The sequence below is a fragment of the Polypterus senegalus genome, chromosome 2, assembly GCF_016835505.1.
Source record: "Polypterus senegalus isolate Bchr_013 chromosome 2, ASM1683550v1, whole genome shotgun sequence".
In the NCBI taxonomy this organism is placed as follows: Eukaryota; Metazoa; Chordata; class Cladistia; order Polypteriformes; family Polypteridae; genus Polypterus; species Polypterus senegalus.
This window is the reverse complement of record NC_053155.1, coordinates 240,119,357-240,191,445: the sequence shown is the minus strand read 5'-3', so window position 1 is coordinate 240,191,445 and position 72,089 is coordinate 240,119,357. Positions and strand designations below refer to the sequence as shown.

The following is a 72,089-nucleotide window of genomic DNA, read 5'->3' as shown; positions in this document are numbered from 1 at the left end:
GGATTCAAATCGGGACTCATAGAAGGCCACTTCAAGATACTTCAATGTTTTGTTCTTGGCCATTCTTGGGTGCTTTTAGCTGTGAGTCTTGGGTCATTATCCTGTTGGAGGATCCATTACCTACAACTGAGACAAAACTTTCTGACACTGGGCAGAATGTTTTGATAGTCCTGAGATTTTATTGTTTACAGCACAGACTCAAAGCACCCTGTGCTAGTTACAGAAAAGCAGCCCCAAAAACATAACCAAGCCCCCTCCATGCTTCTCAGTAGGTATGGTGTTGTTTTCTTTGAAAGTTTCATTGTTTCATCTATGGACATAGAGCTTTTGTGACTTGTGAAAAAGCACAAGTTTTGACTAATCTGTCCAAAGGACATTCTCCCAGAAGAATTATGGCTTGTCAATATGTAATTTAGCAAATTCCAGTCTGGCTTTTTTATGTTTTTCTTTCAGCAGTGGAATCCCCCTTCTTCCATTGAGTCCACTGTCACTCAAAAAGTGACAGATGGTACAATCAGACACTAGTGGACCTTCAGCTTGAAGTTCAGCTTGTATCACTTTGGAAGTTGTAATTGGCTTTTTGTCTACCATTATCACTATCCGTCTGCCCATTCTGGGGTGAATTTTCCCCTTGCTACAGTCCCATGGACCTTAAACGTCTTAATAATATCTGCTACTGTTGTCACAGGAACATCAAGTGGTCTTACAACCTTTGCCTTTAACATGCTTGTCTATAATTTTCTTTGTGATCTCCTCAGACAATGCACTCTTGGTGTGGGACACATGATGATACTAAACAGCAGAGTGACTACTTTTCTCCATTTAAATAGGCTCAATGACTGATTGCACAATTGGAGACATGTGTGATACTGATTAAAGAAACCAGCTAGTTTGAAAAATCACAAGTAAGGAGACAACTGAGGAAGCTATGCACAGGAAAAGCTGCGGGACCAGGTGGAGTCAGTCCTCAAGTTCTTAAGGCCTGTGCTGACCAACTTTGTGGTGTCCTCTGTCACCTGTTCTGTCTGTGCCTATAGAAAGGGCCACTGCTCTGGAAAATATCCTGCATTATTCCTGTTCCAAAGAAGGCAGGCGCCTTTTTCTGAGGTACCAGCAAAATGTTTGTAAGCCATTTTACAATATCTTTGTAAAAAAATAAAAATTTTCCCACTTGCTTTGCTTTACTTGATGACATATCAAAGGTGGTAATGAGGCACATTGAGATTTAATTGTACTATCAAATTTGTCCACGTCTGTAGCAGTATGGAAAAGATAACTTTGTGCACTTTACTTTTCTACCTCCATTCTCTCTACACTTATTCAATTTTTTAAACGGTCATATCCACTGGAGTTGCGCTACAATACAAGCAAATCTGTATGGATTTTCAGAACCTGTGTTGATGGAGTGACAGGGAGCTGGAGTTTATCCCAGCTACAGGAGGAAAGCAGGCACCAAGTCTGGATAGGAACCAAGAGGTCACTAAATACAACAGTAGCTAAAAAAATGTCATTCTGAATTGCAAGATAATTAAATTATAAGCATATTGTTTTTCAAATAAGTGAAATTCTAGCAACCAATTGTGATGTATTTTATAAGACGATCAATGCTGTGCATTTATTCATCAGTTTATATTGGTTACCTGTTGTCACTTGTCAGGGAACTGGCTGATGGGTCAGGGATATCTCAGAAAAGCTTCACTCTGACATGCCCACTGTGGTGAAGGCCATTAACTAATACTACATTCAGGTTTTCTTATAGTGTGAGTGTACATACTGTACGTAACAAATAACTTGTTTATGCCAACATAAAAAGGCAAATTCAGAAGTGCCCTCTTTTCCTAAAGTAATTGGAGCAATTGGGCACCTAGCAAGAATGAAACTAATGAATCATGAGCAGTGACTCTTTATTAGCACACAAGTAATATGTGATGCCAAGATGAGACTACAAACGTCATCACTCAGTGGCCTGGGTCAACCCATGATTTATTCATTCTGAGGCAAAGTGGGTTTGACAGATGTGATGGTGCTTTACCCGGTGCTTAGCTTATTGGCAAGGTAACTTGCTGAATCCCCAGTTTGCCATATGGCCTCTACTATTTATTGTAACAGCAACCATGTCATTATATGTGCCAGGTAATAGGAGCAACCCACCTATACACCTTACGCCTTTTCCTGAACCCCAGAATGCAGAGGTGAGGTGCTATAATGCTGCACATGATAACCAGATATGCTTCACTGTAGCTATTGCAAGTGGTAATGTCTCAGTGGGGATGCTACTCTACAAGCCAGTGAAGTACTGCAGCATTGTGATTGCATATTTATGAGGCTGATTAGCATGCTCTATATATGGATGTTTTAGGGAGGCACTCTAGGGACAATCTTGGATGCACATTTACAAGGTAATTGTGATTTATAAAGAGTATATTGCACAGAAATGTGTGTATACCAGCTTTTATAAATCAGAATTTTTGCACTGTCAGTATTTTTCCTTCAATTTGTTGTGCTGTCAGTATTATTCCATGTATTGATGTTTATTTGTCTAGGCTTTCCAAAGTTTATTTCCTTGTAATTGAAATGTAGTTTATTTTGTTACTTTAAACTCATCTCCTTGTTTTGTAAAGTTCCTTCTGATGGTGTGGTTTGTGAAAGATGGATACCTGACCTGACTAGCATGTAGTACAGTATGCCTTACTTATATGAATGTGTATGTTGGAATGAAATATTGAAGTCAGTAAAATTATCTGAAATTTTGATTGATCGATAGATGGATGGACGGATGGATGGATGGACAATATAGTTCTCTTCACTCAAAACACTATATTTAAAAAAGTATTAAAAAATGTATAACTTGCTTTGTAAGTCAACTTGGGTAATGGTATCTGCTAAATAACAATAATAATGTTAAATTAAATCAGAATAATCAGTTAAATAAAGTTAAAGACTATCCATTAATTATTGAGTCTGCCTAATACAGCTGGAGTCACAGGCAGCAGGAGCTTGTCCCAGCATTCTAAGGTGTAAGGCAGGTGCTAACCCTGGATAAGGCTCCATTCCAACAAATGGCCCTCTCATGGACAGAGCTCCACTGACATGGAGTCAATTGAGATTCGACCTTTATGTCTTGTGTTTAGGATTCAGCAGTATAACTCAAAGAAAAGTCAACCAGACATGTAGTGTAAATTCCACGTAGACAATGACCAGGGACACAATTTGAACCAAGTGTTCTGGAGCTGTTAGCTGTCCCAGGGCCATCATGCTACTCTCTGTAAATTATACTTATGCAACATTTTTGTAATAAATAAGTTAATAAAACTTCACACTTGATCACATTACAGTTTATCATGAAAGATCAACATACTGTACCATGTCTAATTACACCGCCACCTTTCTATCAGAGTTTGAAAGTTTAAAGCTTAAAATTTTCTCCCAATCAACATCACATAACAATGAAGCTCCTCTGTGGCTAAATTTAAATAAGGATCAGCATTAATGATCATCATGTGAAAGTAGAAGTCTAATGTTACTGTTCACTTATTTGAGATCTCCAGGTAAGTCTGTCTCACAGGTCCAGGATTGTGGGTTCAGTCCAGTTCCCTATTTGGTGACTGACTTTGTGGCGGTTGAAGGCTCTCCCTTTTGTCTGCTTACGTTTTTTGTCCATTTACTTGAGTTTCCCTCTCGTGTCCTAAAGACATGCACTTTACGTTAATCAGTGACTCTAAAAAATTCCAGGGTGAGCCAGTGACTTCCTCCATGTCAGCCAGGGTCTTATCCATGCATATTTATTAACTAGCAACTGTATAGAGTAGAATATTTTTGTGTTTGTGTTCTAGTTTTTCAATGAGCCTAATGAGTAACTACATTAATACACTTTTTATATTCAACTTTAAATTTGATTCTATTGCTTCTTAGATCAACACAATCAAATGCTGCTGCTTCATGTGTCCTGGACGCTGTATATGTTGAGCTTGTTCCCCCTGTGTCTGTGTGGATTTTCCAATGGTTATGCAGATTTTATTCCCCATATCTCCAAAGACTTAGGCTTGCCGGTAAGCATGAAAATGAATAAGATTAGAAGAGAGTTGTAAGAGTTTTACTGAAGAAAAATAAAATAATCAGCTTAATTATAACATCCTAATGAGGACTATGCTATAATACACAACAGGCCTTTAGACTGGATTTAAAAGCTGAGACTGAGAAAATAACAAAAAATGAATAAACCAGTTTTGAAAGTTTTGTGTCTGATTATTATAAAAAATATCAAATTATTCAATAGAGCATGAAATTGACTTTTCGACCATGGAACTACTTCTTCTACAAACCAAAAAGGTTCTGAAAATTCTCGGTCAGAATGTAATTTCTGTTTTTAACTGCCTTTTCAAAGCATTGAATCTCATATTTTTGTGGTTTTTAAATAATGGCATACAGCCTTAGTATTTATCTATTTTCATTACTGTAAACTGTTAATAGGCATGATCAAACATGCCAACCTTCATCAATTGGTGCCACTGTGAAGTTGTGATGCTATTTCACAAGCATTGACAAAGACATTTCACAAAGTCTGAATCCCACTGGATTGCTTTCTGGTTGGAGTTTGTATTTTTCTTGTGTTTATATACTGTCTAGTTTTTTATCAGTTTTATTCTATGTAATAATAAGTGCTTGTTTTTCTGTCTTCTTGCTATTAAAGACATTTTTATGAAACAAAGGGCCAAATCCATTTGTGTGAAAAAAAACCCCCAAAACAATAAGACCTCCACAATGCTTGACAGAATATGTACAAGGAACTGTTTGCCTTAAAGAATACAAGAAAAAGCAGCACTGGTTAACAGAAGATGGAGTTCAAATGCTATCTTGATCAATATCATTGTGGCATTTTGTTCCTTCCATATTGGTGAGGGCTTTTCTAGATGGTTTCTACTTTCCTGTTCTGTACCAAAATGAACAGAATACATTGACTGGAGACGCTAAGTTGGTTCAAGATGTGTGGGCCTTTATGGTGTGTGTTAAGTGTGTGCCTTGTAATGACCTAGTACTTCTGGTTTCTGCCTTGTGCTTGATGCTTCTGGAATAGACTCTGGTGCTCTGTAACATAATAATGGGCTCAGAAACGTATGAATGAATTGATATTGCATTCATCATTTTCTAAGTCCACTGAGGTGCACACTTTGATTTTTTTAGGAATCTCTGGGATATATTATTCTTAAATTTTTTTTCTATTATTGCATTTCCATTTTGGTGCAGGATAAAAAGGAAAATGTAAATGATACTTAAAACTATCATTTAATCAGATGAGGAATGGAGACATTGTTAAGGTTTTTCATGCTTTTTTTACTTTTGTATTTCTCTCTCTCTCATTCTTTGTCTTCTCAAATGCACTGATTCAGTTTTCTACAGTAAATCTATTTGAGAAAGTGGAAATGTGAACAAAATAAGGAAAGACTGAAGTAATGTTTAGCCTGAGGTCTACAACAACTGCTGGCTTTACTTTCTGGCAAGCTCTCTGTTTTGCATTATGAACTGTAGTGCTTGGGGTCATCAAAAAGCCTTTCAGAAAGCCTGAGAAGAGGACAGGCTTTCCTGTCATCTGTGTTCCATAAATATGTTGAAATTATGTTATCCAGCTAGAGTTTGTTTGTTGCCAGAGCAATCTGTAATCAAAGATTAGCTTTAAAAAAAAACAAAAAAAAAAACCTAATTTTACAGTTAGCTCCAAAGAAGGGAGCTATTGTATACAAATTAAATAAAGAATAAAAGGGCTAGCTGAAATTTCATATGACCCTATCGGTCGATATTTCTAGAATATAATAATATACAGATCAAGTAAAGTTTACCTGTCAGGTCAGATCTTCCTTTAAAGTGAACTGTTACCTTCAGGATTTCTGCAAACCCTTTGGGACTTAGTGACATTTTGGTGTTTATTAGATGAATATTTCTTACAGTCAAATGACAGGATGTTAAAGAAACCTAGAAAGTAAGCAAAGTTTACCTTAATGCATAATTATGTGTAGCTAATACAAACTGTGTCTGAAAACAAGAGCACCACTTTTAAAAGCCTATTAATAAAGAAGAGGTGTTAGAACAGTAACAAAAGAATAAAGCTATTTTAGAAAGATGTAATCTTGTATGAGCTTCATCACATCAAACAGTAATACAGACATTTAAAATAATCACAACAAATGAAGATTATTAAAAAGAATCTCACATTATTTACAAATGGTAAAAGCCAAATATCTAATATTATTTACATATGGAGAAAGCCTAATAAATTGTATCGTTAAAGGCAAGGTATAATGTTTATAGCTTTGTTTTCCAATTGAAGTTTTCAGAATTTCACCTTTATATGATACACCACACTATGTCATCAAGGGAATTCTCAAGTCAATCAGATCTTGGTCAAGGCCTCTTTTAGCCTTATAGGCACTCTAACCTCATAATAATGACAGTATTATCATGAATCACAAGTGTCATTAGTGACGTTCAGAATTCATTTTTACAAAGGTTACAAAAGGTTAAAGAAACATTTTCTACACTGATCAGTTACAGCATTAAAACCACCTCTCTAATATTATTGTGTAGGTCCCCCTTATGCCACCAAAACAGCTCTGGCCTGTTAAGGAATGGACTCCACAAAACTTCTGAGGATGTCCTGTGGTATTCTGGCACCAAGACATTAGCAGCTGATCCTTTAAACCCTGTAAGTTGTGAGTTGGGGCCTCCATTGATCAAACTTATTTTTCCAGTACATCCCACAAATGCTCAATCAGATTGAGATGAGGGAAATTTGGAGGCCAAGTCAACACCTTGAACTCTTTGTCATATGTTCCTCAAAACATTCCTAGCAATGTTGGCAGTGTGCATTATTATCCTGAAAGAGGCCACTGCCATCAGGGAATACCTTTGTCATGAAGGGGTGTATGTGGTCTGTAACAATCTTTAGTTAGATGGTACATGTCAAAATAACATCCATATAAATGTTTCCAAGCATGCCATTGCCCAGAGTATCACATTGCCTCTGTCGGCCTGTGTTCTTCTCATATAGCATCCTGCTGCCATTTCTTCACCATGTAAGCAATGAACCCACACCCAGCCATCCACATGATCTAAAAGAAAATGTGATTCATCAGACTAGGCCTTCTTCTTCCATTGTTCCATGATCTAGTTCTGCCACACACATGCCCAATGTTGGAGCTTTTTTGTGGTGGTCAGGGGTCAGCGTGGGCATTATGCAGCCCCATACGCAGCAAGCTGTGATGCACTGTATGTTCTGACACTTTCATGGTCAGCAGCAGCTCTTCTGTCGGATAGGACCAGAAAGGCTACCCTTTGCTCCCCATGTGTATCAATGAGCCTCGGGACCACATGACCCTATCGCCGATTCAGATTGTCCTTCCCAAGTGCATACTGGGAACAACACCCAAGACCTGCCATTTTGGAGATGCTCTGATCTAGTTGTCTAGCCATCACAATTTGGTCCTTGTCAAAGTTGCTTAGATCTTTACGTTTGTCCATTTTTCCTGTTTCCAACACATCATCCACAAGAATTGATTTTTCACTTGCTGACTAATACAGCCCATCCCTTGACAGGTACCACTGTAATGAGATAAACGTCTCCAGACTAATGGATGGGGCCCTCATGTTTCACATGTCATGTTATAGGACTAATGAAGTTAGTGAAGTGCTGCAACAGTATGCATCAGTAAAAGCAAAAATCTATAGTTAATTAGTACATTAAAAAAAAAAATAAAAAGAAAGGCGAGGGGCTCTACTGACAAAGTTTTGGATGTGTAATCTTCTAAACCTCTTTTCTTTTTTAATGTTACACACCAGCTGTTTGGATTGTTCTTTCTATGTTTTGTGTTTTATTTTTATTTGTCATACTAAAATTCACAGAAATGCTTCTGAGGAAAACATTTTTGACAGGTGAAGAATGAGATCAAGCCAAGTAAAGCTTTATTCACCATTATGAGATATGAAGAAAACTTTAATATAATTAAAAATCTTAGTTTCCATGTAATATTTTTCAAAACGCAAATGAAAAAAAAACCAAATATGACCACTGAAAAATTGGGAAAAATTATCTATTATTTGACCAAGCAAGCATGATGGACTGAATGGTCTCCTCTTGTTTGCTCTTATTAAGAGATCACACTAAATCCACAATATATTTTCCATGGACCTGAAGTGCACTACAAACCTAGAAGTTTTTCTAAAAATCAAACTGCATTTTTGCTTTTGTCAATTTTAACAATTTTATTCCACATCCTTTAACAATTCTGTTTAACTAAGGTTGATCGAGATATTCCTCTGGAGACACAATGTCAGTTTTCCCTTTAGAAGCTTCATTAATGTGCTGAAAACTTCCTGTCTCATCTTGGCTCGTCTTTTCGTCTTACACATCTGTTTGGTGTCTGCTAACACTGATTTCCTTACAACATGAAGTGGGTGACCTCTTGTAACTTGATTTCATTTACTTCAATCACTATGGGCTTTATATGCTTGTTAAACTTAACTTAGCTTTCTTAAAATGCATTTCCAATTGCATTTGTGAACTTTACACAGATCTATTACTTGCCGTTGTGGGTTTTTTAATGTTTCATAGCAAATACAATAATGTGGCCATGAGTTCAAAATATGGGTTCAAATTATAAGAAAAGTAATATCCTCTTTCAATATCTTATATCTATATATGGTAGAAGGGTCTTCCTGACGCCTAAACATACCATTAAACATGGAGCCAGAGTTTACTTTACAATGAGTTTTTATTGTTGTTCTGTCTACTGCGCAACGGGTTGCACAGACAAATTAAAATTAGAAATGAACACCAACACAGTGCCTTTGCTTCATCTGAATCCATTCAGAATGTCTCAGGGAGTGCTTTCGAATGTGGTGTGACAAAAGAGGGAGGTAGGGAATCGAAAGATAAATGTTCTGTAAGTGTCGCTACTGTTAAATTTTACTACAATACCTAATATTTAATAGCTATATTGTTACCATAACCTATATCCATCCATGCATCCATTATCTAGATCACTTTAATTAAATTGGAGACCTAGACATATCAGGAGTAAGACAGGAAACAACCCCAGGTAAAGATCTACTTACATTAACTCATACAGCATCAATTTTAAATCATAAAATAATGAAAAAATTACATCATTAGGGTGTGGGTAGAAAATGACAGAACCCAAAGAAAGAAGGGGATTTTTTTTAAATTCTGTAAAGACAACAACCAGGCCAATAGTCAACCCAATTTCATGTGCCACCTTTTTCTATAATGACTTTTAAATAATAAACATAATTCTTCACTGGAAAGTGGAGCACATTGAAATCCAGCCAGCATGCTTATGAGTAGTGATCAGTGAAACAATTCATGTGAAACTGAATTTGCATTGAAACACAGTGTTTCAAGATGCAAAAAAAAATGGACACAATAAATTGTGTTTCAGTTACCATTCACACAAGAAGAAAGGGATTTCGTTTCTGTCTCCAAGTATTTTCACATATTACTTCTGCACGAAGCAGTGTGTTATTTAATATTTAAATAAAGAACGGTAGTGAAAAAAATCACTGGACTCATTTCCTGTCATGTGTAGACATTTTGTTGAGCTATCAGTTGTGTATTATACAGTAGTTGTTCTGGTAGTATGTATCACCGCCAATCATGATGACAACCTTGCCAAGCACAATTCCACTGAAGCTAAGAGCATAATGGCCTATGAAGTGCTTCCTCAACCAGGATAAGGAGGTAACGGCAGGGACACAATTTTCTGTGTGTTTGGAGTTTTTCTGTGGTTAATCACAATGGTGCATTTTGGTGTCTTCCTGTGGAAAGCATGCCAATTTTGTTTTAAAAAACACACTGCGGAGATGTGAATGAAAGGCATAAACAGAATTGATTTTAATGGCATGTGGCAGATTACATTCATTATGCAGCTACAGAAAAGAATAAAGGTAAACACTGAAGTGTGAATAAGGCTTTAAAAAGTGATATTTCACATTCATTTATCTACAAAATTAATTTGTGTCAGTTTCAATAAACTGTATGCAAATCAGAACTTACCTGTTTCACTCATCACTACTCGTGAGGGCATTTTTTTTATTATGACAGTATTTGTTAATATGGCTAAGTGTATTTCAAAATGTAGATGGACAAACTGGTTTAATTTTTTGCCAGTCATGTTCTAATGAAAAAGGCATAAAATGTGAAAACTAATTTAACAATAATAGTTAAAATCCTGACATTTGTAGAAAACAGCCAAGTTAAAAAATGTTTAGGAAAGCTGCAAATGCATGACTGTGACTCGGCTGACTCACAGATGTAACTATTTCCCGATTGCCTTTTTGGCCTATGCTCCTTTGCCACATTGATACTGTATGTCCACTTACAAAAATACAAGTTTTGGGGAATAGCTATGGTACAATATTTTGACATTTCTGCATTTTAAAATTTATATCATTGCCTTTTAGATCCAGGAAACATGATGGTCCTATTTTTTTTTTGTGCAGATCCAAGTGGATTGTTTAACGTCTATGTGCATTTTTCATGTTTTCCTCATTTTAATGCAGGTACTCTCATTTTTCCCAATATCTTGAAATGGTGTGGTGTCTAGTATGTTGGTAACTCTAGGCTATATTTATGAAAAAAATGTGTAAGTGTGTGCATGACTGTACCTTGCCATGAATTTCAGTCATGAATTTCTGCTTACTGCTTTGTGGCCAGTAGTGCCAGTAGAGTCTCTGACTGCTGGTGAATTGTAGCCTCCGAGAATGTCCTTTGAATGATCAAATCCACCTCTCTTACTATAAAACATACAATTTTGAACTTTTTTAGTTGAATGATTGAGCATCTGATATACACTGAGTTATTTTTTAAATACATTGGGAAGAAAATGTTGATTTTTTTTATCTGATAGATTATAATTTTTATTTTCTGTTTCCAAACATACTTTTTTCTTTAAACGTGCAGTGACATATTTTCCATTTACAATCAATCATATACATTAATGTGTATCTCTGATATACTCTCTTGATTAAGAGTGGGAAGCCAACATTTTTGTTCTCAGTGAAGTTTTTTGTGCCCCTACACCTGCAGGCTATATGAACACTGTTCATTAGTTCAAATCTGGTATTAATAAGCAGCTTGGGCCATTGCCTAAATAATGACAACAAACAAACTTTGTCTCGGCTCCAAGAGGGATTATACAAGAGGCTAAACTTCCTTGCAGATCCCTCTGACCTCACATTATGAGTGTAAATAACCTGCCCTAATTGGCCAAACAGGCTCCAGAGTCAACTATTATGGTTTTGAAAAGTTCCTCAGACCACATTATCAAAGAAATTGAGGACATTTATAGAAGCCTAATTACAGAGTGCATCATGCTTCCTTCCTTTCTACTGACTCCCCGGGGGTCATTTTCATTTGGCTCCATGCTCCTGTGTTTTTCTCAACCATCAAGCACAATCCAATCAGTGGGATATTCAGAGATTCAGGAAAATGACAATCTGGAAAATGAAAGGGCTTTCCCTGCTATCGGACAGGTTTTAGCTTTCATAGACATAAACAATAAACAGTTCTATATGTGGGAACTGCTACAGCTGTCAAAGGGAAGTTTCTATTATCCAAGCACTCACTTGGCTCGCCTGAAGAAATGCATTTACATTTTAAAACAATCATTGTTTATAACCATCATTTTTTTCTAAAAGATGAAAGCTGAAGAATCCACTTTAATTTTGTTTTTGTTTACTAGGAAACTTTTTTAATATTAACAGGCTGGTATGTGCATAACATTTCATCAAACTAGTGATTCTTTCTTCCAGTAAAGCTCAAAGAAAGAAAACAGACAAATGGATGTACCCTAATTTGAAATAGATGAAATAAATATTATTTAATTACAAAAAATAATCTTCAAGGGGAAGCCATATTACACAAAGGTACAGTAAGTTCACATTTCTGACTGTTTAACTATACTAATAACCCCTTTAAAATGACATTTTATTTTGACCTTTTCTATTTCTTTTTTAACTTTTTTACCTAAAAAATTGTATTCTATATTTTGCATTAAATTAACACTAACAGAAGGCAGAGTAACACACTGTGAGACATAACACCAACCACACTACTCTTGCTGGACATTAAGTGAGATGGGTGGGCTCTTGAAGACCTCTTTGTGCTGACTTCTCTTTTTCCTCAATTTCTCTATTGGGTGGGCCAGGTCTTGCAATCCCTTACTGGGTTACCCTTGACATTGGTAAATATACATGGGTCTAATATGTCAACTTGATAGGGTTAGATCACCAAGGTCATTTGTTCACTGGAGATAAAAACACAATTGGCATCCAAAGTTCTGGATGGCAACTGTGGTTTTTAATTAATCTCTTTTGAATATACTTATGACTGTACATAATTTAACAGTTCCAATAAAAAGTTGTAACGGCCGACCCCTTACCCAGGCAGCAACTACACTTCCAAGACCTGTGGCCTGGATAAATTACTGAGATTGAATCTTATATATCAAGCTGTACCTCTAATAAATACAATTTTCCCCACAATCGACGGATTAAACATAGGCACACAAAAGCAGATATGTAAAAATAAGTGATTTATTGTATATTAAATGAAATAACAAAAAATACAAATTTCACAAGTAGAAAATATCTATGTATAAACCACCACCAAAGCAATAACATGACAACACCATATACATACAATAACAAAACCCTCCCTTGTCCCAGTAACAAACACAAAACACAAATAAAGATAAATGAATATGTAATGCCAATGATCATGAATTTGAGTCCAAGTATAAAACTGTCCTGAATACGGATGACTGTTCAACAGATAGGTGATGTGTTTGAATTTCCCGGAAACGAAAATGGAGCAACCTAACTGTGAATCCTCAGTGTGTGGTGGACAATGTAGATCAACCCCGGGGTCTCTGGCGATGATTGAATCGATGTGGAAAATTAGCAGGTGCTGGTGGTTCATTGTAAGTGAATTGTGATCTCCGTCTTTCTCCTTCTCCTCTCTCTGTTCCCTCCTGATTGGTTATATAGTGATGAGCTGGTTGTACATGATTAATAGTGAACAGGTGTTTTCCATCTTGGGGTTGCGTTCTCCCTCCATCGTCCGTCCCCTCTATATTTACGGGGACAACATTCACTGACACACACATGATAAACAACAAATGGGATGATGGAAACAAAAGCACTCAGCACAAACAATGACAACACTAATTCTATGTAGCCCCGCTACAAAGTATTCACCCACTTCGAAACTTTCACAATTTATTGTTTTACAACATTGAATGGTAGTGGATTTAAGTTAGCTTTTTAAACTGATCAATACAAAAACAGTCTTTAATGTCATAATACAGACTGACCTCTGAAAAGTAGGCTAAAATTAATTACAAATATAAAATAAAATAATTGATTGCATAAATACTCAACCTCTTTAATATGACACCTAAATCATCATTAGATTACCCAACTTTTAGAAGTCATATAGTTTAATGGAGATCACCTGTCTTTAGTTAAGGGACTTTAATTTATTTTAGTATAAATGCACCTGTATGTGGAAGGCCCAACCCGTGTTGGGTCAGGATCATGGTCTAACTTACACAATGAGGACAAAACTACATTATGACTCTCCAAGACTCAATAAAAAGGTCTCTGAAAAGCAAAGACATGGACACAAGAAAATAACCAAGTCACTGAATATCCCTTGCAGTTCAGTTAAATCAGTTATTAAAGAATGGAAGTAATGTGGCACAACTGTAAATATACTAGATCAGGTTGTTCACAAAAATGGAGTGATCATGCATGAAGAAGACTAATGAGGGAGGCCACCAAGACACCTCTGATAACTCTCAAGGAGCTACAAGCTATAGTAGCTGAGATTGGATAGACTGTGCAGAAAACAAGTGCTGCTCTGGTTGCTTCACCAGTCGGCATTCTATGAGAGAGTGGTAAAGAGGCCACTGTTAAAAATACAAACACGACCTCTCAGCTAGAGTTTGCCAAAAGGCACATAGGAGACTTTGAAGTCAGCTAAAATAAATTTCTGTGGTATGATGAGACTGAAATTGGCCTGTTTGGCCATGAGACTAAACATCCTGATTAGTGTAGGACAAACACACTGCATATTATCAAGAACACACCATTCCCAACATATAGCATGGTGGTGACAGCAGCAAGTTGCGGAGCTGCTTCTCTGCAGTTGGTCATGGAAGGCTTGTGAGGGTAGACAGTAAAACAATTGCAGCAAAATACAGAGAAATCCTGGAAGAAAACCTGATGCAGTCTGCAAGCAACCTGTGCCTTGTGAAAAGAATTGTTTTCCAGTAAGACAAACAGCCCAACCAAAATGTCAAAGGCCAAAGCTATACAGAAATGGCTTAAAAACAACAATGTCAATATTCTGGAGTGGCCAATTTAGAATCCAGATCCGAACTCAAATGAGGATTTGTGGCTGGATTTGAAAAATACCGTTTACTCACAATCCCCATGCAACCAAGCAGAACTTCAGACGTTTTTTGCAAAGAACAATGGGGGAAAATTGCATTGTTTAGATGTGCAAAGGTGACAGAGATAGAAACCTGTCCACACAGACTCAAGGATATAAGAGCTGTCAAAGGTGCATCTACTAAATACTGACTTGAAAAGGTAAATATTTATGTCATCAGTTATTTTGTGTTTTATATATCTTATTAATTTAAACCACTTTGGAAAGATTCCTTTACACTTTGAGAATAAAGGATCTTTTTCTGTCGATTAATGACCAAATCCTTTGTGGTTCAAAGTTGCACAATAATAAAATGTGAAAACTTCCAGTGCGTGTGAATACTTTTTATTGGCACTGTATTTAATGCAGTTTTTTTACGTTCTATTGCTTACAGGCTGTGCTGTGGTGCAGATGCTAGCTCTTTTGCATCACAGTTAATAGGTCCTTGATCAATTTCCATTATTACAGAGGCTTTACTCACTTTCCATGTCCTTGAGGGTTTTCCTCAAGAAATCTGGGTTCTTCACACATTCCAAAGATACACCAGTTATCTTAACTGTAGATTCTAAATCAGTATGAGTGGGTGTAGGTGTGTGTATCAGTGATTGATTCCTGTGATAAACTATACTTTGGTTCAGGGTTGGGCCCTTTATAATGTTGCACAAATAGAATGATGGCATAATAGGCTTGTTGCTCAAGTATTTATTATTTTTATTCCACTGCACAAATCCTTTGTAAAATAAAGAGAGTAAAGAGTTATACTTCTTAATAACTGTACATTGAGTTAATTTGTAAATAACAATATTATAGCCAAACTGGGCCAAGTATTACAAATGCAGACAAACTTGTTGGTATCCTTTCAGTTCATTGAAAAAAGTGCTGTACGCCTCCTGAAAAGTGATTAAATAAAAAGCAGTTGTCCCATATATACCTGCATGATACTCAGTAAAGGAAAGCAAAGCAAATGCGATTAAGTATTGCTTAATCCAAAAAGATATTCTAAAATGGATTGTACACATTTGCTGGTAGACCTAGAAAATATCATAAATAATTGGATTAGAGTGCTTTTTCAAACTAGCTGGTTTCTTTAATTAGTATAACACTTCTCTAATTGTGTAATCAGTCATTCAGCCTATTTAAATGGAGAAAAGTAGTCACTCTGCTGTTTAGTATCATCATGTGTCCCACACTGACAAAGAACCAGAGAGTGTTGTCTGAGGAGATCACAAAGAAAATTGTAGACAAGCATGTTAAAGGCAAAGGCTTTAAGACCATCTCCAAGCAGTGTGGTGTTCCTGTGCCAAGAGCTGCAAATATTAAGAGGTTTAAGTTCCATGGGACTGAAGCTCAACTTCCCTGGATGCAACTGCATGAGGAAACCCATTGAGGCAGAAGAATAGTGAAAATGGCTAACAAAAAGCCAAGGACAACTTCCAAAGAGATACAAGATGAACTCCAAGGTTAAGATCCATCAGTGTCTGATCACACCATCCATCGCTTTTTGTGTGACAGTGGGCTCAATGGAAGACCCAAGAGGACTCAACTGTTGAAAGAAAAATATAAAAAAAAAGCACAGTGGAATTTGCTACAATGCATATTAACAAGCCACAATGCTTCAGGGTGAATATCCTTTGAACAGATGAGACAAAACTGGAGCTTTTTGGGAAGTCACATCAGCTCTATTCCTCCAGATGAAAAACTGAAGATTTCAAAGAAAAGAACACCATACCTACTGTGAGCCATGGAAGGGAGTCAATTATGTTTTGGCGCTGGTTTGGTGCATTTGCCATGGTGTGCCTTAAGTCTGTGCAGGGAACAACAAAATCTCATGACTATCGGGACATTCTGGCCTGGTATTTATATATCTTTTCTTGATTTTATGGTTTTGTCATTGTATGACATCTGTTCTCTTTTTTCACGGCTCTGTATAACTGTAGCTATAACAATTAAAACAACATTTGCAAGTGGAGAAAGACAAATTGTTTGTAATTAAATATGTCACACTACTAGCATGTAAACTTATCTTGCTCAAAAGGAAGAATCCCAGCCAACCTGTTATAAGTCAGTGGGTATGTTCTATACTATTTGAAAATGGAAAAATTAAATTCTCACTAAGAGGATCTGTTCAGAACTTTTTTAAAATATGGCAAGATCTAATTAATAAAATTTTAGAATAAGCATATATATTGTGAAAAAGGACAATCTCTCTTCTTTGCTGTTTTAAAAGATTTGCCCTTCTTGTTGGATATCCTCTCTTTCTCTTGGGTGGGGGTTAAATTCTGGTTTGTTAAGTCCTTCTTGATTGTATGTAATGTTATTTTCTTTAAATAAAATCAGTAAAAAAAAAATATATATATATGTCAAACTGACATGTTGCCTCATGACCAGCCTAACACTTTTGATTTATTCTGTTTGCTATCTTTTCTTTTATTATATTAAAAGGGGTTACCAATCTGGTACCCCAACCTTTCTTGGTTGTGAACCCTAGTCTGCTTTCCCAGCCATGTTACAAATAATAATAATAATAGTTTAATTATTATTATTATTTAGTTTATTTTAACTCCTGCAGAAAAAAAACAACTTCAAAGATTATTTTTCCCCCTGATCCTCAGGTTTTCCTCCTTCATCCCAAAGACATAGTTAACAGGTGACTTTAAAATGGCCCAGTGTGGGTATATGTGTCGGCATGCAACCACTGTGGACTCATTCCTGCCCAGGACTTGTTACTGTCTTGAGCCCAATGATGCTGGGACAGGGCTCAGCTCTATGCAACCTTAAAATTGCATTAAGGTGGTTAGAAGATAGATGGATGGATTGATGTTTTTGTAGGGGATGCATACATCACCAAATTATTTAGAAAAAATTGTAAGCCTTACATGATTTCTTCCCCATTTTCATATAGAATCTTACAAACCAAGCTTGCTTGCTATTTAGAGTTAAATATTATTATTCTAAAAATAATTGCATGCCTTTAAAAAAAGTGTGAAGGTGTATATGCATCAGTAAAGCATGCATGGCTTCTGTATGGTGCCCAATATTCTCTTGATGCTATAATGGAAAAAGAAGACTGAAAAAAATGGACGGATGCAAATAGTCAATTTTTCTGTTCCGCTATTTTACTGTAAACCCCACATTTTCCAAGAAATACAGTTACATAAAGATTATCTTTCATTTTACTCTCAAATTCCAGATACTGCTATCCATAACGAAAACACTGAATCTGCATGGCCTGAATATGTCACATCATATATTCATTACAATCTTGAGAGAAATTTAATACTAAGGAAATGATTAAGCACCTCCTGCATATCCCTAAGGGAATATTTTTTCTGAGAGGTATTTGTAAGATAATATTTTAAAAACTAGTTTTTAGATCAGCAAATTATATAATGCAGTGAATTAAGAGCCAAGCAGTTGAGACCATCATCTAGCAAATTTGACTTTGGCACCAGATCAAGGTTTTCCATTACAAGCAAAGATACCAAAGGATAGTCAGCCCCATGTTAATATGGGTGGATATGGCTTCTGTAAGATATATTAATCAAGCTTTTTGTATTTTATTGATTCATTAGGAAATCCTGATTGAGTATAAAATGTGCAGGGCACCAGAATTAACTCTAAACATATAGGTAAAAATAAAAATTGAAAATTATTAAAAACATAAGTAATGCTTGCTAGAGTTTATTATAAAATATTGTATATAATAGCAAGTATCCATCAAAAAGTATAGCTAAAAGCTAAAAAAATTCTTGGGTTGTTAATTGACAAAGCCGCCTTTGGCAAGTGGCTAGTTGTGCCTGTGCTTCAGTTACTTCTTTGAGGTTCTAACTGACCTGCTGTAATTAGCAAAGCTGGCTCATTCCTTCAGCGTTTTGGATATTTGAAGCTCATCTATTGTAATCTTTATGAAAATCATTTCCTTGTTTACCCATCAGTGATGCATTAGGTTTGCAAAATGAACATCCATAGGAGAAGTTACCTCAAAGACAGACATAATGAAGCAAAATATGTTTGTCAACCGTTAAAAAAAAAACATACCACTAAAACTAAATGACAGTGAATAGCATAGCTTAAGTGTGTACAGTATATACCTACACTAACTTAAATCCAATTCATGGGCACAAAGCAAAAATCAACTTTGGGCGTAACCAAGTGCATTATAGGGCACACTGACTCACACGTGCCGGACTAGTCCCAATCGTCCCAGCACACTCATATTTGGCATATGGGAGGGAAATAAAAGGTGAAACCAGAGGAGCTAATCCAAAATGTAATGTGATTCATTAGTAAGATCCAGTGCCAGTAGCTGATGATGAGCAAGAATGTCACAGACACTAGACTGAATGAAAGTCATTCAGTGGAAAAGAACAGCAGGAAGCCCACACCTCCATAGTCAGAGTATAGACTTGTCCCTTACCACCACAGACACACTTCTACTAGATTTTTTATATATTACTTATTTTATGGAAACAAGTTCTGTAAAATGAAAACAAATTGATCAAGATCTGATCCACAATATACTTTTATAGTGCCTGTGAGGTAGTGTTGCACTGTTTAGAGCTTGTTGCTGACTTATTTTTGATGTTGCTCAGATAGGTTTAAGTGGATTAAAATTGTTTCAGAATTTATTTATGCATGTACTTTTTTATACTCCAAATGACACTGCACAATATGTCATAGTTTGCTTTGCTATTGTAGTTTGTAACACTGAGGAATCTTTAGGGAACTCCCGGGACACTAAAGTAAGTCCTAGAGAATAATGAAGTCTGAAACAGAAAACGTATCATTAAAAACTTACATTAAATAATGTAACCCATTTTTCACCTTAACATGTGACATTGTGCATGACTTCCATGGCTGGGATGTTAAATTTAATAGTTGGCAAGGCCCCTAGAGGTCACACAATATAAGGTTCATATTTTAAGTTTAATATAAATTCAAAATGAATTTAAAAAGTTCCTTATAACAACATTCAAATTCAAATACCATAGGTGTGAAAATATTACCACCACTAACTCCCTGTGTGTACCTGATCCATCCTGTCTGAGCTTCTCATTTAACCAACAATGTCAAAAAAACATATATGTTATCAATTTTACTCAATTTCTAAACTGATATTGTGCCTTTTAATTGAGTACATTATAGAAAGGTGCAGCAGAAATGCATTATATGTGCCTTAGAGATATAAAAATACTTGGGCAGAGAAGGGTAGAACTATCATTTAAGAAAAGGGGATAAAAAACCTTACTGACTCCACATTGAATATGGTAGTATCAATATTGAAGCAAAACAAAGCTTTTGAGTTTATACAAAGCCAAGTGGGATTTCTAATTACAAATTCAAGACAAAAAAAGAACTTTAACATTGGAAGGTAAGCAAAAACACTTATTGTTCTATATTTTGCCTATCCTTTAGCAAATCTCCCAGCTCACTGTTTTCCTGATCCTACTTAGATTTCATACTTCATGCTGAGGAAGATGTTAGCTGGTCTTAGTAAAGATAAACATCACATTTGCAACTGAGAGATTTTGCATGGTGTCACCTAAAGGATGCATGTAAACTCCAAGAAAATGGACACATAAGCATGGAGGGATGACATTGTTAACATATGAGGAACATAATATTTTTAAAAGGAACAGCAAAAACATTAAATCCAATATATACACTGCTCACAAAAATTAAAGGAACACTTTAAAGAAACACATTAGATACATCAGATCTCAATATGAAGTTGGATATCTATACAAATAACAACAGGGCAATGTCTTAGGAACAAAAGGATGCCAAGTCTTTCAATGGAAATAAAAGTTTTCTGCCTACAGAGGACTCAATTGTGTAGACACCCTAAAATCAGGGTGAAATGAAGATGTGGCAGGCTAGTCCATTTTTTCAAAAACTTAATTTCTGCTACTCAAAATGCTTTTCAGTATCTTGTGTGGCCCCCATGAGCTTGTATGCATGCTTGACAACGTCGGGGCATGCTCCTAATGAGACGACGGATGGTGTCTTGTGGCATTTCCTCCCAGATCTGTATGAGGGCATCCCTGAACTGTTGTACAGTCTGAGGAGCAACCTGGCGCCTAATGGACCAAACATAATGTCCCACAGATGTTCTATTGGGTTTAAGTCAGGGGATCGTGAAGGCCATTCAATTGTTTCAATTCCTTCATCCTCCAGGTACTGCCTGCATACTCTTGCCACATGAGGCCGGGCATTGTCGTGCATTAGGAGGAAACCAGGACCTACTGCACCAGCGTAGGGTCTGACAATGGGTTCAAGCATTTCATCTCAATACCTTATGGCAGTCAGAGCACCATTTCCTACGCAGTAGATGTCTGTGCGTCCCCCATGGATATGCCTCCCCAGACCATCACTGACCCACCACCAAACCTGTCATGTTGAACGACGTTGCAGGCAGCATATCGTTCTCCTTGTCTTCTCCAGACTCTTTCACGCCTATCACAGCTGCTCAGGGTGAACCTGCTCGTCTGTAAAAGTACAGGGCCAGTGGCGGACTTGCCAATTCTGGTGTTCTTGAGCAAATGCCAGTCGAGCTCCACGGTGCTGGGCAGTGAGCACAGGGCCCACTACAGGACGCCGGGCCCTCAGGCCATCTTCATGAAGTCTGTTCCTGATTGTTTGGGTAGAGACATTCACACCAGTGGCCCTCTGGAGGTCATTCTGTAGGGCACGAGCAGTGCTCAGCCTGTTCCGCCTTGCACAAAGGAGCAGGTATCGGTCCTGCTGATGGGTTGAGGACCTTCTACGGCCCTGTCCAGCTCTCCGAGAATAACAGCCAGTCTCCTGAAATCTCCTCCATGTTCTGGAGATTGTGCTGGGAGACACATTAAACCTTCTTGCTGCAGCACGTGTGGATGTGCCATCCTGGAGAAGTTGGACAACCTGTGCAACTTCTGTAGGGTTAAGGAATCGCCTCATACTGCCAGTAGAGATGATTACTCAAGCCAAAACTAGCACGAGTGGAAAACCAGCCCAAAAAGATCAAGAGGGAGAAACTTGAAATGACCTCCACATGTAAAACCAGTCCTGTTTTGAGGGTTTTCTAATTGTTGCCACTTTAGTGCACCTGTCGTTAAGTCCATGAACACCAATACAGCTGAAAGTGATTAACAATGACCTCAGCTGCTTAACCAACCAGAAAATTATCAGACAGGTTTAATTAATTTCATGCCAGGCCCAATAAAAAAAGTGTTCCTTTAATTTTTGTGAGCAGTGTGTATATATATATATATATATATATGAGATGACCCAGATGTACCATGTAAATTTGCTGATTCATTTATGACCAATGCTACCAGGAACTCCATGGCCCATTAATTGTTTAAGAAAATTGAGAAGGAAGTCACCAAGTAGATCCTCTGTGCAAAATGCATTCTTATTTACTTTGATCAGCACATTCTGCGCACATGAACACCTGAAGTTTACCCCATAAATCGGGGAACTTACAAGATCAGGACAGAGAACTGGTGTTTACATATGTTTTTTATAATTGTGGTAAATGAAGTTTAAATGACTTGCACTGGGGCACTCAATGTCTTGATGGTGAGAATTTAAATGGCAACTATGTCCTGTTCAGTAGGTGTATTTAATTTCTGTAAAATATATGCATTCATTCACATTAAGTTTAACACATGCTAAAGGTCACAAATTTGGAAACATTGTTGGATTTTGCATAATTGATTTAATTAACTCCATTATTATTATTCAGTCACATTAAAGAAAAAAATACTGTATCTGTATTGGTTGTAGCACTGATCAATTTTGAAATTGCATTTTCCACTGCAATAATATTTCTGCTATTATCTATTGTTTTTATTGATTGGTACCATTTGGCAAAAAACAAACTCTGCAGTTCATGGTTTAATAACATTTTATTATTATTGTTATTAATATTTTAGCATTAAATAACCAAGTGTAAAGTAACGGTGGTCATTTAGTTTAGCATCTTACACTCTTTGCTTAACCTCCTACATTTAATATGTTACATAAAATTATTTAGTATACATCAGTTACTTTATGACCAGATTTTTTGAGTTCAATAAGCAAAAACAATACTCAACAATGTTAGAAAAAAAAAACAAAAAACAAGTCACAGTAGGCAACAACAACACCCTCCTAAAATCACCCTGTTAAAAGTGACCCTATACAGTAGGGTTAAACATTACTAATGTTTCAGTAGACCACTGAGCAAGGCCTGACAGACACAGTGAGACCAAAAGGACAGTGTGATGAACCAGATAAATAAGAATTGAGATAGGCAGCATGACAGCAAACCCCAATCAGCTCACAATCAAATTCCCAGCAACTCACCCCTTCTCTATATTGGAGCTAGATGGTCCATTGATCTATGTCACCAAAAGTTCATGTAAAATTATATTAAAGACAGAGTAAATCCATAAGTTCTCGGAGAGCAAACAGATTTCATCACATGCTCTGGTTTTCCAACGACATGTAGAAGACATATTTAAGGTAAATATTGATGCCAAAATACTCTGGTGTGACAGAGTGTGGATGTGCGCCTCATCATACCATGAGATGGACTTAAGTCTCATTGAAGGTGTACTCCAGTTTGTTTAGAAATTAACTTCATAGACCCTATAATAGGAAAGAGAGTCAAGAAAATGGATAATTAGAAGATTACTGGTGGAAAACAGAAGTAAAACATCATTGTATGTTTAAAATTCATGAAAGATTAGAATACATGCATACATTGTCAAATTTAACTAATCCAATCCAGGGTCCAGGGGCCTTAAGCTTATACCAGCAACATTAGATAAGAGAGAAAATGGGTTATTTGGATGTTGCTGACTTATCTTAACATTAAAAATTAATGTACTTCTAAAGATGTGTTACTGATTAATAAATGTACTTTTTTTTCTTGATGATGTTAAAAAATTTGCCAAATAGCAAATGAACAAGCATTTAATAAGTTTATAAACAGAAAGCTCAACAAGGATGTCCACCAGAGATTCCTCTGAATGAAATAATATATACAATGTACTCATATGAATATTAACTAGAAAAAAAACATGACAAATACAGAGGAAAATCAATTAGAATGAATCCCTGGGAAGGATTTTAAATCCTTACAAGATTACTTTTAAATGATTGAAACAATAAATAGGTTGGACACACTGATGCGGTAAATACTGAAGAGCAGGTTAGTGAGAAAGAAACTAGATGAATCGAAAAGTGTTGTACACATACCTCAAACAAAGTGCCATTGGATGAGGTAACTCAAGGAAATTAATGCCCTAAAATTAGCACAATTTTTTATGTTATTATGTTCTTAATTGCAATTCAGTTAAAGCACATGCAATATAGATCAATATAAATCAAAATGTGCAAAAAAAGCAACAAAATTTTTAAAATAAACGGTTCCTTTAATATATTAGAGAAAGGTGACATGGTGGTGAATTTGTTAGCACTGCTACATCATAGCTCCATGGACTAGAATTTTGACCCAATCCTGGTTCTTGTCTGTTGAGTGATGCCAATCCATTCTTCATTTGTCGGCATGTGTTTGTCTGGGTACGCTATGTTCATCTAAAGACATGCACGGTAGATTAATTGGTGAGTTTATATATTGGTATATATGGTAGCACTATGAAGATCTGGTTAGTGATGCTGGCTCATAGGTCTGATGTCCTGGATTTTTATCTCCATTGCTGATTATGTTGAGTTTGTTTTCTTCAGATCTGTTTAAGTTTTTACCCTGGGTACTTCTGTTTTCCTCACAGTTTCCTTCATGTTTTCTACAAGACATGAATCTTGGATTAATCGGCACCACTGTGACCTTGTAGTCAATTAAGAATGTTAACCAATTTTTTATTATGTTCTGTTATGTCATTTGTAGAGGTGGTGCTGAGCATGGAAAAACTACAATTGCAGTGCTTAAAGGCAGTCTCTGTTCGCACAACAGTAGGAGAACTACTAATATTTACATATGTAATAGAAAAGGGACCCACTTCTCAGTTCCTTTGTATTCCAGAGGTTGTGGGTTTGTTGCTGGACACTTGCAGTTACTACAGTTGTAAATGTCTGGATTGGGATGGATTGTGGCATGATTCCATGTCATAACATTATATTAAATTGATATGGATATTTGTATGATTGTCCTTTGATGGACTGACATTCTGTGGGTTCCTGTTTCGAGGCCTAAGCTAATGGGACAGGCTCTGGCCAAAATAAGTGGAAATGACAGACAGATTTGTAATAAAGATAACTAGTGCAGCGAATCAGCCATTATTACCTTTGTTTGAATAAAGTAAAATATTCACTGTAACATCCTCTTTCAGCAAAAACAGAAAACAATATTACTGGTGATGTGGCAGAATGAAAGTGCCAATGAATTCCCAGAGAGCTACAGTAAATAACATTGGTAAATTTCTACATTTTCCTTTTTTAATCATAATAACAAAAAAACAGAGTAGTTCTAAGATAGACTATAAACATGGCAGATACTTTATCTGCAAATGAAAACATAAATTACCATGCAATTATTTTTTTTTTTTGTTTAATGCTATTGTCAAGCAAATATTTAAGTTGATGATAGGATTCATTCTCCAATGAATTATAACCAATACTGGGTGGCTACTTCACATTTCACCTATTAAAACTTAATTGTTCCACAAAAACACCTTAAGATTTTTCCAACACGAATTCAGAAAGGTCTCAAAAATGGAGCACAGAAGTGTTGAGCCAAGTCAACTTCAATGTCCCCTCAGTTTTTCTGTAAATTATCAAGTGATCATTGCAGCAGCCCAACGGTGCACTGGAACTTAGTCACTGTGAAGTACTGTGCCCTTTCTGTAATAAGCTAAAAATATGTCTTTTCACCACCATTGCTGTACTCAGCTGTCATTTGGCTGATTATAACTCATCAATTACTCTGCACAAGCTGTGACACATTTTTAAATCTTCATTGTCTATTTTCATTAACAATCCACTTTTGATCACAAAACTGATGTCAGCAGTAAGGCAGCCCATTCACAATAACCCATAACACTGTCACCCATGAAAATTCCAACAGTAATGCCAATGCCCCTTGTGCCACACATTCAAACTCCTCTTAAATCTTCAGTTTTTCTTTCTGTAAATCACACTTGCACTTGTACCAGCTAGAAGCATTAAGGTGAATACATTGTAAAAGACTCAAAAACAGCAAAAGGTTATGGTGGGGGGACCTTTTTCAGAATTAGCTATTGTAAAAAGTGGTGTCATTTGGGAATCAGTGCTAGGGCCACTTCTCGTTGCAATATATATATATATATATATATATATATATATATATATATATATATATATATATATATATATATATATATATATATATATATATATATATATATATATATATATATATATATATATATATATATATATATATATATATATATATATATATATATATATGGCGCACGGTGGCGCAGTGGTAGCGCTGCTGCCTCGAGTTAGGAGACCCGGTTCGCTTCCGGTCTTCCCTGCGTGGAGTTTGCATGTTCTCCCGTGTCTGCGTGGGTTTCCTCCCACAATCCAAAGACATGCAGGTTAGGTGGATTGGCGATTCTAAATTGGCCCTAGTGTGTGCTTGGTGTGTGAGTGTGTTTGTGTGTGTCCTGCGGTGGGTTGGCACCCTGCCCAGGATTGGTTCCTGCCTTGTGCCCTGTGTTGGCTGGGATTGGCTCCAGCAGACCCCCGTGACCCTGTATTTGGATTCAGCGAGTTAGAAAATGGATGGATATATATATATATATATATATATATATATATATATATATATAAATGATCTGGATAATTACACTCACCTAAAGGATTATTAGGAACACCATACTAATACGGTGTTTGACCCCCATTCGCCTTCAGAACTGCCTTAATTCTACGTGGCATTGATTCAACAAGGTGCTGAAAGCTTTCTTTAGAAATGTTGGCCCATATTGATAGGATAGCATCTTGCAGTTGATGGAGATTTGTGGGATGCACATCCAGGGCACAAGCACCGCTCCACCACATCACAAAGATGCTCTATTGGGTTGAGATCTGGTGACTGTGGGGGCCATTTTAGTACAGTGAACTCATTGTCATGTTCAAGAAACCAATTTGAAATGAATCGAGCTTTGTGACATGGTGCATTATCCTGCTGGAAGTAGCCATCAGAGGATGGGTACATGGTGGTCATGAAGGGATGGACATGGTCAGAAACAATGCTCAGGTAGCCCGTGGCATTTAAACGATGCCCAATTGGCACTAAGGGGCCTAAAGTGTGCCAAGAAAACATCCCCACACCATTACACCACCACCACCAGCCTGCACAGTGGTAACAAGGCATGATGGATCCATGTTCTCATTCTGTTTACACCAAATTCTGACTCTACCATTTGAATGTCTCAACAGAAATCGAGACTCATCAGACCAGGCAACATTTTTCCAGTCTTCAACTGTCCAATTTTGGTGAGCTTGTGCAAATTGTAGCCTCTTTTTCCTATTTGTAGTAAAGATGAGAGGTACCCGGTGGGGTCTTCTGCTGTTGTAGCCCATCCGCCTCAAGGTTGTGCGTGTTGTGGCTTCACAAATGCTTTGCTGCATACCTCGGTTGTAACGAGTGGTTATATCAGTCAAAGTTGCTCTTCTATCAGCTTGAATCAGGCGGCCCATTCTCCTCTGACCTCTAGCATCAACAAGGCATTTTCGCCCACAGGACTGCTGCATACTGGATGTTTTACCCTTTTCACACCATTCTTTGTAAACCCTAGAAATGGTTGTGCGTGAAAATCCCAGTAACTGAGCAGATTGTAAAATACTCAGACCGGCCCGTCTTGCACCAACAACCATGACACGCTCAAAATTGCTTAAATCACCTTTCTTTCCCATTCTGACATTCAGTTTGGAGTTCAGGAGATTGTCTTGACCAGGACCACACCCCTAAATGCATTGAAGCAACTGCCATGTGATTGGTTGATTAGATAATTGCATTAATGAGAAATTGAACAGGTGTTCCTAATAATCCTTTAGGTGAGTGTATATACACACACACACACACACACACACACACACACACACACATATAAACATATATATATACATATACATCCACATATATACATAGGTGTGGCAGAAAAGTAATGAGACTGATTTTTTATTTACCAAAGTTTTTATTTTTTTCAAACATCAATGTTATCCCCTTCAAAGTAGTTCCCTTGGGCAGCTACATACTGATGGAGACGTTGTTCCCACTGTTGGTAGCAGCGCTGGAAGTCTTCAACCGGTATGGTCTTCAGCATGTTCGTTATACTCTTTTGGATGTTTTCTAGTCCCGAAATTACGTCCTTTGAGGACATTTTTCAGTTTAGGAAAAAGGAAAAAGTCACATGGACTGAGGTCAGGTGAATAAAGGGGCTGGGGAACCACAGGAATGCCTTTTGAAGTCAAAAATTCTGTTATGGAGAGGGCAGTTTTTCGGCACCATTTTGGCACAGACCTTTTGCATGTGCAAATGTTCAGTCAAAATTTGATGAACGGTAAATCTGTTCAAATTTAATTGTTCACTCAACATTCTTAATGTTAAATGACGGTCTGATCTCACAAGACTGTTCACACGTTCGATGTTTTCATTGGTTTTCGAAGTTGAAGTCCTCCCTGAACAGTGTTCATCTTCAATGTGTTTTCTGCCTTCCAAAAATGATTTGTGCCAGCGAAAAACTTGAGCTCGGGATAAAGAATGTTCCCCATAGGCCTGTTTTAACTTTTCAAACGTCACACTTGCCGTTTAATGGCACAACGTTGCTCCAAATTCCGCTGTTCCATTTTGTGTGACGCACAACCAAAAACACAACTTCGCTAATAGCAGTCACAAAAATCACGTAGTTAACGGAAGGTGTTGAAACTCACACTGAGCTATGGGAGGGTACTGATACACGTGCTCTAGCAAGGACAACAGCGCAGTGTTGCCAGATCGCTTGCAGTGTTGCCAGTCTCATTACTTTTCAGCCACACCTCGTATATATATATATATATATATATATATATATATATATGCATACATATGTATATATGTGTGTGTGTGTGCAGGGGTGTGGAAATCAAACTTAGAAAATCCACTTGTCCGCCAGTTAAATTCACTTGCCCATAAACAAATAACAAAAGTGAAAAATAGTTTATTTTTTCTGATCTCTTTTATTGATACCAAAACTGCCTTTCATTTTAAAACTGAAAAAAGTTCTTTCAGGGAGTAGTATTTTGCCACCTTGTTCTAGAACATTAGATTCTCTTACTTTAAGAGCTGAACTGCATGGTTCCTGGACTGATGGTCCTGCAGAAGTGGATGCTGATGACTTTCAGGTTGTTTATGTGTGATGTGCCTGTTGACAGGTGACAGCCAGAATTCCACAGCTGGTCGTGGGTCAAACTCTTCTAAAGAAGCAGTATTGAACAGCCTAGCATAACACTCAACCTCCGAGCGTTCAGCTTTAGAAAACTCTTTTTCAATTGAACCAACTTTTTTCTTACTTTTAGACTCATGTCTCTATCTGACGTACTAAACCCCCAGTTCCTATCCTTTTTCTTTCTGCACATAACCAATCACCACACGATAAACGTATTTGTGAAATTAAAACTAGTTATAAGCTTAGACCTCTGAATGGATGGCATAATTAAACATGTATAACGAAAATTGTTTTTAAAGTTCTGAAAACTGAGGTCTAGGTTTTAATTTCACAAAGACGCTTATCGTGTGGTGATTGGTTATATGGAGAAAGACAAAGGCTAGGAACTGGGGGTTTAGTACGTACGATAGACACAGCAAACATGCAATAAAGAAAGCCTGCTCAGAAAAACATCCATTGAATTCTTTGTTTGTATCTCCGACCTCCAGATGACGAACCCAACATTTACACAATATTTCAGTTAAACCTGTGCGATACCCATTCAAATACAGTATCCAGATTTTTTGGACACCTGCCATAAACTTCTCTACACTGAACGTAGACCTGAGAACCCCATAATGCAAGGGAGCAGCACTACAGTCACGCCACCGTGCCCCCAGCCACCAATGTCTAATACATGCTTTAATGCATTTCATCGTGAAAAAGATATCAAGTATTTATCTTAGTATTCTGAATGTTCATTAAGCAGGAATATCATGAAGTCAATGTGCGGCGATTGCTGCCGGCGCCTCTCACTGCAAGAGAAAGTCAGTTTAAGAAGCGCGCAGAGATAGACAACTGGGTCGGGGAACACCTAATATAAAGCATTTAATGTGCTACATTAATTTATGACGGGGTTTGAGAAAAACTAGTAAATGAAACATTCATTTTAAGATGAAATTTAGTTTGCGACATTCAACTGACAAAATAAACGAGAATAAATTCAACATGTCGACTTTAATCTCGACATTTACATTTTTTTGTCTTCACTGTGTCCGTATTTTTTTCAGTGGCCCTAGTACACTTCCTTAGGTTTTTCAAGGCCTGTTGTGCCAGTTTTAATCAAGAAATGATCCATTTCTCATCCGCAATGCTACATGCTTCAGTTTCAACAACACGCATATAGCGAGAACAACGTGCTTACCGCAGTGCATTATGGGTTACGCAGGTAATTCCTAATGACGTATTTGAAATTCAGCAAGAGGTTACATTTACAAAGAAGTAAATATTACCGATGTTGTCGGGAAAAAAAAATCGCGTCTAAGTGAAGATTTTTATTGATATTTAATAACATTTGGAAACCGTTAGAATGTTTTCTTTATTTTTAAAAAACTGACAGCGCGAAACCAACTTGTTTTATTTGAAAAATTCTCTAATCAAAAATGATCTATAGACAGCTCATCAAAATTGATGTCACGCAATAAATTTCTTAACTCCTCAATATATCAAAGCCTATGCGAAATCGCAAATTCCAAAAAAGATCAAATGCCTAACAAGCTTTATGTGGCGAAAACAATTGCATTGTAGGTGAAATGACTGCATTTTTATGTAGAAAAAATTTATTTTATTAATAATATATAAAAGACATCGATTATAATGAAAAATCATTAAATTACATCGTAATGTCTGCATGAAAAAAATGACCGCATCTCCAAGCATGTAAATAGTTAGGTAAAATACTTATGTAAGATCACAAGAGTGCGTCCCCTTTGAAAAATCAGCCATCATTTTGTAAACAATATTGAATACCAATTTGATACATGAAGAACATGCCTAAGTAAACTGTTTCGCACAAGCACGTACCCAAATGTTTAAAATTTGAAAGTAGTGGTAAAATGTGCCCTGCACTGCACATTTAATTATTTTTTCTCCGGAAAAATTGCACTTGTCCGCGGACAACTGAAACCAGAAAACACGCTTGTCCGACGGTCAATTTACCCGTGTCGGACAAGTCGGGCGTTGGATTTCCGCACCCCTGTGTGTGTGTGTGTGTATATATATATATATATATATGTTGTGAAGGATGGCCGGCCAATACCCCCAAGCCGCTGGGTGGAGCCCTCCTTGCAGCATGGAGGTCCCCAGAAGACCAGCAGGGCATCATGGACAATGGAGTTTTTATGCAAAGCCCTGCTGGATGCCGTGGGCTTCTTCGTGCCCTGTGACCCGAAGGTTCGTCATAGGAAGAGCGACGGACTTCCGGGTTGAAGAAAAGGACTATTTACCCTGACCCCGAAGGAATAAGGACTTGTGGACTGTTGGGCAGAAACACATCCGGGTCAGGGTGTATAAAAGGACTATGGGAACTCACAGACAAGGAGCTGAGCTGGGTGGAAGGGTGGCAACGCGTCTGGGAGCTGGAGGATTGTGTATTAATAGTTTATTGGTATTTATATGAGTATTGTGGTGGAGAGTGTGCTTTGTGCACTGTGGAAGAAAAATAAAGTCAACATTTGGACTTTTACCTGGTGTCTGGAGTCGTGGACAGGGGTTCAAGGGAGCGAGAGCGCCCCCTATCGTTCACAGTGGCGTAGTCGGCAGGATACTCTACCGTCGTTTGCAGAGGACCTGAATAAAAGCACAGGGGAAAAGAATTCCGCATGATGGCAGCCGACAAGGGACACGGCAGCAAACCCGGTGCATTCTGGGAAGGAGGAGCTCCGCGTCCCGCTGTTTGCGCCTTCGAGCCCAAAGGAACGGACTTGGTCTTTCCGAAGGGGAAGGGGAGGCGAGCGAGGCATCGCTCATCCCACAAGAAGGTAAGGAGGGTCGGGAAGTAGCTGTTCGGGATGTCGCAAAAATATTAAAGAGAGACCGCAGTTCGCCGAAGAAGGCAACGTGACCCTCTGAGAACTCCAAGTCCCAGAAGCCTCCGCGAGACCCGTCAGAGCACGTGCCTGAAGCGGGCGTGCTCATTATTCCCGCCGGCAAAGAAGACAGACAAGGAAGTAAGTCTTATGCCGGTCGAAATAAATAATATTGACTTGCGGGAACTCGAGCTCTTGATCAAGCCCGTAAAGAGTTGTTTACAGGTCCTGACGACCATGGAGAAGATCGTCGGGGAATTGAAAGAGGTAGCCAAAGCGCCGTTGGAGAAGCTGAGGGCCTACGTGCGTCGATTTGGTAGGGAGCCTCCCGTAATGAATAATGCGGCGATACAGGTAGGCGAGACCCGTATCGTACATAATAGAGTTTCTGTGCTCGCTGTAACATGTTTTGCATTTAGATGGTACCGTAAGGTTGAAGTGCTTCGGTGGTCTGCAAACTCCTTTTTGCACAGTTTGCACAAAACCACGCTTTTATCAAGGCTTCAGTCGGGGAGTCTTTTGAAATGAAATTTGCCTCCGATCAGTCCTAGCAACGCGCTTTCTTCAGACTCTTCCATTTCTGTAGCTCTGATGTGAGCATCAATGTAATCGATGTACCAGGAAATCATGCATTGACAAAAGTTCCCCTTTGCTTGGAATGCAAAGTGTGATTAAATGCGTTATTTTTTTAACGCGTTATGGAGCACATGCATCGAAGCTTCTCAGCTGTGCTTCTGCTAAGAAAAGGAAACATTTTAAAAATAGCGTAACATGATTGTCAATGTAACCTTTTTTAAGGTCTGTCCCTGAGACTTATTAATTGTCATCGTGAAGCAGAGCCTTACTGGAAATTGGAGATATTTGAATTGAAATGGGAGATCAGAGAGTATAACGGGGATGCGAGGAATACAAACTCTCTTCCCTGAGCAATTGCCAGTAAAAATAGTTGCCTCAATTAGGTTGTTTTGCAGACACGTGACCTGAAGACTCATGCCGTTACAAAGTCCCAACCCTCAAAATTAGATTATGCTCAGTAGTGCCTGGAGAATTCAGAGTGTGGAGAAACCCTAGAGACAGCGTGTGTATTAATTTGTGGATTTTTCTGTGAGTATTTGGTGGCAGCATCACAAAGTTGCTTCCGCAAGACCGTGTTAGCTGCGGAGCTCAGCTCAGAGCGAAATGAAGTGAATGAAATGAGGTGAATGGGAGGGGAGATAATGAAGTCAATCCCCCCCACAAACACAGTCTCTCGGAATTTGCATAAGCACAGTCCTTCACCAGCATTTTTAACCTAGTTACAAAGTGATCAAAACTCTCGTTTATACCCTGCGTCCTCTCATTAAACTTGTATCCCGCAAATATCGTATTAGTAGTGGGCATGACAAACGCCAGCGGCAGCCTGTCTATGAACTTAATTTAAACTTTAGGTTGATACCGTGCTTTGTTTCTGAAGTAGCTGCACTCGTGAATATGCTTGTATGCATCACTCGCTCGCTTATTGTTTCGCTGCCTTCTCAATTGTATAATGCATGTTTTCTTCAGCGCTCTTTGGAGCTCCTCCTTGTTTTCTACGTACTGCCTTCACAGTCAGTTCACATGATTACGCGACACACAACTCCGCCTCCCACGGCCATCGCACTGCAGTCTATTACAGTATATGGAGAAAAAATAGGTTCCAGTTATGACCATTACGCGTAGAATTTCGAAATGAAACCTGCCCAACTTTTGTAAGTAAGCTGTAAGGAATGAGCCTGCCACCTACATGGGAAGTTGGAGAATTAGTGATGAGTGAGTGAGTCAGTGAGTGAGTGAGTCAGTGAGGGCTTTGCCTTTTATTAGTATAGATTTGAAGTATACTGTGATGAGCTGCTCTATGTAATATAGCAAGCGGCTAGCACTGGTTTAGTCGGGAATGACTCTCTTTCATTAATATTACATACCATACCCTTCCAAGATCCGGAAATATACATCTCTGGTATGGCACAGAGGAGAACTACTGCCTCTGTGATGCCCAGAACCCCTTGCAGCACATTCTTTGGGGTAATAATGCAATTTTTGGCCATCAATCTACATTCAATAAAACATAATGACAAAGTGAAAACATGTTTTTAGAATGTTTTGAAAATTAACTAAAAGTTAAAAACTGAAATCTCTCATTTATATTAGTACTCAGACCATTTGCAATAACACACCAAATTGTAGTCAGATGCATCCTGTTTGCTTTAATTATCCTTAAGTTGTGTCTGGAACTTGATTAAGACCCCCACCAGTCAAATCAAATGGATTAAATAATGTTTAGAAAGGTACACACCTATGTATTTAAGATCTCACAATTCACACTGCATGTCAGAACAAAAACAAGCCATTAAGTCCAAGAAACTATGTGCAGACCATTAGATTATGTTGAGGCACAGAAAATGATAAGGTTATAAATACCATTTCTAAAGCTTTAAGTGTTTCCAGGAAACAGTTGTGAAATGGAAGAAGTCTGTAACCACCAGGAGTGTTCCTTGAATTGTCCATTCAGCAAAACACAGATACCTGGGAGATGACCAAGAACCCAATGGACACTCTAAAAAGCTTGCAAAAGTCTTCTGCTTCAGAAGAATGATCATCTCAGAAGCATTCTGTGAATCAAGCATTTATGATACAGTGTCTAGATGGAAGTCACTCCCGAGTAAAAGGCATACCACAGCCTGCTTAGATTCTGAAAGCATCAGGAAAAAGATTCTCTGGTCTAATGAGACAACGGTTTAACTCTTTTGGCAAAACTCCAAGCATTATGTCTTGCAAAGACCAGGCACTGCTAATCAGCTGCCTGATACCATCCCAATGGTGAAGCATGATGGTGGCAGTATCATGTCATGAAAGTGCTTCACACTGGCAGGGACAGTGGGACTGGACAGAATTAAGGGAAGAATGAATGTAGCCAAATACAGAGAGAGGTCCTGTTGGGTTTGAGGGAGAACATAGCCCTCTAGTGTTTACAATATATATACTAGCCATCCCCCACGGCTCTGCCTGCATTGTAGTGAAACAGGACAAACTTTAAAAATCAATAAACAAAAAGGTATTGCTAGCAAAGCAGAGGCAAGGTACACAACAAAACGCAGAGTTAGACAGATTCCCCACTGCTGACGTCACACTTCCTACTCCCCTCGACCCGCTGTCTCTGATTAGTGCAAATATATCACTCCTACAAGCAAACTATGATTCTTAGTGCAATGAGAGAAGGCGGAAAATGAACCAGAATCATCCAGCAAATTCTAGAAAAAAAACCCAATCTAAATCTGTTAAGTAGTTCTCTCGTTCACTATCTAAGAGGATGTAAGATACTCCCCGAGGTTCGTGCATGAGTGAGGAGGGCCCCACCTCCCTCCCCTCAGCCCACTGCATCTCTATCAGATTCGTGCAAATAAATCGGTACCACAAGCAAACTATGATACTTACAGCAATGTGAATGGTCGCAATATCAACCGGAATGTTCAAGCAATTTATAGAAAAACACCTTATCTAAATCCATTAAGTAGTTCTCGAATAAAAAGTGAACAGACATACAGACTTTGTATATTATATATATATATATATGTAGTAAGGCAGGACGGTAGCACAGTGGGTAGCGCTGCTGCCTCGCAATTAGGAGACGCAGGTTCGCTTCCTGGGTCCTCCCTGCGTAGAGTTTGCATGTTCTCCCCGTGTCTGCGTGGGTTTCCTCCGGGTACTCCGGTTTCCTCCCACAGTCCACAGACATGCAGGTTAGGTGGACTGGTGAATCTAAATTGTCCCTTGTGTGTACGTGTGTGTGTGTGCATGACCTGCGGTGGGCTGGCGCCCTGCCCGGGGTTTGTTTCCTGCCTTGCGCCCTGTGTTGACTGGGATTGGCTCCAGCAGACCCCATGACCCTGTAGTTAGGATATAGCAGGTTGGATAATGGATGGATGGATTGATACATATTGTAAGGTTTCTAAACTCTTTTGGAGCTCCCCCCCAACACAGCGAGGAGCATACCAAAGTGTGACTGCCACATCAAAGGAAGACAGCCTATTGGTTGCCAGCGCTGGAGCAGTTTGCTGCAAAAACAAATCCAGAAAGATCGCAGTTGCGCTATAAGCACATTGCCTGATTGCTGTGTCTGTGGATAGGAGAGTGGTAGATCCTGTTACAATAAATAACCATGCTGTTCCTGTTTCAAGCTGAATAAAGTTGGTTTTGCTAAAGTACTGAGACCCAACCTCATGTTTTGGGGTGCAAGACAGGTACTCACACATCACTATATATGTACTGAAAGAGGGCACCGTGGTGGATGTTTGCTGGCTTGCAGACCAACCACAAGCGTTACCTGGTAGGTAACCACCCATACAATCAGATTGTGATTCAGACTACGAATGCCATTGAAAAAAAATATATATACACACTAGCAAAATACCCATGCTTCGCAGCGGAGAAGTAGTGTGTTAAAGAAGTAATGAAAAAGAAAACATTTTGAAAATAACGTAACATGATTGTCAATGTAATTGTTTTGTCACTGTTATGAGTGCTGCTATCATATATATACATATATATATACACATACACACACACACATATAAACATATATATACATATGCACATATACATACATATGTACATATATACATATACATATATACACATACATATATATACACACACACATACATCCACATATATATACATATAGATACACACACATATATATATATATATATATATATATATACACATATATATACATCCCTACCAAAGATATTTCTGTCAACTAAACAGAACCTACTTATATCCAAATAAAACTTGAAAAGATATATTTTTTTGAATCTGAGCGTGCATTTTAGATCGACTTAACGCGCACTACATCGAGCCCCGTGCTATTGTGCTCTCGCCTGCCTGCCTCAATAAGTCACCGTCGCTTCGCTCTTACTTTTTTACCGTTCATTTAAGCATGGGCCTCTCTACAGTTTTGTTTATTTTCGGGTTGTAATGTTCATTAAATTTACGTATCATCTGGTCCATTGGCGGACTGTTCATCTCACACCTAGGCCTACAGTACTGCTCCGTCTGAATCAACCCGCCCCTCAAAAACTAATTTATGGTTATAAAAACCATCTTAATATGCAGAAATACAGTATAAAGAGCTGCTGCATCGCAGATAGATAACTCCTGTAGCCACAATAAATGCCTTTATTGAATAGACAAACCAGGGGTGAACAAGTTCCTTTCTACTGCAGCCACGACCGCGACACACATAAAAAACATCAATAATAACTCATAAACTTGCAATATTATTTAGGAAAATCGCAACATCTTACTCACCAAAAATTCAGATTATTTGTAAACAAAATCCATCCTCCTCTCTTTCTTTAAAAACAGTTCAATCACTCTGTCGTACGGATTATCCATGCGCCTCAGTTCCATCAAAAAGTCCCTTTCTATCGCCATTGAAGCTAATGCTGAAAGTTGAACCTGCAGCTTCTATCCAATCAATGGGTCTGAATACGGTGACGTCACCATACACCTGCTAGAGGGCCGTACTGACACCAAGTCAAAATCTGATTGGTTGAAGCAACAGGTTAATCGACATTTATTCTGTGTTAGAGTGCCTGCACAATGGATTGTGAAGGCCTCTCTGTCTGGCAACAAATGATGGATGAAATGTGTTTGGTTAAATGCTTTAATACGAAAATACATGCCTGGAAGCAGCACAACCATCGGAAAAGCTATGAAAGGAAGCAGACAGACTATTTGGAATTATTTAATAAGTATTTGTGGACAAAATATAATTAACATCAGTTTGTGATTCACATATCTTTACTTATGAACATGGTAAGCACAGTCCTTCACCCGCGAATATTTACCTTATATGGGCAGGCACTCAATTACGTGGGAGGCGTGATGGCATGAGACGCAACTCCGCCTCCCACGGCCATCGAGCTGCAGTCTATTACAGTATATGGACGAACAAATAGGTTCCAGTTATGACCATTACGCGTAGAATTTCGAAATGAAACCTGCTCAACTTTTGTAAGTAAGCTGTAAGGAATGAGCCTGCCAAATTTCAGCCTTCTACCTACACGAGAAGTTGGAGAATTAGTGATGAGTGAGTCAGTCAATCAGTCAGTGAGGGCTTTGCCTTTTATTAGTATAGATAGTGACCAGTAGGGGGCAACTATACAGACACAAGTCCTAGGTTTAAATAAAAGATTATGTAAAAAGAAAGAATTCTTCAAACAAAGTATGCTCCTCCCCTCATCTCACGCTTGCGGCTCTCAGGAAACCCAGATGGGTTGCCCATTGGAACTGTAACTTGTATGCAACCCTGAGAGTGTGCACATGGGAAATCTACCAGAGGGATGGTGCCACCTACAACACTGGGGATGCACAAGACCCCTGGAGGCTGCTTCCTTCCATCCATCCATTATGCCAGCCTGAATGGGCACTGTTTCCATCTATGTCCCCTGTTTTAACATTCAAAATATTTAGCTCCTTACCTTCTGGGAGGCCAGCCAATCCATGTCCCCTTGACAATGCATATGAATCACTGAATATCTCCACTAATATAGCAAATGACCATGAAAGAAACAAACAAAATTAGATTGAACTTGTTATAAAAATGAATTGCTTTGGAAATTCAAAAAAGCAATAATATCGTCACCAAACATTTCCAAAATGCCTTTATAATATGTGTTACTTTTCTTTAAATTATTAGTCTGAACCATTCCTATTTATCACTGTTTCTGATAGCTGCTTAGAAGTAAAATTTGTGACTTTTTGGTGTGTGATATTTTAATTACAATTTCAGCCCTACAGGTACACATAATTTTTTTTTTTACTTTTTGCTTTGGGGCTTCCTTTACATGGTTTGGCATTGCAAATTCCTCTTATTCTTTTTCTTGCAGCCCCGGCCTTGTGCCGTGATAGTTTAATATAACATGTTCCAAGACTCTGATGCCAAAAGATTTAAGGTATCTGTCCTCCAAGCTAGCAAATGAGTGATCTAATAACTCTTTATCCTTTCAGTTACAGATTAAAATAGACCGGAGAAGAGAAACAGAACTGGAGAAAAAGTACATGGCCTAGGGTCTAATTATTTTTAAAAGTCTGGTTTATAATTTTTTTCTATTCATTCCTGACCACAATGATAGACTTCTGCCGTCTCCACTTCCGATGCAAAAGTAAATCTTTTTTACATTTCTTCTACAACAAAAAATAACCAGCTGTTGCTTGTATGGTTCAGGAAACACAGTTTGAAATATGACTTGAAAGTTATTTTTGGTTAACATAAACCAAGGCTGCCCGAGTAGGACTGAAGAAGTCACTCAGGCCTGTCCACTTAAAGAGCTCCTTCTTCACTCATCACCTCTGACAGGCTTTATTGACAACGTATGACTAGAGCCTCTGAGTATTTTAAAGCAGCGGGGGTCTCAGCTGAACAATGGTGCTGTCAATTACCTTTTCCCCTTGGTTGTGAAAAGGGGGCCCACGACAAAGCAACTTCTCAGCTGGGGATTTTGCTATACTGGGTAAGGAGCCCTCATGCCACAGAGCAGCATTCAAAACACAAAAATGGCAGCCTGACACTTATGTATGTATTTTATTATTTGTTTTACAATCTACAATGAATTTGCATTGTCTGGATATTACATATATAGTTTTTTCAAATGGACTGTGTACTTTTATGTGTGTATGTTTTTTTTCAAACTTTAAACACCAATTTATTTTCCTTTTTCTAAACTTCATTTTATAAAGAAACAGTGCAAGTTACTCCACCCACATTATGTCCTTTAGAAAACTTCCTGTGTCCATTGATCACTAACTGAAAGGCCTGTCCATCATACAGTCGCTTTGTTTGGCAATCACTTCTATTTGAATTTGACTGACTGAGGAAACCTACGTTATTTATAAAGAACAACAAGGCTTTTCATTCATAAATTCAGCAGGGGAACAGGGTGCTAATGCCTGAATAATGGGGTGATGTGGTATTCAGGGCAGGAAGAAGCCCAACTGGTTGCCAAATACGAGAGTGAGATAGAAGTAACTCAGTGGATGGTGAAACAATAAAAAGGAGGTCACACGTGCATATAATTACAAATTAGCTTTCATTTTTAAAGGTGTGAAAGTATGCAAGAAGATCACTGCAGAAAATTAGAGAAAAAAGAAGCTTGTAGCCGTTCAGAGCTGTTTCATTGCCAAATACTCCTACAAAATAGAACAAGACATTTTTTTCAGCAGTATCCCTAATCTGCTCTGCTTAGTTAACATCCAAGTCACATCTATTAAGAAATAAGGACATACAGTACAACTTATACAGAAAATTTCTCTACAGGACTGAAAAGCATGAAGAAAGAAACTGTGTGTTATTCAGAGACTTATAAAACAAGCACTCTCATCAGAAACTGATCAGAAAGTTTAATAAAAAGAGCTCAAAAACTTAAATTCCAATATAATAGGTACCCAATAAAAAATAAAAAAGTTAGAATTATTAGAAAATTAGAACAATAAAATGACAAACTTGTGTAAAGGTTTCAGAAAGGCTGCACATAAAAACAGAATTTTGGGAAGGGCTTCATCCAACCTTCAATAATGCCATGCACTGGATTATGTTAAAAAACAAAACATTTTGATGGCACAATAAAGTTAAAAGAAAATAAGTATATACTGCTATACATTAGTATTTTAGTTAAACCTGATTAAATACTGAAAATAGTTTTACATTATATGTATTAACTATTAACTGAAGTTATTAAGGTCATTTCATTAATAAAATAAGTCCAAACATTGTGTGAAACCCTAAATGATTCACTCTTATGACAGCAGAATTTTCAAAGCACTGACCTTGCTCTGCAATAAATACTGTAATATTGATTTTTCTTGAGGCAAAAAGAAGGCATGTTTGATGTTAACAAATTCAGGAATCTGATTCACTTTGTGTGACCTTTACTATATATCTGTGAAAAAAGTGACAGTACTAATACCCACTGAGTATCTTTGTCTTTATAGTCATTATCACTTAATAAGGTAGTGATAATAAAATTAATCAAAGCTATAATATTAACACACTGAATCACACCTCCTGGTATAGTGTGAGGGACTGGGGATCTCACACAATTTATTTAACATAACACATTTGCAGTCAGCTTCATACTGAGGTACAGCATTTCACAAGTCTAATACAATTGTTCACACATTTTTAGAGTTGGTGTACTAAAATGTTAAGTAACTTGTTCAAGGCTGCACATTGAATGTGAGTACTGAAGGTGCAGTCTAGGGTCTTAAAATCCAAAGATCTAAACACTCCAAGTTACACAATCAAGCCCATAATAGACAAAGAAAAAGACAAGACGAAGACTTCCAAATTAGCTTGCTTAGACTGTTTCCTAAAAAAGAAAATTGCACCCTTCTAACATTCTGATGCACATGTTTAATTCAAAGTCGCTGGGAGTCTGGGCCTATCACAAAAGAAAAAATAAGACACAGAACTCTGATCCATACTAATCCATTCTAATCCTAGGTAATTTGGAATCACAGATCATCCTTAGAACATTTATTTAAGACTCTGAGACAAAAAAGAGGAAACTCACTCAAACATGATGACAACCTGTAAGATAACTACAGAAAGCAAGTAATGTGACCCAGCAATGCAACCTACTGTGCCATCACACCTTACTATAGGAAAACAAACAGGCATCTGTCTGTGAGAAAACTATAACAGAGAATTTCCTAATTACAAAATCAAAACAAAAAGATTATGAACTGGACAAAAGCAGGAAAGATGGTAGTTACTCATTTTTAATATATTTAAAGTGCCTCACCAACCACAGGTATGTTCAGATTGCCTATAGACAAAAACTAAATACTCATGTATAGCAATTATGGCTACAGCTGGTGGACAGCATCAATTGTGACATGCAAAATATGAGACCTACAGCTCTTCAAGAGAATTTTTTACAAAATATTTCCTGAACCTTTTATGGATCAAGGATAATGTGTAAGAATGTCATCAGTTAGGATAAAGCTGCATCTGAATTTAGTAACCTATTTAACACAATAAACTAGTGATAATAAGAAAAACAACATTGTGGCAGATATTACTTTCTTTTTCTTCCTTTTTGGTTTTATTCAGGTTACCCCACAAATATCCCCTAACACTGGGGGGTGATGGAGTAGTTTATTTAAAGTTGGAAAAAAAAACAGAATTTTTTTCCTGATTCTAGCTTCTCTTAATTGCGTTTTATGACATGCAGAACAGTTAACATCTTACAACACAAGGTCACAAGGTCATTCAGGAACATATAAACAATTCATTTGACTTAGAAACTTGCTGCAGAAAGTACCATGCTGCAAATGTATATATATATATATATATATATATATATATATATATATATATATATATACACACACATATACTGTATACAATATATACTGCTTAAGTAATTGCATTTGGAGGAATCTTAAGTGATTCTCTCACAAAGCACCATGGGTGGGGACTGAACCTAAAACCTTGTACTTTACAGCCTAACACTTTTGCCACTCACCCCTCCTGCTTGCTTGTCATCTACCGAGGTCATTACAATTTTTTACGGTGTAATCTCTCAATTGATTGATGCATTCTTAAAGCATGATTAGTTTTAGAAGGTCTATGCAGAGAAAAACCTGTTGTTGGCTTCAACTTGCAAAATGTTGCTGTTTCAGTGCATGCTCATATGCTGATAAAAGGTTAAGAAAATCACTATGTACCAACAGAGCGGGCTGAAAACACCAGAAAAAATTAAGAAGTGTACTTTTTCATCTTACTGCTCAGTAAATTAACCATGTTACCTTAGTATAAATATTAAACACATTATAGTAGTTAGTCTAACTGTTGTACTGTATGTGCAAACATATTTAATTCACACCAAAAAATTATTACTTAAAGAGATGACATTCAAAGAAGTTCTCAATTAAGTATTAAATGTGAAAGAGTAACCATTATAAGAAAAGAAACACTTAAACACGGAACAATTAAATATGTAATTCTTATAAATAACCACTTTAAGAACAGAGTATTTTCACTTGGTCTCGAAAGTTGTTTTTAACTTTTTTATATAAACTTAAAGCCTGAATAATGGGGGGAAAGCATTAAGCGTTACTATTATCAATAATACACAATATACTCAAAGAAACTGACAGTCAGAAATGTAACTGAGAAGAAAAAGTCTAAACCCCTCTGGTGGCCATTAATGACTTTGCAATGAAGAGTTCATCATTTTTTTAACGTAATAACATACAGTATTTACCATACAAATACAGTATTTTTGCAAAAGTCATTCTTATCTCAGTTGTGATGATTAAAATATAAAAGGCAGATTTTGTTTGAAGTAACATGAAACATAATGGCACTGTAAATGCCACTTTATTTTTTTTATTCACTCTTTACTTCATTTTCTTGTGCCAATACAAAATCTGGTGCAAGCCATGAACAATCCATAGATTGGATGTCAGTTCAATGGTGACACTACCCACCCCAACCTCTAATACACACCTTGGTCGACTTGCCAATCCACCTTCAGTAAATCAAAAATGATGTTAAACATTGCCTGCAAATTCTGTTTACTTTTATTTTAACATAATTGAAAACCTGGCAAAAAATGAGGCATAATAAGGAAACAGTTTTCTTGATCCTGAAAGAAATGTCAGGATGCCTCTTAATAAAAGCAGCTTTTGAAGTCTGAAAGGATGCTTTTATTATTGATGTGTGGAAAGATAGTTTGAATACAAGAGTATTCATTAGCTTTGATATTATATGTAAAGTGTTAGTACATTTGTGTATTCTGCATCTCTTGCTAAGTAAGAGCTTTTACAGCCTTCAATTAAAACAACACACTGAGGACCAAACTGTAAACCAAATCTCCCACAATTCAGATACAATTCTAATCAGGTAAGGCAGACAGGCAGACAGACGGACAGACAGTGTTGTAAATGCGTGTTATCATTATAGGACTAAGTTAAATTCAATATTGTAGCGTCTAAAACACACTTTAAAATTTCTTCCTAAATGTTAGGGGGGAAACATTTGATTGATCAATATCCTTTAAGTGAGAATACTGCATTTTAATAGTGATTCTGTCATTTTTTCATGCTAAATTGTTTTGAAAAGGAATAAACTATTTGTGATTTGGATTTTCTCAAAAAAAGTCTATGCGCCGTGTGTTTGTTCAGGATGGCGTGTCCCGTTTAAGAGTGTTTTTCCTTTGCACTCCCATTTTCTTACTTTGTCATTGCCCCTTTAAGCGCGTCCCCTGCTGCTCCGAGTAGCTGCTGGCACCAAGCAGTGTGAATGTGAGTCCTGTCGAGCCAATGAGCTGGGACCGGATACGATATATCCTCTGGGACAACAACTGCTCTGTTCCTCCTCAGATCCACTTGACGCCATTTACAGCATAAACCCGACCTCCTCCGGAAAGAGAGAAGAGAGAAAGAGAGAGCGAATTAGAGAGGGCGAGCAAGAGAGAGAGAGAATCTCGAACGCACCTCAGCTCTCAAAACAGCTAAACATTCACCAAGTAGAGCAGCGCTCTTCCAGACACCACCAGATCCCAAAGCACTGAAATGCACGTCCTAATCTGAATCCGATCTGCAGCGCTCTGCTTTGCTTTTCGTTGAAGTCGCAACAGTTCGCTGGATTCTGTTTACTTTCTTTGCAAAAGAGTATTCGCTGCATTACTTGGCCCCCGCTGACGCCCTCGTGTTCGCCGAAGGAAGAATATCTTTCCTGCAAAGTCTTAAGGCGGACCGTGAAAATTTTAATTGGATCATTCAAGACTCTATGTCCTGTTTGGGAAGTGCTGTATAATTATTATTATTATTATTGTTTAGTTATCGTTATTTTTGGGTGGATTCTCAACTGGACTGAAATTTATTCTGATTCGTTTTCCTCATATTCCGCTTGGAATTATTTGCAAATTCAAGAGAATCTAAGGAGAGGGGTGCAGCGCTGCGATCACGGTGAGGACTGTGTTTATAATTATTTTGCAACCTTTTAACTACGGCAGTGCAGGTTCAGTTGTTACCCCCCATTGTAAATTTACATTTTGAGACTATCCGGATTTGATTTGTCACTGGCTGCTACTTTTTAGCCTGTGTTTGTGCATGTGTGTGTATGCGTGTGTGCTAAGTGACTTTCCATAGCCCCAAGCTCCGCGCCATTGGGGCTGCAGAGGGGGCGTAAATCCAGTCTCGTGTTCACCAGTTTTCATTTTAATGTAACTGATCAGTTAAAAGTTTCGATCCCAGCAAGCATGCAGAAAAGCGTGTGTTCGGCTTATTTTCGAACGCTCAAACACATCGATCGTTCTACTTTGTGTCAGAGCCTATAAAAAATAACTTTTTTACAGTGGCGCATTTCACGTATTCTGCATTTTAATCGTTATCCTAAAGCTACCCGTAACGTCTACGTTGCCCTTTGAAGCCTGCTTGTTCGTAAATGTAGTGGTCATCCAAAGTGACAGCTATTTTTTCATTTTCCGGTACTGACTATTTTAAGATGCTCGCTCATGTTGTGCTTTATTTTATTGTCTTTAGCTCAGTGTGCGTCTTATCATATTTTTCCAACCCCTTGAGTGTTTACCAAACGCCCCACCCCGACAATGCAGTCCTTGCGCCCCTAATTCTCAGTCTGCTCACACAACCACGCGAGCGCTGCACCGTGCATGGTGGCGATGGTGGCGGCGTTGCTGTAAACGTTTTGCTTCGCTTTCCCATCCTTTGGATGATATTTTATCTTAAAGATATGTCGCATCGGTTTCTAGTGACGGTGCAGGTCGCTTGACAGCGTGCGCGCTTGATCGTCGCAGCCTTTTTGCTTGAAGACTGAAGCGAATATCGTGCACGTTGAGTACAAAGTTACACGGTGACAGCTTCACTTCCATGGACTGCCAAAAGTCCGTGTGCGCGTACGCGTCTCGGCCCGCGTGAGGCGGTTGCACGCTTGCGCGCTCTTTGCACGTTTATTGCGACTGAGGTGGTGGACGGCTCCGCAAGACACGCGCTCCAGGCTAGATTTTTTCTTTTAACAAAAAAGAGATGAAATAATAAGGATGTAGTGGTGCCACACGGTTTATGAGACAAATACTATACTCTCATGTTTCGCAATAGCGATTTTAATGGCAACCTCCTGCGTTGTTTTGACCTCAACTACAAGCAGCTCTTTTTCAAACAGACCGCCGCTCGCCCTGTTATCCTGCACTTCACATTTATTATTTCCTACCCCCGCTCCCCGTTGTTGCTTATTTCTAATGTAAAAAAAAAAAATTGAGCTCATACTCGCCTTTTTTGTTTTCGATTTACATCTATAAAGGTGCCCTGGAAATGCGCCGGCAACTGTTTGTTATGTTAAGAAGCCTGCTCGGTCTTATTGTAATTCACGAGGGACCTCGAATAGATCTTAAAAAAGGGGGTGGGTGGGCAGGACTGCTGCTGTGCTGCAAGGCAGCCCCGGCAAAAGTTCGTCCCGGGTAGATTCATGCATGTCCCACATGCGGTGTTTACACACTTGCATGTTTAATATTTTTGTGGGGGCATGTTATTTGTTACCCTTTAGCAATCATATAGCGCCTTCTTTCACTCACCGTCACCCAAAAACAGTGGAAACATTGAGTAGTTTAGACCAGTCTCGTGGTGGCTCTAACTTGCCTACTTTTTATTTACAAGCGTGGAATTAAATTTCGCAATTGGTAATATAATAACGTGTAATGTTATAAGCAGTAAAATTCCTAAGTAATAAGGTGAAAATCGGTAGGAGTGAACATTAGGAAAAATTGCAACAATAAATATTCAATGCCTCTGCTCCACCCATGAGAAGTGACCGTTGGTTATTTTCATATTTGTCTGGGAATATTATTTTATTCTAGATGCACACATGCCCACCTTTACTTTTTTCTTTACGTTTAATTCCTTTGCATGTTTTGGTCATCTCTTGTATGAACTTGGTGGACCTGCATGTCCAGCACCCAACACAGCAGCACATTTCCAGCTGACAGAGTTCTGCAGTGAGGAAGGATGTAATGGGGCTTATTTGGCCCGTAAACTCTGGGTGCAAAGGTGAATTTTTTTTTTTTGTAATCTTTTTCCTCAAAGAATGAGGAGCATTTACTATTCCGAAATTGTGTGCACATATCCTTTTTTGCTAGCAGTCCAAATATGGTTCTCATAGCCTTAGAAAGTATGCTTGTTTTGGTTGTTTTATGAATGATTAGTGCTCAAAAACCAATGACATATTGTGTGTGAGAAGAATATGTTGCAGAATAATCCTTTGTTTGACTTTTGTCTTTATCTGATAATATGGGCTTACTTTCACAGTTTGTAAAGCCAAGTATTTGTTGTTAGTAGTTTTTGATACTAACCTATACTGCAGTGATATGCAAATAACCTATTTTATTATGTTATTTAGTGAATAATTAATAACCTTTGCTTTCAGTACATTGGGTGGATTTTGGACCATACTTTATAGCTCTGGGGGCAATTAATTAAAGTCAACAGTAGACCATATATGGAGTGCTTTGGTACGTCATTGCGATTAATCATATTATCGACTATAGTTATCTGTTTTGGCTGCTTAACACAACACTGCATAGTCAAGTGTAATTTTTTTCCCTTTGCCAGTCATCCAGTTGAAATATACTACTTTCAAATTATTTGATAAATCGCATTTTACTTGAACGTTTACTGTGAAAACCAGTGTTACTCATAATATTATGATAAAGTTTCCAAACACAAATTGTCTTCTATTATGCATGTTATCTTTATTATACTGCAGTACAATCTTTGGCTTTGGTGTTTCGCTAATTGAGTTAATTAAACAATTCGTTCACAGCTACTTCTGAGTTCAGCTTTGAACATTATCTTTTATATTATAACTTAGATAAAATACCATACCGTATCAATATGTTGTGCCTATGTTATTTTTGTTATCATTTTTCTATATGTACATAAATATGTGAGAGTTATGGCAGGGGAACATATAGATAACAAACAAACAAAAGGAGGTCCCGGATATTGAAATGTGATTTTGGCTTTTGCATATCACAAGGTCATGTGATCTCTGATAAAAGATATAACAAGTGGTAAAGATCACATGTGATGTGATACTTATGTTTTCTGTTCATTTATGTTTGGGGTTATTTGGCAAGTGGACATTCAGCAGGACTTGCCCTTGACAATAAAGAATAACTCTTCAAAAATCAAAAATGCTTCTTTGGTACGTACTTGCCACCTGTTGCGTTTACATCCATTAAAAAATAATATAATAATTTTGCCAGTTTTACATTTTTGGTGTTTCCTGCAAAATGCTTACAAGACCTTTTTATGATTTACAAAGATCTCCCTAAGTACTTCTGTTTTAACAACACAAACTTCATTGAGCATAACAGCAAAATTCCCAGAATTCCTTATCCACAATCTGATTTCTTAATTAATTTTTAGGTAATTAATTCTGAAAGTTTGCTATACTACATCCAATTTGTTATCTTACTTTTTGTCTTCCTCTGTGTCTCTCCTTTAGGATTTCAGATGTGTTCTAGGTCTGTTGGAGTGATCGCTCTTCAGAGTACAGATGGAGACAAGAACTCAAAACGGCAGTGGTTCTCCTACCCTGCTGCATTTTTTGCTTGACGGTGGGAGGCAGCATATGGGAGAAATAGACACAAGAGATGGATTGAGTCCACAGGTTCAGGTGTTGTCACTTGAACAAATCAGGATAATAAGAAGTACAAATGAGTACACGGAAGGACCTATGGTGGCTCCAAGGCCTGGGGTAAAGCCTGTCACTTCCCAGCCTCCCCAGCAGAAGACTGAAAGGGTGCATGGATTGATGAGTGAGCAAGAGCATCAGAGGTTTACACACAGAGGTCAACACCACCATTCTTCACACTCTTCTCGAGTGCCCTTAACTCGATCAACCAGTACAATGAGTACTACTTCAAGGAGTAGTACCTCTTCAGAACAAAGACTTTTGGGAACATCTCCCTCTCCGCCAGGTCAAATTGCAGACCGGATAATCAGGGTACAGCCCAAGTCTCCGGAACTGAAGTCTGATATGCTGAAACCCTTGCACTTAGAAGAGGGTGGCAAACACATGTACCGTTGTGAGGACTGTGGAAAGTGCAAGTGTGAGGAATGCACCAATCCCAGGACTCTGCCCTCCTGCTGGGTTTGTGACAAACAGTGCATTTGCTCAGCTCAGAACCTGGTTGACTATGGTACTTGTATTTGTTGCGTAAAGGCCATTTTCTACCACTGCTCTAATGATGATGAACATGACTGTGCTGACAACCCTTGCTCATGCAGTCAGTCCAATTGTTGTGTTCGGTGGTCTGCCATGGGCTTCCTGTCCCTCTTTTTGCCTTGTTTGTTGTGCTACCTTCCAGCCAAGGGTTGCCTTAAATTGTGCCAAGGATGCTATGATTGTTTGAAACGACCAGGTTGCAGATGCAAAAATACAAACACAGTATACAGAAAAGTCTCAAATCCCTCACCTCGTAGTTATGAGAAACCAACATAAGAGGCACGGCTCTCTCAAGAACTGTCTTCATACACAGCAAAAGCTAACAAAGTAGTTTGGGCACTGTAGTTATCAAGGGGGGGTTTGGATTTACTTAGTGATTTGTAAGTGACCCACTTTTAGCTGCCATTTTAATTGGAAAAGCTTTTTGATAAATCCCAGCCTTTTTTCCCTTTATTCTGAGGCTTATATACAGAGTGTTAACTGTTCAGATTTCAAGTAACTGATAAACTAAAGCTGCAAAATCTTCTTGACCCTTTGTGTATTGTTTGTGAATAATTCTTGAAAAATATGTAAATTAGCAAATTACTTTTTTCCAACCAGAGATAATGTTATTATATTTTTGTATATATAAAATTGCAACTGTGAAAGAATGGTGCCACACTTGGTGGCATCTGGATAAAATATTATACTAATATGTTGTACATTCGGTTGAATGTGAATCAATCAGTATGTTCTAGATTATATTTTGCCTTACAAAAGCCACCCTTTGTGAATCTTGTCCCCTCAGCCACTTGTATATTGTACAGTGACCATACAAAAACAACCTTTATTTTCTAATTTTTTCAACATATTGTTTAGTGTAAAGAATATTTATTTGAAGTTTTATTATTTTATATAAAAAGAAATATTTATTTTAAAAGGCATCCTAAAATATTGCCCTTTTTTAAAGAAATCTTTTTTGTTGCTACAGAAAAGGGTGACAAATCAGATGCATATGTTCACTATAAAATAGAAAATATATTAACGTTTGAAATTAAGCTGCAGTGTTTGTCTTTTTTCCTCAATATCTGATGTTGTCTTGAAGGAATGCTTTACTTATTTGCATCTGAGAAGCAAGAGTCAGTAGTTAGTGGTGGAAGGATAGATTTTGACACATTTAATTCTTACATTGAGAAAAAGTGGTGTGTGAGTGTGTGAGCGTGTAAAGAAAGGCAGAAATTTAACATACTATGTTTCTTACATACACTTTGGATTTCAGGGTGGATGATACCTTTTTGTCAGTGTTCCATATTGAAAAATGATTACTTGACAGAAATGAATTATAATTGCCTAATTCACTTTACATTAATACACCAAACTCATAACTTTGCAATATTACACATTATACTCATTTTATAGAATAGTTTCAATGTGTTTAAACACTTGTATGTCTATTTTATTACACTTTAAAGTTATTGTAGGGAAACAAAGCATATACATTATTTAAAAAAAATATATATATATAGCGTTATAACTTTTATTACAGCAATGGCTTATTCAGCCATGGGCAACATAAAGATTGGATGAAATGTAATGAAACCTATTAGTCTCGTTTTTTTAAAAAAAAAATCCTGAATTTGTTCTGGCAAATTTTGAAAATAGTTTAACACAATTAGGTTACAAACAGTGTCATAATTAGAATTGGAAATTTCCCATTGTTGAAATTCGATAAGTAGTTCTTTTTTTAAAATAAAACTATATGTAACATTTTCAGAATATTACATGAATACTATTAAGGCTTTGGGTGCATGGCAACAACCCTCCCTGGTGGCCACTAATACACAAATGGCCTAATTTAAATCACTAATATGCATGATTTTTTTGGTATTTGGAAAATAAATCTATGCCAATACGAGGAAACGTTGCAAACTCATGCAGACAGTGACAGAGTGTGAAATATAAACTAATGTTGCTTGATCTATTAAGTCAGCAGGGCTAACTACTGCACCACCATACTGCCTCAAAACAATAACAGAATGTGCAAAAATTAGATAATTAGTAATTATGCTTATATTTAAACATATATAAATAAAAAATATTTAAAAATAGTAATGTTAACCTAAGAAGTATTTATACATCTTCAAGATATATATTTGTATGTAGCTTTGATGTTAACAAATAAAAAGTCAAGAGGTGTTGGTTCTGGTACTTGAAGCAACATAGCATTCATGGTGAGTGTAATGCTGACAGGCAGCAGTAAGAAAATATTGAAGTCATGCACCTCAAGAAAAGGTATGGAGTGCTATCCACTCTTAAGCCGTGGTTTATTGTGCTATTTATAAGGCTGTTTGTAGAGAGCCAAATATATTTTAACCACTGTGGGACAAAGTATGTAATTTAGAAATAACTTTAAGATGGTTATACCCATTACATTTGAACCTGTACAATTGTTAATTGTCCCCATACAATTCAAAAATATAGTTTAGAGTTCTCATGATGTGCATGTATGTTACAGATATTAAAAAAATTGCAATCTTCTCATTCATCTTGTGCTACATATGAAGTATGCAACAAATTTTTAATTTAGCATTGTGCACTCTTTAATCAATGCTTTAAATGTTGTAAAGTATACACTTGGTCTTGTGAATTGATTCCTGGGTAAAATTAACATTTGTCAAAAAAATCTTTCCTGCCGGTCTAGCAATTTTGACCCATTTATGTACTCATTTGTTTTCAATGTTTGTAAAAGAGAATGAAATCAAAATTTTGTAAACATTGCAAGAAAAAGAGAACAAAGTTGACAAATTATTGTCATGTCATTTTCTAACCTGCTTAATTCAGACCTGGTTCTACCATAGGGTACAAGGCAGGAACAAACCCTGGACAGGGCGACAGTTTATCAATGCCAACATCCACACCCACATACCAAAAACGCACAAGGGCCAAGTTAGAGTTGTCAGTTCATCTAATCTGCATGTCTTTGGGCCGTGGGAGGAAACTGATGCAGACACGGGGAGAACATGCAAACTCTGCTCAGGGAGGACCTTGGATGTGGATCCTGGTCTCCTTACTGTGAGGCTAATAGCATTTCCATGCTGCCCACCACAAAATACAAATTGGATAATCAATATAATGTCAGGATTTTAGTACAGGGTTTCCCATATTCAGCAGCTTGGTAGATTTGCTGTTTGCAAATATGTATCACAAGTTTGGATAAATTTGGTTTAACTAGAAAGTACAAAGTAAAATAGCTTTTTTTTTTCAATATGCCAAAACTGAATGCATTCTCAGCATTAACACCTGATGTTTCTCGAATGCAAGTAAAGAATTTCTCCGTGTGTGTGTAACATGATGTACAAATATGTGTCGGATTGAGATGCATCACTTTAAATTGAGTTGGATTCCCAAAAGAAAAGTTTGACCCCCATGTGTCACTTTGTTTCACTCAGCTCTGTTAGGCAGGGAAGTCTGCTTGAGGTAGAGGCAAGGATGTTGTTGGGAAGGCTCAACCAAATAATTTATTAGTTATTCTGCCATTAGCAGAACATTATACGATAAAGGGAGGAATATTATTACTGTGTTAAATAAATATGTTAGACTGCAGCATGGGCCTAGAAGAAGCAGAGTGAATGAGATTCATTCAAATCGCCAAACACCTGACTTCTCTGTTGATGGCTATATAATAGCTGCAAGTGCCAGTCTTGTATTTGCTAAAAACACTATGCTTCTGCATTATAGTGATCCAAGCCTCTGAAGCCTTTTTTTTTTTTGTTTTTGTTAATGCGCAATTACCTTTTTCATTTTTATGTTTGAACATGTGGTCTTTAAACTAGTGGTCATTTCAGCTACTTATGTTAAGACTCTTATTGATTAAAACTGAACTGTTGCAGCCCTTATTAACAGGTTCTAAAACATGCACTTATTGCATACTTTTATAACTCTGGCTGAAGTGTCTGAAAAACAGGAAATAAGTCTGAAAGCTTTTTATCTTTACAGAGGGGAAGAAAGGAACAGAAGTTGGCTGGTTTCCTTTTTAGCTTCAGTTCAATTGCTGGAATCTTAATTTTTTCCTTCCAAGTGCGCATCTGGAAGTTGTAGAGCAGCTGAACGGTTTTGCAGGGTTTCTTTAGTGGCGCTGCTTGGGAGGGCGGCATATGCTACACTTGAGCTTTGTACCCAGCTCAACTGCGTGGCCTGTATGCCAGATGTTTAGAGTACATAAAGGCATATCAGATTTTAAAATACAGTACATAGAAAAAAAGCTTAGTTGCAGGAAAACACACCCTGAATCCTATTAGATCAGTAGCCAGATAGGGGTAGAGTGTTAAATTGCATCTTTGTAATTATGGAAAAACAGAGTCTGCTTGTATTGCAATAGTGTGTCTCATTTCAACATATAATACATATATTTAATTTTTTGTCCTGCACCTGAAGGCTACACCTCATTAAAATGGAGCTCCCCACCCTGTTTGTGCAGCAGGAGACAAGTTATCCATTTATTAGGACAAGTGATATTTCATATTCTACATTTGAAATATAAATGTATTGTGCAGGATATTTGCTAAATATCCTGTGTTGCAGTATTGTTTATGTGGCAGATGCCTTTACCCTAGGCAATGTACAGGATCGGGATATATTACAATTGTTTCCATATATATTTTTAACAACTGGAGCACATGCATGGTTAAGTGATGACTCAGGGTCACACATTGAGTCAGAGGCAGTGATTTAGTTGACAGCCTTGTAGTTTAAAGTCCAATACCCCAGCTAGTATGCCACAATAAATATGGAAGTGGGTCAGCCTGGCAGCAAGATGGCATGGGCCATTCTATACTGCAGTATCAATAAAGTTTCCAGAATCATCAATGTAATTGTCCTGCGCTAAAACAATCATGCTTTTAAAAGGATTAAACTGCATTGTGTAAAGTGCTTTCTTATAGCTAATATAAATAGAATAATTCACAAACACACATTAATCATCATAAATGTATATAGTGGGAGGTTCAGTGCAGCTTCACTAGCATTTGTCCTGCACGTTCATTTTGAGCTCATTGACATTCAGTGTTGTTGAAGATTTACCTTTCTTTATAGCCTTTTTGTGCTGAAAGCACCCCTTGATCAGCTGTTTAGTTCATTTAACCTATTTTTTATTTGCTTGCTTTTTCAGATACTCAATGTTAGCCTCAAGTAATAATCCACTGTTTTCCTCAACATTCACTATCATTCTTTATTATGGCAATATTCTAGAAAAGGTTACTTTTACCCCTCAGTATTGTGCCCTGAATTTAAACATAAGATTGTCAAATATGATCTCTAAAGTCAAAGTACATTTTAATTAACTAATTTAATTAGTAACAACATACTAATGAACCCCACCCCCAACTCAGGCTATTGAACCAGTACTTCAAAAAGGACCCACAAGTGTAAAGATCATTCTCCAACCTACCAGCCTTGTAAGATATTCAATGATGTCAACATGTCCCTTGTGAAAGTTTTCATCTGCCGGCTACTGGACCATTCCAGCAGCTTTGCAAACTAGTATTAAGAGATAGTTTACTACTGAATCCAATCCTTTCCATGAGAAAAAAATGGCTATTTTTGTTTCTGCATAAAGTTTTTTGAGATGAGACATCTTGCACATGTGACAACTGGCTCCTCGGGGGCACAGGAGATCATTACACCTTGTATGGTGGTGGGTGCTGCTGATTAAACGTGTATCTCAACTTGAAGACAGTCATTAGGGATGGCAGGATGTTTACAAAACCTCTTGGCTGCCAGAGTGCATATTGTTAAGATTTTCACCAGGCTAAACAGATTATAGTGACCAGAAAATTAATAAACAGAGATAATGGTGTAAACACAATTGAATAAGCAAAGGTCAAAATACCAAGCGAGCTAACAGGATAAAAAACAAACTGGAAACATAGAGTACATAACCAAAATTTCCTATGGTATTGTCTTCTCAGTAACGGGGAAAAGTTGAGAGATTTGAGAAAGAGATCTAATGAGTGGATTCCAGCAGCTGCATACTGCTATCTTTTATAGGCCAGACATAATGACATAATATGTCAACAAGTCAGGTGACATGCAATGTTGTGGAGAAATCTTCAGAAAAAAAAAGAGCAGAGCCTTCAGAAAGGCAGTCAGAATTTAAGACTGTATTGCATAGAATAGAAAACAAATGCAGAGCACATAAAGCCTGTCTCAGTTCATGAAATGTGGTTCGGGTGCAGTTTATTTTTATGTCAGTTCTGATCACAAAAACATCCCTATTTTGTACATAATTCTCGTCATTCACTTTATATGTTATCTTCGCAATAATGGTCTCATGCTGTACCTGTTTTCATAACAATTAGCTTGCCTTGTAAACTTCTCTCTCCTAATAATAATCAATCTTTTCATAACAATCATTAGGACTCGAAGGTCGTACTTGCCACCTGCCCTAGAGATGACCATCATCTGATCATGTTTTATATTCCTCACATTCCCAATCTTGAGCTAATAGCAATTGGAGGCCTTTTAATTGAGCAGCCCTCATCATTAATTTGGAACCAGGATGACACACATATGAAAATCTGACACAGCCACATACAATCTGACTTACCAATACAGGGGCTAACCTTGATAATCAATTCTTAAAACTTCTATACAATTCAACCTAACACAGTACAGATTGCTTTTAATCTGATCATCTTAAATGTTCATAAGCCTTAATATATACATTTTAATGCTAAAATGTTTATATGTTTAAAGTGTTTATGTGCTAACGTGTCAGTTTACTTAGTTTCCTTTAAGTTTGGGGGCATTTAAGGTTTTTTCCAAAAACACTTGTTTAGAATCTGGTGAGTCAAAAGGGCCAGCAGAGTCTCCATGTCCCAAAACAAAAACTCAGTTCCCTCAAAAACACAATGTCCTTGGTCCTTAAAAAACAAGACAAGTGAAAAGCAAGCAAGCAGGCCAAATCAAAAACCTATGCAACGGCCCGTAATTAATAGTGCCTCACTAAGCCACTTAAAAAGATGTCAGGCAACTACTTTGAATAATCAGTAATTCTAAAACCAATAACAAGGCATATAAACTTAAATGCTGGCTGAATTAAATATAAATGTGTGTGCTAATATAAGAGCTTAGTGCTGTTGTGTTATGGCATGCAGCTGCACAGTGGTCTGACAGAGGCCAAGCTGCTGCTTATGTCATGGCACATGTTCAGGGAAAAGTCCCTAACCTTCGACAATCAACTCTTAAGCCCCTATAGTGTTCAAACTAACTAATATCATAATATATGGTATTTTAATCTTATTGTCTAAGGTATTGAAGAGTCCTAATACTTCTAAATGCTATTTGAGTGCTTATATGTTTTATGTGCTAGCCTGAGAGCTTGCACCCAACTCATACAGGCAAAGGTCTTACACGCAGTTTGTTTGGTCTTCTATCAGCACTTGCATCCTTAAAACAAAATATCTCTGGTTGCTCCTCAAATAACATGATGACCTTGCCTCACAGCTTGATTCACTGAAACTCAAAACAAAGCAAGTGAGAAGGACAAGTGGTATCTCTAACAAAATAAATGGTGTCTTTTTAAAGTTGTTCTAGGCCTAGGCTTTTCCTAGCTAAAAGCACTAAAACTAATAATAAAGCATATTGATCCTTGATCAAAATTTTCAACAGCAACAGGTGAAGTAACAGTAAAGACAACATGGTTTGGACCTTGCAGAGATAGCCACGAAAAAGGCCATCCAGAAAGCTTTACACAAAATGGCATGGTCAGAATAATAATGTTAAAATAATGTAAATATTACAAGACCAGTCTACAGGTGTACCTAAAGTCCAGGAGGTTCAAAAGCCATGATTTCAACAAAAACGGATTGAGATTAATGAGACAACTCATGGTTCTTAGCACAGCAGGCAGGAAATGTGTTGCTTGGGAATAAAAGGCCCAGAGACACTTTAGCTTGATGTCTGTGGATCAAAAATAAGGCCATTCTGATTCAGAATGGTTTCTAGAGCAATTAGCCAGAGATGTACTGAGTTAAGAGCTGAGTTGGGGCAAGGACTCAACGGATTTATGGAAGAGAAGTCAGTGTTTTCGGAGTAAGAGAAAGACCAGAGGTGAAAAAAATAGTGTTTTAGTAGGCAGTAGGTGGGCAACTAGGTGAGTTATGGCAAAAGACAGACAGGAACATGAAACCTGCATGGTTTTTGTTTCTGTGCAGTTTATTTTGTTACTTTATGTAAGCCTACTTTGCCCCCCCAACTACTTTATATATAATTCTGAGTGTTATAGTTAGTTTGAAAATGATTCCTTGTTTATGGCATGATGACTAATTTGAAATATGGAGCAGCAATGGGCCACAATGCAACACTGAAGTCACGGATTTGATTTCCAACATGGAGTGTGCACATTATCTATCTATATATATATTTCACTAAGGGCATGCAAGACAGTGAGCACAAGCAAGACAGAGCCACGCCCGCCAACTCTACGACCATGGGATATGCTCGACAGAGCCCCACCCGCCAACACTAACCCTCCTACCGCGTCATGGGATATGCATGACAGAGCCACGTATGCCAACTGTAACCGTCCTCCCGAGTCCAGGGTCGGTCTCGAGGCACGCAACAACTTACCAAACACAGCCGCAGTCACTTTCGTCTGTGCAAAAGTTCCCATGCACCTCTGAGCCACGTTGACTTTACACCTCATGCAAGACAGAGAGCCACGATCGCCAACTCACAGAGCCCCGCCCACCAACTCTAAGACCATGAGATACACACGCATTTAGTGTATAAATGGATATAAATAATTGCATGTAAACGATTCACCAAAATCTGTTTACATAGCCTGCTACAGGAAGGTACTCTCTCGACCATTGGCATTGGTTTCGCTCCTTGCTATTTTCGTTATACTGCAATGGTGGTTTCCTAAGCCTTTGTTATACTGAATTCCTTTCCATTTTCCATTCCTATTCTTACACCGCCGTATGCTACAGCGGGCTTCGGCTAGTAGTTTATATTGCTTTTCTGTATCTCACAGTAAAATGTGCTTGTTAGTTTAGTTGGCTACTCTGAAATGACCTGAGTATGCCTTTGTAATAGACTGGCATCCCATACAGATTTGTTTCTTTCCTGATACCTGATGCTACTTGCATAGACTTTATTTTCCTGCCATCTTATAATGATTTAAAAACATTTTAAAAATGGGCAAATAGATGGAGGTAAATTAAAATAATGAACATATCTTTTGATGGCAAAATATCATAATAGCACCTTTCCCTCAATATTCACATAAATTAATTCCAGTTTTGGGGCAATTATGCACAAATGCTCCTTCCTCTTAATGAGCTAAAGTATTCAAAATAATAAATGCAGTCAGTTCTTTCTAGGTGCCGTCATTTTTTGCCAGGTTTTATTGGGCTTTGAACTATTTGTTCTTTGACAATATGGCAAACCTGCATTAGACTAGACACTCTACTGTAAATGTCTTGGAGGGGGCCGGAGAAACAGAGCTAATGGAATGATAGGTTTTATAAAATTACCGTTTATCCTTTTCTTTTTCTTCTTCTTCCTCTTCCTGTTTTTCCACTTCTATGTGGTGTCGATCTGCACCTCCTTCCCAGTCAGACCCTTTTCTTTCAAATTTTCTTTTACTCTGTCCATCCACCTCTGCTTTGTCCTCCCCCACTTTCTCTTCTCCTGTACTTCCATTCCCGCCACTCTTTGGCCTTCATATTCAATGTCTCTTCTCATCACGTGTCCACATAACTTCAGATTACTATTCTGTACTTCCTTAGATATCCTTCCCACTTTTATTGTACTTCTGATTGTCTCATTTCCCATTGTGCTCGTTTTTGTAACTCCACACATCCATCTCAACATTCTCATTTCTGCCACATCTGACTTACTTTACTGCCCAGGTCTTAGCTCCATGTCCCAGTTTATATATCAACCGTTTATTGTATTTAATATTAATAATATTACTTTTTAAAGGAACATTGTAAATATCAGCAGCACAATGGAGAGAAATAGGTTTGGACGGCCTTTTAAATAACTTTTAAATAAAAGTGAAGGATAATGTTTCCATGTTACTTGTTAGTTCTTTTATCATGAAAGCATTTTATCTTGAATAGTAGGGGCTGATCTGCAATAAACTGTTAAGTTTTAGGGATCTGTAGCATTCTATAACTGTTCATTTTTTCACATCACAATACTATCTGTGGATGTTACTAAATCTAAGGTTGAATATTTAGTGGTGACAAGAACAAGGAATCGTGAGAATCTGCAATGCGACACTTTCCATCTGTTTTTATCTTCATATTTAGCTTGGGTAAGTAAACAGCTTGACATTTAAGAGATGTTAAAATAAGGCACTATATTCTAGAATTTTCAGATTCTTTTGACCAACTCAGAATTTTATTATTATCATGTAGTTGATTTACACTTGGGGTGGCATGGTGGCACAGTGGTAGTGCTGCTGCCTCGCTGTAAGGGGACCAGGGTTCGCTTCCCAGGTCCTGTGCGTGGAGTTTGCATGTTCTTCTTGTGTCTGCGTGGGTTTCCTATGGGTGCTCTGGTTTCCTCCCACAGTCTAAAGACATGCAAGGTTAGGTACATTGGCGATCCTAAATTGTCCCTAGTGTGTGCTTGGTGTTTGTTTCTGCCTTGCACCCTGTACTGGCTGGGATTGGATCCAGCAGACCCTTGTAGTTAGGATATAGCAGGTTGGACAATGACTGATTTACACTGAAATTTACAGGATTCGTATTCATCCATCCATTTCATTCATTTTTTTCACCAATAAAGCATAGGCGGGTTAACTGACTTGCTCAAGTCATACAATGAGGAGGAAGGACTGAATTGCTAACCTTTTGGTTGAAGTTCTTGTGCTTTAGCTACTACACCATAATGGATGGAAAGTCTATTACACAGTATTTCTCCAGTAACCGCTGGAGATTAATTTGGATAAAAGGGTGAAAATATAACATTATCAAACCCACTTAATTCTAGTGGCCAGAACCTATATAGGGTAGCTCAAGTCTTAAGGCAGGAACCAACCCCTAGACAGCACTCCGGGCCATTGTAGGGCAGACACTAAGGCACGCACACACACACACACATAGAGATAATCTAGAAATGCCAGTTCAATTTACAGGCACCATTTTAGGATTACAGAGAAAAAAATCATAAGAAACAAAGATATGAAGAGAATGTGCAAACTCCATCCAGGTTATCAGACATGTTTACCCAGGTATTTGGATGGCTACAGTATATCCATGTTTTAGCAGTATTACTAGCCACCGTGCCAACTTTTGTATATATAACAAACCCAATCGATTGTGTCCTGAATTATGACCCTGCTTACAATCTTCTAAATTATGTGGCAATACAAAAGTGATTATTCCAAGTGATAATGAACCCATGCTGGGTGAATCAGGTAAATAACCTTTATTTTATGTGTACCTTTCTATAGCAAACAGCATCCCAAGGCATTTTAAAAGTTCACATTTATTTATAACTGCTTATATTCATTCTTTACAGCTGGAGTACAGGCAGTTTAAGTGACTTGCTCAGTGTCACACAGTAACTGCATTTGCATGTGCTTTAATAATTTGGCTATTCACAGAAACCCTGTTTCAAAAATAAAATACCATGTGTACCCTTATTTCGGTTAGAGATACCAGAATATTGGTTTCTGAGAAATTTGAGTAAACACCCATAGATTTTGCTGTGAATAACCTGGTTATTTGGCCAGGTAAACCCAGATTGCAGTTAAGGATTTTGTAGTCTGTGCATGACTTCTGCATACTGTTACCATGCACATTTCTTTGCTTCGCACACACATTCATTAGCCATGGGTAAAAAATTATGGAAGCGATTGCATTATTCCTTCTTCTAGCTGGAGTAATCTGTCTCAATGTTTCAGAAAGTGGAACATTTTTATTGATGAGCTAAATGTACAATGCTAAGCTCAGCAACACAATTTTGGATTCATGGCAGCCGTTGATAATATTGTAATCTTTTGTTTTAGTACATTATTATGACATCAACATTTTTTGGCCAAGGAGACTCAATTAGTTAACTCAGTCATGTAAACTTTTTTTTTTAAGAAAGCAGTGTTCTGCTTTAACTATATTACCCACCTCAATCGATCTATGGTGCACATTTAACCTGCCACCTTCTGGTTTAAACCCTCATTCCTTCCCCACACCACACACCATACCAATGGAAAGCAGTAAAATATCAAACAGCTTGTCTTTTTGTCATAGTGCTTTTAACTTTCAATCCGGAATATATTTTAAGAATGCTCAGTGCTATAACGCAAGGGAATCAAAATCAAAGTAACTTTAGTCATTGTCAATTTGATGTACACCATTACTGAAATTTTTTTTCATCTGTAATCTGGCATATGTATGCATGTAGATTTTGTAGGAAGCCACAAACAAAAGCAATGAGCACTGACAAATAAGTAGAAATGTGCATTGCATGAACAATATTCCACTGCAGGAAACATAAAAACACATTTGGAGAGCATACAAGTTCTATAAAGATAGTGTATGTCCTTGTCATTCCATTGTCCATCCAATTCAAGTAAAACTGAAAAGTCATTGGTGTTTTGCATCACAGTTTAAAAGACCCAGGCTTGTTCAGACTTTGTATGTCCTCCTAATATCTACATTCAATAGCTGTGCTTATTCCATTACTAAGTTTCTAACAACATATCATTGGTTGGAATGACTGTGATCGTACAAGTGTGCCCTCTAATGAACTGACATTCTGAACAGGATTGGTTTCCACTTCATGTCCAGTGCTGCCTGGATGGGCTTCTTTCCATGTGACCCTGCACTCAATTTTCAGGTTTGTAAAATGTATGCTTGTGTGAAAAGCCAGTATGAGCTATGAATGGAGTAGTCCAGACATGCCTCAGTTAATGATTCCTAAACTGAATTCCTTGCTTGAAAACTTTGAAACTTGAAAGTTTGCAAAGGAGGCCCAGATGTGATTATATTTGCCACCTGAAGGATGTTAGCACTATCTTGTTACCTGTTGAGTATAACAAGGGAGGAGGGTAAGTCTTACAAAGCTTCCATCAGGAAGAAAGTTTCTGGGAAGTGCTTACTAGATTGAGCCTTCATTAGCATGTGCAATCTAATAAAATCAGACTGCCAAAGAGCTATGGCTCCAGCCCTTCGCAGACAGTTAATCCTTTCCTTAACCTGTCTTTGACTCTGATGTGTCTTCCAGGAGGTGTGCATAATTAATGACAGCCTAGGTGTGAAAATGCGAACCTCTTATGTAAAACCAAAAAAGAGTGACAACTCCTTTTGTCTGAGACAAGCTTTCAAGGAGATTTTTTCTCTCTCTATAGAAACCCTTCTCCTGTTAAATGTATTGTGTTCAGAACCTTTCATTTATCTTTGTTGTGACTCAGTTTGAAAACAAAAAGGTTTATTAATTTTTCCTTTTTATCAAATCCAATATGGGATCAATTTAATAAACTGAGACGGTACATAGTGGTACAGCACCAGGTCTACTGGTGCAGTATATCAGAGGTATTGTCTTCTTTTCTGAATTTTGTATGTTCTTCCAGTTTTTTATTTGGACTTCAGGTCTATGTTAGGAAAAAATAATTATTGTAACAAGAAAAATGAAGCGCTTTCTGAGCCTGATTTTTCCAAGTGAAGGCTGGTTGGAGCATATCCTAACACCAGTAATGAAGTGAAAGCCAGTCTATTGTAGCACACACTCACCAGGTCATCTGCTCCTGTTAAATGTGGTGTTCCTCAGGGATCCATTTTGGATCCTGTTTTATTTTCTATTTATCTTCATCCTATAGGAGCTAATTTTAGAAAGTTTAATATTTGTTTTCATTGTTATGCTGATGACACACAGGTGTATATTCCTGTGTGTGACTCTGCAATGAATCGGCTGCACAATTGTTTTGTACAACTAAGATCCTGGATGGTTGACAATTTTCTTGATTTTAATCAAAATAAAACTAAGTGCTGATAGCTGGTCCTCCTGCCAAAGCTCAGATTGGTTTTGAGCTCCTTGGCTCTTTCATAAACTTTTGCAAACCTCATGTTCGGAATCTTGGGATTATTTTTGATAGTAATATCTCTTTTGAGAAACAGATCAATTATGTGGTCAAAAGTTGCTCTTTTCAGCTTTGTCTTTTAGCCGAGGTTAAGCCTTATTTATCTCGTAGGGATTTTGAGAAAGTTACTCATGGTTTTATCTTTTACTGGGATTGATTACTGCAACTTATATTTTGGGATCAGCATATCCCTGCTACACAGGTTGCAGTTGGTCCAGAATGGTGCTACCCATGTTTTGGTCGGGACAAGAAAGTTTGATTCTGGATCTCCAATTTTAGCCTCTTTACACTGGCTGCCTGTTTGTTTCAGAATTAATTTTAAAATATTGCTGCTGGTTTCTACACCAATTCATGGATACGCTCCTACCTATTTATCTGAATTATGTGTTACACACCAGCTATCAAGAGAACTTCAGTCTACCGGTCAGTTGTCTCTTGTCATCCCTCGTACTAAGTGCAAAACTAAGGGGAAACAGGGCTTTTGCAGCTACTGTACCTCATCAGTGGAATTCTTTACCTCATTATATTAAGGAGTCAACTTCAATTGAACTGTTTAAAAATAGATTGAAGACATATTTCTATTCTGTAGCTTTCCATCACCTTCAGTGATACTGTTGGTAACTGTCCTCTTAGTCATTTGTTTGTTTCGATTTACTTCTGTTTTGTATTGTATTTTATTCAATGCATTTTATTTATGTTTATTATATATTTTATTGTAAATAACTTTAGTTACAGCATTACTGAAGTTGTTTTAAATGCGGTCTATAAATAAACTAACATTGACATTTACATCCTTGGGACATGAAATGGAACTCAACATAGTCATGCAGATGCAGTGATCTGGTTCTCTTGACCACTGCACCTGTGTGGCACCTCTCAAAGCTGATGAATCATGCTGATAATTGAAGTAAGTTGCAAAGTACTTTAAAAATCTGTTGTAAAGTAAACTTCGGGAAAAAAAGTTTCTAAACAATCTGGTTAAATGTGAATGTTGTTTCCTTAACTATTAAGATATAAGAAAGAAAAATAAACAAAACAGTGGTTGGGTGAAAAACATGAAGATGTTAAAATATTGAAGATACCCAGTGTTACTTTTTAGACTGGTGGCACAGTTACCATTTGAACTGAGCATCCAATCTTCCAATCTGCCAGTTCAACAAGAAACCAAAGCCTGTGCAGGTTTCCCTTAGGAAGAAGAAGACTGTTCATTTAAGTCTCTTAGAGGGTCACTTGAACTTTAGTTTATTAACTAACCTGTGTAACTAGAAACCTTCTGTTTTTTCAGGACCACCCAGTGCTTAAGGATGGAGGAAGTGCAATTCCAAATAAAGCAGCTTTAGCTCTCAGTTTTCCTCAGCTATTATTTTCTTCTAGGTACTCCTGCTTCTTTAAGTTTTTTTAAGTGAGGAAAACAAATGTTCCTGCGCTCCAATTATCATCGTAACAAGGCAATTCAACTCGGATTCTCAAGTGGTTGGTGTGCATCTCTTGCTCTTACAGTAATTAACAATGAAGTCATAAATGAATTGAGAAATAATATAAATTTACATGTTGGTGAAGCAAAGGCATGGGGTTTAAAAAGTAAAATCATAAGCAGTTGTTTTCTCTTTGAATTTTTCTTTAACCTTTGTTCAGATTAATAAGGCTTTTGGCTTTAAAATGTTCAATAGTTCATTGTGTAACCCTGAACAACTTATTAATCTATCTGTGCTACAACTGTGATTTCTAAGTCACTTTGGGGAAAAAAGAAAACAAAATGTGTCAATCTGTCAGTCAAGAGTTGCAGGGAGCAAATATATATATATATATATATATATATATATATATATATATATATATATATATATATATATATACAGTATATGTTCATGGCATTTATAGTCTGAATCACAATCTGATTGTATGGATATATATATATATATATATATATATATATATATATATATATATATATATATCTATTCAGTGGGCTTAGATAGATAGATAGATAGATAGATAGATAGATAGATAGATAGATAGATAGATAGATAGATAGATAGATAGATAGATACACTTGCAGCTGCCCTCACTGTCATGTGTAAAACATTTATTTTTGTTAATGTGTATTACAATGCTTCTGTGTTTCTTGTTCTATACGAGAACAGAATCATTTACCCAATGATCAGTATTTGACATCTCTTTTTTCTAGATACCATCATGAAAAATCTTCTCCAGGAGGCATTATCTTGGAGCATTTTAGCCAGAGGCTCAATCCTTCACAGTGTGCTCAGTAGTACCCCTGGGGTCTTTCCTGCCTGCTGCTATCAGGCAATTCAATGCTTCCTCCTGACATCCCAAACTAAATTCTAATAATATTGAATTTCACTTAGCAGTTTCTGCACAATATACATTGATTAATTCATTAACTTTGTTCTGTGATTCTGCATCATTGTTTTTATGTTTCTGCTGCTGCATACATCTCAATTTCCTCTTGGGATTAATAAAGTTTATCTAATCCAATCTAATATGCTGCAGAGTTAGATGTAATGTGGGGGGAACTAAATACATTAATTCAGGTAGGGAATGTAAAATGCAAGTGTTTTGGCTGTTGAACCTTGATCAAGTTTATAATGTATAATGTTGGGCAGAACACCAATCCATCACTGGGCATGCTTATGCATAGAAACCACACAAAGGCAAATTTACAGTTTTCTATTAATGTAGCATAATTTCTTTTGACATTGGGAGGAAAGTGGAGTCCGCAAAACAAAACCCACAAAAATGTGAGCATATGCCAACTTCCACTAAATGCATCCCACAGGGAATTAAAATGAGGGCCAAGCTCTGTGAGGTATGTTGAGTGTGAGTGTGTGCTGGGCCTTGTACCCATTGCTACCAGAAAACCCTCTTTTATCTCTGTGGCTATGTGGTGGAATTAGCACATTAAAAATGTGGAGGACAGTTGTAAGCATATGTTAAAGGATCTTCCACAAATTACTAAATGTAAGATTCACATTATTTTTCCATCTTTGACCTTCAATTTTTAAACAATATGTTCAACAAATATATTACTACGTGCATTTTTGTGGATGCTATTTGCTATGCTTCTTTATCATAACGTCTGTTTATTGTGTATTATGACTTTAGGACACATTTAGAGGCTATTTATGTAGTAACCCTGTACATTAAACAGGATTCACAAATGGTTACACTCAACTATAAGTAACATTGTAATTTGCCAATAGCTAAACACACAATAGCTGCCCCACAGTGTACACACTTCTGCTCACTGAACACAACTACTTCATCTTGACTGGAAGGAATGAGAAAAGACCCAGAGTGGAGCAGAGACAGAGATGGTGAGCAGTTGGAAGGTAGCAGAAGAAAGTAGAGGGATGGCCAGTGAGTTTAGGGCAATTTCAGGTCACAGACATCCTACAGCTAGGCTGTTTTGTCAATGATAATGGTGTAATGGTAGAGAATGCCAAAGTTCACAGGTTACAAGAGGAGTAATAAAAGTAGCCTCAGGGAGTCCTATACAATTATTTTTTTCAATTGAGCACTCTATCTATCTATCTATCTATCTATCTATCTATCTATCTATCTATCTATCTATCTATCTATCTATCTATCTATCTATCTATCTATCATCCAGCCCTGTAAAATGAAACAGATGTCAAGAATTTAGGTGTTATTATTTACTCTGAACTTAATTTCGGATCACATGATCTTTTATAACATTTAAAGATGCTGAAAAATTGATACTTGCCTTTGTATTTAGCAGACTAGATTACTACCATGTTGTCCTTTCAGGACTACCTAAGAAGGTTGTAAATCGACTACAGCTCGTCCAGAATGCAGCAGCAAGAATTTTATCCAAAAAGAAAAAATATTATTATGTTTCCCCAATATTAATATCTTTATGTTGGCTCATTATTTCAAGATCTTAGCATAAAAGAACTGGTGATACAGGCTTCTGTTCATATGCACTCAAAATTTGGAATAATTTACCAATAGAAATACACCAAGCTAAATCCGCAGAACATTTAAAAAAACTTCTAAAAACACATGTTTTTAAATCTGGCTTTCCAGTAATTAAAACAATAACATAGTGATCTGATGATAACTTTAGCTCTTTGATGTATAAATAAGTACCCAGCATTAATCCATTGCTTTCTTTGTTTTGTTTTTTTTTTTTTTTGTCTCCCATCCTGTGTGGTGGCGCCACCCACACCTGCTGAAAGCGTTTTATTCTGCAGGCACCTGGGGTACTGGAGGAAATGAGGAGGCCTTGGTAACTTTTATTGATGACTGTGTCCACTGTGCCCTGTGGAGGGTGGGTGACCAGCTGGCCTAGGTCATCCTGATTTCTACGACACAGAAACTAGAGTACCATCAAACTTAACTACTTGATTTGCTCACATCTGTCTTCCAACCATGACCCAGAGGTTTCTTTTTCTCCTATTGCCCTAATTTTAGGAGGTTTTTTTTTTGTTTTCCTCTCCTCTGTGTCAACTGTCAACTAATTACATTCAGGAATCAAGAACTCCATCTACATCCTTAATCAAGTGAAACTACTATGGACTGTTTTATTTATTTTTTTGTATTTTTTCTCTAAACTTAATAACATCAAACTGTCTCTGCCTAATGTGTTGCCATATACACATTACTGTAGTCAAAGGCAGGTATATACTGTATGTATATATATATATATATATATATATATATATATATATATATATATATATATATATATATATATACATACAATATATATATATATATATACAATATATATATATATACAATATATACTGTGTATATATATTCATTTGTTTAAATGTGTAAATTATATCTGGTTGTTCTCTTGCCATTTTTATGTATAAGGCAATTTTGTTTAACAATTCATAGGTTAATTTTCTATTAGTATACTTGCATTTATTAGAAATTATAATAATAATTCATGATAATATCTAAATAACAATGGTATGTCTTTATTGTATTTGCTGATTAATCTGTGGAAAGCACCTTGTTGCATACAAATGTGCTGATCTATCTATCTATCTATCTATCTATCTATCTATCTATCTATCTATCTATCTATCTATCTATCTATCTGCTGTACATATATACTTTAATAGTTAAATGTTCATCTCATTTAAACCAAAAAGCAAATAATTTAGTTTAAGAGCTAAATATTCATATTGCCCCTATTTTAATACTAAACAAAACAATCAATATATACTGCTACTTTTAATTAAACAAGCCCTAGTTTTAAAAAAGGAAGGACCATTTTATACCTGCTGAGAAAAATTCCCTATCAATCAGGCCTCAGTCAGAGCTGCATTTCCAAAGTAAGTTGTTCATTATCACATTGAGTATTTAGTGTTTACAACCATTTTTGAATGATCATAAGCATCTTTGGATAGAAAATATATTTCCAATGTCATTCATTGTGTTTGCTGTCTCCTCTTCCTGTCCCTATCTGAAAAGGGAGATAAGAGCATGCTAGCAGTAACAACCAGAACCCCCAACTGGCAATAAGGTTACTCAGAATATCTAAAGCCTCTCCTATCAACAAGTCAAAGCAGTCAATGGTGCTGTTGAGAACTCCAAATCAAAGATATATTATTCTTGATGAATGGTCTTTTTCCTCACACCATTCATGAATTCTTTTTTTATTGTTTGTTTACAGAACATAGTTTGGTATTGGTGCACCATGTATTTGAAATAAATTACATTAAAACATAGGCCCAAAAATAAAAACAGGAGAAAGCCATCAGGTTATTTTAGCTTCTGAGTTTAATAGCCTAGTAATCAGTTCTGAGTGAAGATCCTACTAGTTTGGAATTTTAATATAGTTTATTGTAAAATTATTTAAAGGAATTTGCATTGTATTCAAAATTATATGCCAACAGGTTCTGTTGCTAATAATTCTTAATCATTTTTTACTACTAAAGCCCATTTTTTGTTGATTAAAAACAGAATCTAAAGCAGAAAATAAATAAAATAAAAAAGATAAAAAACATTTTAGAATGACTTTAGCAGCATCGGGGACAGTTGGTCTGATTTATTATAAGACTGCCATTTCCGGAAATAAGTGTGTTATAAGAGTGGAAAGTCTAACAGGCACCTCAAATGATTTGATCAGTGGGGCCAGATTTTAATCTTTTATTGAGTCAGCTTGCTATTTGTATTCTTGCTTAAACTATCTGATAAGATGTGTTAGCATGCCTAATCATTTAATAAATGTATACATTTTTCAACAGAAAATGTTTGGTTCATGGGTCATTTTTGTTGTGTGTGTGTTGTTTGTGCTATTCATAATGGTAAAAAAAACTGTAACAACTCAGCAGAGATATTTTATATAACATGCATTGGATTCTAATAACAGGATTAGTTAGAGATTTTACATTTTTCTTTGGTAATGTTTTCACCATAAAGGCACTGTTTTCATTTTCACCAAACATAATCTTTATGGCTCCAGTTAAAACAGAAGATAAACTGCAAAACGTTCTCTTGTATAGTCATATAGGTTTCCACAGTATGCTAATGTATGCTTTTCAAACTTCCTTTTCCTTATTATCTTAACTGTTGTACATTAAAAACAATGAGGGTTTGGTGACAAGCAGCTATGTGAAAGCAAAGGGTTAAAGACATCACTTTAAATGACAAAAGCTGAACAGTCTACCCCATATTCAGCCTCTCATGTATTCATCCTATTTTCTATGGACTTGGCTGTTTCAGCTTTCTAAGCCCCTCCACTACCTGCCCCTAATTGGTATTCTTGGAAGGGGCTTTGAGTTTGTGTGTGTTTTGTATTTGTGTGCTAATAGGGATGAGCTCGTCTCAGAAGAGTACAGGAAGCTTCAAATGGAGAGTGGAGCCATGCTGCATTTCAGCCTTTAAATGCTTTTTTAATGTAGCCCAAGGACAAAAGGCCTGCTGATTATACAGAGAAAATGACACCCTGTGAAAGACAGCCTGCAGATGCACACACCTAGGTGGAAATGGAATTAGTCAACATAACACGCTTACAAAAGGGGATGGCTGAATTTTCCCATGTGTGACAAGCTAGAAATATTTGTAAAAGTAAACATTTTGGAGAATTTGCTGGGATGGAATAATGATAAGTATTCTAGTACCTTACATTCATCAATTTGCTCAACTTGCTGTTTCTATTTCAAAGTTAGAACAAACACCAAAACATTACCATTGAAAATAATGAAAATGAGACATCAGTTATTCCTTATTTGTTTTTGCAAATTAACACTTAGAGAAGAATTCTGTTACTGAAAAGAGATTTTGGTAATTAACAGCACAAAAGAAGAAACTTCATATAATCCTGTAAAATAATTTGGGTGTGAAGTTTCAAATGCTGCTTGTGAGACTTTGATGAGGCTGGGGAGTTCCACAGTGCTACCTTCCAATTAACAGTATAAAACCACTATCGTCTATTAATACGCATTAAAAAGACTCTGATGCTATTTTGCTGCAAAGCTGATTTTTAACATCTAAAAAGTATCAAATTGCTAGTAAACTCACTGGGACCACCAGGGCTTGTATTTAAACATGTTTACGGCATTAGCAGATTTAGTCAGTGTTTATTTCCAGGTGCCAGGGGGCCTAGGCCCACAAATGCCTATTCGTTTATGTATTTAGTGTATGCATTTACATTAGTGAAACTGAAACTTCAGGGGTTGTGTGGGCTTTGTACAGCATCATTGCAGCTATCCAGACTTGGGGGAATAATCTATCTTCTGCAGTCAAAAGTACTTTTAGGATGCAACTTAATTACATTTTCTTTTTTACATCATGGCTCTGCTCAAGCCTAACTTATTTAAAATAGGGTAATTTCCAAAACACTGATCTTTGAGGAAGAGTAGGTAATCCTTTCACAAAAAGTTTTACTCCTGTGGGTATACGGTGCCTTCCTAGAAATTCATGTGTCCGTACTCTGATTTATATACCCGATTAGGTCATGTACAGGCAGCACTGAGTTCAAGGCAGGAACAAACCTGTGTGAGATCCAACTCCACTGTAGATGAGAAAACCAGCAGTCACACATACCAGGAGAATTTAGCTTCAACATTTTTCATTTGTTGGAGGAAACCCATATTACATGCATAGCAGAGCTAGTTTAAAGGAAATGAACGTATTAATGGTGGTAACTGGCCACTCACCTCATATTATGACAATTTCTTGTAATTTCCAACAAGTCTGAACCATAGGGTAAGGTGGACATAAAGAAATCATTTCCTATGATAAAAAAGAACATTCAAGCCTGTGGAGAATTTTCAAAAGACACATTCAGCCTCCCAAAACTATGTGAGAAAGCATCTTATGGTCTGATGAGAAGAAGGTTATCCTTAAATCTAAAAGATGTCTTTGGGAAAATAAAAATATGTTTAATTTTAGAAAGGGAAGGTTAATGTTCTAGAATGGCCCAGTCAACACTTATACTTAATACGTAAGGACTCCCTTAATAAAGGCTTTTTATAATAGACCTCTCATTATTTGACTCATCTTGAACAATTATATGACTCGTCTTTTTAATTATGTACCCTAAAAATTATACAATTGTTTTTTACTTAAATCAGCAAATGCTTGTGTAGAATCTGGATATCAATATACAGTACAGTGATGGGAAAACTCCTTTGAATTTGCTTTGCCTCAAGTTTGGTCAAAACATGGAAAGATTTGGGAATTTCGGCCAACTTGAAGTGGGTTGGGTTATATTGGTGTAGTAGTCTTTTAAGTGTCTGTGTCGGCTAGGAAGTCTCTAGAATGAATATTCTGGCCGAAAATGTGACCTGAGCTGTGAGGCAGCATTGCTAATTACTGTGCCACCACTCTTCCTTGAAATAAAATTATATTCCGAATCCACAAAACTCTGTGTCGTTTATCTCTCTCTGCATCTCCTGAGCTCCTATCACTATGAGTAACTATAATCGTCAGCACCTGTGATGCAAGGGACCAGCATTAAATGGTCAGAGAATTGTTCCGTCACTAC

At 37.2% G+C, this 72,089-nt stretch overlaps 1 protein-coding gene and 1 long non-coding RNA gene across 3 annotated transcripts; one reads left to right on the top strand and one right to left on the bottom strand.

Moving 5' to 3' along the window:
- Positions 1–22,376: 22,376 nt before the first annotated feature.
- Positions 22,377–44,099, bottom strand: LOC120523779. Its single transcript, XR_005632698.1, has 2 exons — positions 44,017–44,099; positions 22,377–23,119 (listed from the first exon to the last, which is right to left on the bottom strand). It is a non-coding gene; the product is annotated as an uncharacterized LOC120523779 (long non-coding RNA).
- A 106-nt stretch (positions 44,100–44,205) lies between these two features.
- On the top strand, positions 44,206–50,063 carry spry2 (sprouty RTK signaling antagonist 2). 2 transcript variants are annotated; one of them, XM_039745379.1, is made up of 2 exons: positions 44,206–44,750; positions 48,304–50,063. In XM_039745379.1, exon 2 carries the CDS (start codon positions 48,355–48,357, stop codon positions 49,300–49,302), a length of 948 nt encoding a protein of 315 aa, XP_039601313.1. In that variant the 5' UTR covers positions 44,206–44,750; positions 48,304–48,354; the 3' UTR covers positions 49,303–50,063. The 2 variants fall into 2 exon arrangements, with proteins under 2 accessions (XP_039601313.1, XP_039601314.1); XM_039745380.1 differs by lacking the exon at positions 44,206–44,750 and adding an exon at positions 46,016–46,844.
- Positions 50,064–72,089: the final 22,026 nt, after the last annotated feature.

Bases quoted from the DNA above. Each gene is read 5' to 3' on its own strand.
- spry2 (XM_039745379.1), top strand. From the start codon at position 48,355: ATGGAGACAAGAACTCAAAACGGCAGTGGTTCTCCTACCCTGCTGCAT.